Here is a 72,089-nt window from a genome sequence, read left to right on the forward strand (position 1 = left end):
AGGATGATGCTTTTGCCCAAGTGATGGGGGCAGAATGCTCTGGACGTGTTCGTGGGGTGGGTTTTGGACCAACTCCATCAGGAAGAAATGGGTCCAACCGTTCATGCTACACACTTCCATCGTCGTCCATCGAAACAGCCAATAGAATGACTGAATTGGAAACTTCGCACCAAACTTTGAAAGACCAACTTGCCCAGGTAGAGCAGAGGCATCAGGAGCAAATCGCTGAGTTACATGAGCAGCATAAGGCGGAACTCACCTCAGCAATTGCCCAATCAGAAGCAAGGCATAACGAAAAAATGGCAGAGGTGATGAAAGTAATGGGAGAGATGGTACGTGATTTACGCAGTGATATAACTGCTTCACAGCTGCAATCCCAGGTACTAAAAATGTTGTGTTTAGTTTAATTTAAAGGAAATAGTGGTTTATTGCAATGAATTGTTACGTTAGAAATAACACGATGTGTTTAATGTATTCAGGGTAACACTGCATCGAATTGAAGACTCTTCGTGGATATTTTGTGATTGTATATTGTATTATCTACAGAGTGACAATATTTTGGCTGTTCATGAAGGAGTATGGTAGACATTATTATTATTTTGATATTATACACATGTCAATCATGTCATTCAAAGATGGCCAATATTTTTTGTGCACACACGGCCTTGTAGTTGTATCTTTTGTATATGTAGACAACTACATTAATGCTTTAACAACATAGAAGACCAAGAGGATTAAATAGTGAAGCCATGCATTCTCATTATAAGTTTGAAATTTGAACAATACCATTTCATAATTTGTGGTTTGATTTGTTTTCTATATTGTTATTTTAGTACTTTTTGCTGGTTCAATTTCTGTAATTTTGTTGTATAGGAAAGTTTCCATTATCGCTCGTGTTGATAATGGCAATTCCTACCTTTGATGATAGGCTTTTGGAGTGCACTAGGACCATTAAGACAGGACATGGTCAGCCTCAGTACCTTCGCAAGTTGCAGGTATGACGTCACTTTTAAAAGATTTGTTTTTGTTGTTGTTTAGAAAGAATTTGACCTTTGGTATTCAAAGGAATTTGTATTGCTTTTCGAGTGGGCTAGTTTAAGAGTGATGAGTGAAGTTTATACTTGTCACATTGTCTAGGAAGAGACATGCATAGGGAATGATATGAAATTATTATTGCTTTTGAGTGTATGACAACTGAGAAGTTATGAATTTTTACTATTTACTACGAAAAAGTGAGTAAAAAGTTGCAAATCTTATCTAACTGCTGCCATTATATTTTTGTAGATCCATTGAAACATAAACTGTATTCTACCTGGAAGGTAACAAGAGTATTCACATGTAGACAAGAGCTTGGAGATGGAAGGAACCCCTAGAAGCATCAATGTAATGTTTGTAGTTGAGGATGGTTGAAAAATCATATGTTGATGCTTATTTATGTAGACAAGAGCCTGTATTCAATTGCATATTCCTTGAAGGTTGATAATTTTCCATAGTCTTTAAAGCTTGATTGAGATTGTGACAGATTTGAGATTGTTATTTTGTTGCATGTGTTGAAATTTTACAGGAATAAGAAGTTGGAATTGTGTATGTGACAGGTTGAATTGTGTATGTGACAAGTTTTTTATAGTAGCGTTTCTATAATTTATAGCAGCGTTTGTTGCTGCATCTGAATGTGTACAGATTTAAAAAAAAAAAAAAAAGTCTATAGCCGCGTTTTTAAAACGCGGCTATAGAAAAATTCGAAAAACACTACAGGGCTTATAGCCGCGTTTTCAAAACGCGGCCATAGCAAATGGGCTGGAGCCACGTTTTTGAAAACGTGGCTAAAGCACGTACTGTAGCCACGGTTTTAGAACCGCGGCCATAGCCACGGTTTCAGAACCGCGGCCATAGCCACGGTTTCAGAACCGCGGCCATAGCCACGTTCTATGGCCGCGTTTCTAAGACGTCTATGGCCGCGTTTTAAACGCGGCTAATCTTGCTTCAGGGCAACTTACCAATTGCCCTATAGCCACGTTGTAAACGTGGCTATGGCCGCGGTTTTGAAACCGTGGCTACAGAATGTCCTGTAGCCACGTTTCTAAAAGCGTGGCCATTGGTCTGCCTATAGCCACGGCTACAAAAAACGTGGCCATAGGCCTATAGTTACGCATTTTAGGCCGTGGTTAAAAACGTGGCCTAAAAAAACGCGGCTATAGACCAAATGGTCCTATAGCCACGTTTTTTGGAGCTGTAGCCACGTTTTAAAAACGCGGCTATAGCTCCTTTTTTTTGTAGTGTCATAACACACACACATATGGACAGGATATGATTATGAAATGAAACTCTTAAGGGACAAAAATTCTCTGAGCCGCTCTCTGGTGTAGTTTGTTGCTAGAGCCTCTAACTACTAGCAACAAACTACACCAGTTGTTTCTCTTCACAATCTCCAATGCAAGTCAAGTATGTTGACCACAAGTTTGATATCTCAAAAACTTAAAGGTCTCTTGAGAATTTCAACAAGCATTTGTAATTTTCCAGCCATCCAAATCAGATAAGGTTACAAGAAGGTATCAAAATCTAATAAATATAAGGCATATCAATAAAAAATAACTAATCCACTCACAAAGGAAAGATATATATTAGTGATAAGTTTTTTTGCACACATATCTCTCGTTTATAGGATTTTGATACGGATGACGTGATATTATTTGATATAAAATACTTTTTCCAATATTACACATTTTCTGGTAAAGTTTTCTCAAGGGTCAATGGGAGAGGGTGAAGGTATGGGAGAATACAAGAAATTCTCTTCCAAGATATATACACTAGCCTCATGCCTTCACTCTATACAAGAAATATCAATGTTACAGATAAGTGGGGGAGGACTGGGGTAGAAAGGTAATTTCCATCGGTCCCTTTTCTTCTTTCACAATTTATGTCCATTTTTAAGGGATTGAATTTTGGTGGGCAAGAAGAGAAAATTGTTAGGCCCACCAGTTTCTATTCACAATATTTTCACCCTAACCAACCAAATTGTTAGTGTTCCTCTACCCCACAACAAATGCTAAAAAATTATAATTAAAATTTAAGTGAAAATAATATCTAATTAAAAAAGAAAAACTTAAACCTACCACAACCTAGACCATCGTGAACCACCGCAAGCAAAATTCTACTCTTGACTATCAACCCACAATCAAACTCCCAAACCACCATTCTCAATCCCCAACTCACCCTAACCAAATACCATATTCACCATCTTTCACTATTAAACAACCATTGCTATGACTAAGTGTTTGTTTGTTTAAGCTTTTAGGGGCTGAAACGCACGTTTGTTTAAAAGTTGGACAAAAATTACCGTTTGGTTCAGTAGAAACGCAACTTTTGGGTAAAATTTGCGTTTTGGGCCAAGGCATAAAACGCGCAAGCCAATTATGGAGCTCTAGAGGTTCATAAACAAAAAGTCCATGCGCGTTCTGAAGCTATCTGTTGGGCTCTTTCGAAAATTACCAAATTACCCTTGATAAATCATCAGTTCTCACGCTGTCCCTCATTCCTCTCATCTCTTCTCTGCTCTACCCTCTCCGTGCTGCTACAAGTCTCTTCGTAGTGAGTCATCCGTGAATCTTCTTCCTCTTCTTCTGCTTTCTTCGTCTTCTTCAACGCGCATTGATCTGTATTTTTTTTTTTTATTTATGTCTAATCTGATCTGAGAAATACATTTTGAAGGTAGAGATTTGATCAACAAAACACCAAGCAACACTGATCTGCTACCAAAAACCACCAGGTACCAACACTGATCTAAATTTTTTTTTTTTTTTTTTTACCAAGTGTGGGAAAAAAAATTTCAGATCTTGCATGCTTTGTTCTTGCTAATGATCTATTTGTTCTCTTGCCGGGTACTGAAAATTTTTTTAGCTACATGCTTTGTAATTTTGTTTTCTTTTGTGGATGCTCTGTTTGACTATTAAGGACTGAGGAAATCTGTTAAATTAGTCCCACACTTTTTGGGAAGCTGAAACAGATAAAAAAAGAATATATTTTTAAAGTATTGGGATGCTTCAAATTTTTTGTTTTTTGTTGTGTTTGATTTGTTTTCTCGGCAACCCAGAAGAGAGTTATTGTTATAGATTAATGGGTATTGTTCCTTTACTTGTTTAGTTATTTGTTTTTGTTGATTGGAATTTACAGTGGTTTGAATCTTGCTATGAATGGTTTGTAGACTTGTAGCTCATAATTCTAATAGAAAAAAGACAAAAGTTTGGGTCTGGGGTCTGAAAATCAGAGGAGAAAAAAGAAAATATGTAGCTGTTGTCAGGGTGATCATGGGGTTTTTATTAATAGTGATCTGATTGAATTAAAAACGTTGAGATTTGTTTTTGGAACTGACGATTGAAAGGTAACGAGCAATGTAGTGTTCGATTTAATCTGTTGATGGTATTGAAGAAAAATCGGCTTAAAAAGATTTTTACCATATAAATTTAAATATGAGGATTATTGTTGACGGCAAAGCTAAGTATTGATGTGGGGGTCTCTATTGATGTAATAACATGGTGATAAATGCTTTAGTTTATGTATTACTTCTTCCTCTTTGGTTTGGATGACTCCTTTTGTGCAATCAAACATGTGTTTCTTTTTGAAAGTGGACTAGATTTGTGAGTCTTTATGAATGATCGTTATAACGAAAGGTGGTGGGGAGAGACAGTTTGTGATCCATGGATTTCTGATTGGGAAATGGTATCTTAGCACTGTGGCTAGTGTGTTATGCGCTAATATAACTAATAGAGTAATGAATTGGTTTGTTAGTAGTGTGTTAATTTTCCAGGCTGTTCTTTCTTAAATCTTCTTATTTTGATGGGAGAACCAAGGCTGAACTCTAATCATGTTTGTAACTAGTTCACTAGATTGAAATATTATGAATTCAATTTTTTGCATTTCTTATGGTTGGTTAACTTTATAGATGGGTAAAAACACCACTTCCAACCCAGAGGCAAAAAAGGCTAGAGCATTATGGGATGTTAATCTAGTGTGGACAACTACTTTTTGTAACCTTTGTGTGGAACAGATTCAAGCCGGGAATAGATCAAAAGGTGCTGCCTTTAGCACCGAAGGTTGGACCAATTTGGTGACCAAATTTTGTGATGAGACCGGTCCAAACTATGATAAGGACCAATTAAAAAGTAGGTGGGATGTATTAAAAGGTGATTGGAGAGTGTGGGAACAATTGAGGAATCTTGACACAGGTTTAGGTTGGGATGCAGTGAAAGGAACGATTCGTGCTAGTGATGATTGGTGGAAGCGGAAGTTGGAGGTGAGTTGAGTATTTTATTAATATGTAGTTAGTTGGAGATAGTTTTTTTATATTATTGTTATATGAGTGAAATTACAATTACATTTTGTAGGAATTACCCAAAGCTAGAAAATTTCTAGAGAAAAGTCCACAGAATCTAGAGCAACTTGATATAATGTTTAGGGATGTTGCAGCAATTGGAGTAGTTGCATGGACCCCTTCTTCAAATACACTCCCTCCAACAATGCCACAAGAGGGTGCTGGTGATTCAGATGGTAGCTCCGAATTTAAGGATGATCGATGTGACATGAGTTTAGACATTAATAGTTTGCAGCAAAGATATACTAGTCAATCACGTAGTTCAGGACAAAAGCGAACTAGTGAATCAATACCCTCACAGAAGAAAAAGAAGAAGATAGGAGAAGCTGCAATGTTGGACAATCGTATTAATCAATTAATAACTGTATGTTAGAATAAGTCTGAAGGTACTTCTCGAGAGTCACCAAGTTCTATTGATAATGTCATGGCGGTTGTGAGAGCATTTCCTGGAGTGGATAGTTCGTTTATGGTTCAAGCTTCCTATATCTTACTTGGGTTATTGATATGTATTTTATATCTTTTTACATTTTTATGTAGTACAATTTAAACTTGGATTATTGGTGTATATTTCATCATCTTTTTACATTTTCATTTTGTGCTTCATGATGATGAAAATTATTTAGATTTAATTAATATTAATAAGAAGTCATTAATGGTAATAACAAATAATTATGACACTAAAAAAGAAAATTGCCCAAACATTATTAAAATAATACCAATAATATATATATATATATATATTTTATTATTATTATTATTATTTTTTAGTAAGTATATGAAGTAGTTGATTTAAGTATGAAACAAACTTACATAAAAAAAAGTATGAAATAAACTCTCTTATATATACATTGTCCTTTTTAGTAATTTATCCCTCAAATTGCCACTTTTATAAGTGCTAGCCAAACACTCAGCTTTTTCAAAAAGCACTTTTTAACAGTTTTTACCAAACATTTAGCTTTTTGAAAATACACTTCTTTATATTATGCACTTTTTGAAAACTCTACTTTTTCATTATGCACTTTTACAAAAAGCTGAACTCACCCTAAGACCCATTGGCCACTGTACTCAACACATGCTCAAACCTTTATCTCAAACTAGTCTCATCACACGCGCTTTGCGCGTGTGATGAGACTTTTCTTTTTTAATGGTCCTATTTTGTTAAAAAATCTGTATTTAATTATTTTATATATATATATATATATATATATGATTTTTATTTTAAAAATCTAATTTATAAGTGAATAAATCAATTTAAAAATTAATAGGAGAGTGGTCCTATTTTTTAGGCAATATTTTAGTGGGAGTTGGAGTTGCATTTTTACCAGATTGTCCTTTAGTTTTGTCTCTACTTAAACATAAGATTGTATGGGCATTTTTGAACTAAAAAATGACTTTTTACCGGATTATCCTTTAATTTTGTCTCTATTTAAACATGGGACTATAGGGGCATTTTTGAACTAAGAAAATAGGAATCCAAACAGGGGAAGCTTCTTAAATAATAGTATAGATAACTTACTCACCTCTAAAGCCCCACTCAACTAGCACAATATGTTTCAACTAGCACGTGCCATGTGTTTGCGTGCTTTGTTACTGCCCTTAACTTCCTCGAGGTAACTACCCAGGGACGGAGGCATTCATTGACCAAGGGGGGCAGTGGCCCCCCCTAATTTAAAAAAAAATATATTTATATATATATATGCATTAATTTTAACAATTTTGTTTTATAAAATTACATTTTACCCCTTTAACAATATTATTGAATTTTTTTAGAGTAACGTTAAAGATACAAACTTATTTACAATATTTTTATAAACGTACAAATTCTTATTGGTTCCTATCTGGGTTTATTACTTGCATCGCTTTTTTACTTATCAATAATTACTCACTATATCATCAATATACTTCTAGCACTTTTCTCATTTTAAAGGCCATTAAAAAAAATTTATAGATCTAAAATCTAAAACAACATATACTAGCCCAAAAACATTTGTGCAACAATAAAAATCACCAATAGCAAAGCTAAAAAATATTAAGTCTAATTAACCAATTTTACTCAAATAAACAACTGCCCTTTAAAAAGTTTTAAATAGAATAATTTTGTCTTTACCTAACAAATGCACACATTAAAAACTAAAAAAAAAAAAACCTCCACGACTAAGATGCTGCCAAACTAGAGGTCAAAGTCGCCTCCCTTAACTTAAAATCCTGGCTCCGTCCCTATAACTACCTCACTCCTTTTGTAACCGCTTCAAAGATGAGCTGGGTTACTATCAATTGTCATCGATTTGAGCATAACCACATGCTCTTGTGAGTTGGAAACTTTAAAATGGACTCAAGAATGGTGGCAATGGATTTGTTCACTCGTTGGATTGTGTGTTTCGTTGGGTGAGTTGGTTTGCAACTCTATTGCTCACTTCACTTGTTAGGAAAATGGGCTCATCATGTAAATTATTCTGGTTGTACATCGCTCTTCTATACTATTATTTAAAGGATTTTCTCTGTTTGGACCAGATTTTTTTTTTTGTTCCAAAATACCCCACACCACTAGGTTTAAGTAGAGACAAAACTAAAGGATAGTTTGGCAAAAATATATGACTAACTTGCACTAAAATATTGCCTACAAAATAAGAACACTCTTCCACTAACTCACTTCTTCAAAGTAATTATACGTTTATTGTTTTTTTTTTTTAAATAGAAAAATAAGTTAAACATCCCATGTTATCCAAAAACAAATCTAAATATATATAAAAAAACTAAAGGACAATCCGGATTTTTTTTGTTCTAAAATATCTTTACATTCCTATACTTAAGTAGAGACAAAACTAAAGGACAATCCGATAAAAATACAACCCTAACTTCCACTAAAATATTGCCTAAAAAATAAGGTCAGTTTCCTATTTATTTTCAAATTTATTTATCCACTTATAAATTAGATTGTCAAAATAAAAATTATATATATAAAATAAAAAACATAGATTTATTTTTTGCTACTGCCACTAAAAAAAAAAGGAAAGCCTCATCTCACGTGCGAAGTTTTCTATTGATTTTCAAATTTATTTATTCACTTATAAATTAGATTGTCAAAATAAAAATTATTTATATAAAATAAAAAATCATAGATTTTTTTTTTGCTACTACCACTAAAAAAAAAGAAAGTCTCATCTCATGCGCGAAGCGTGTGGGATGAGGCTAGTGAGATAATTATTGACTAGAATAACCACCTAGTTAAGACCAATATATCTATACTACTATTTAAAAAGCTTCCCCTGTTTGGATCAGATTTTTTTGTATTCCAAAATACCACTACAGCCTACGTTTAAGTAGGGGCAAAACTTGAGGATAACAAAGTAAAAATATATCTTTAAAGCAACTAAACGTTTGTTTTTATTATTTTCCTTTTAAAAAAAGTTATCTTCAAATAAGTTTTTTTTTAAACATCCTCAAGTTTATCCCAAAAAAAAAAAAAAACTAAATAGATATATATTACAATTTATTTAAACTATTTTCTTAACTTCTTTTTAAAAATTAAAAAGAGAAAACCTAATGAAAAAACCCACGTTTCTATCAAAAAAGTTATCTACCCTGTTATTAAGGTTTATCCTTTCATTTTCTTTTTCTTTTTTTGGTTATTTTCATTTTTTTTAAACCCATGTCTAATTTCCCCTAAGTTGGTTATTTTATTTTATTTTTTCACTCTTTTTTTTACGTTATCTTTTTTTTTTTCCTCTTTTGAATTCACGTTTCTAACTCATGCTCCCTTCACGTTTTTTTTTTTTCAAATCAATTCTTTATTTATTATTTTTTTAATTATAAAAGTTCTTCTTTATTTTTCATACAATAAAACTATCACTATAACTTTTCATCCATATCCCTTAAATTTAGACACTACTACTCTCTTGTTGGTTTTCAAATTGCTAACTGTATTACCACAATTTGGTTGGATCATTTTTCTAAATGAAAACTCCCACGTAAAACAATATCTATAAAATAGGACTACACTCTCACGTTGATTTTCAAACTCAAATTGCTTTTTTTTTTTTTCAGTTCTCCAATTCTCTCATTTCTGTTAATCTTCTTTTCACCATTATCATCATTTTTTTATTTGCTCTACTCAAATTTGCTCTTGCTCAACACTATGTGTATGTCAATATACTTTGGTCTTTTCTATTTTGATTTTCTAATTCATGAACAACTTCTTATTTTCTAGAAACAAATCAAATATTTGTGTAAAATAGCCCTTATATTTCAACCTCACCATTAATTTCTTTCACATATTTCTTCAAGGAACGTGCACTAGGGTGCCTATCTTTAAGATTTTGGTATTTAAACTTCAAGGAACATGCATTGGGGTGTTTATCTTCAAGATTTTGGTATAACTTCAAGGAACTTGCACTAGGGTGTTGATTTTAAAGATTTTCGTGTATTCTGTCCTCCATCTCCAACAAACTATTTGGATTTTGGACTTGAAGTGTAGTCAAGAATAAAAATGTAAGTATCTTTTATGACCTCTATTTAGAATGCCTCATGCATATTGAATTCTCTCTATTACGTTTGCTTTTATGGGTTGTCATTTAGTATTTGCGTTCCTATATTTGGTTTCCTTACTTTGTTATCATTATTCTTTCCATATCATTATCTTATCGTTAAAAAAAAGAAAAAACACTTTCACGTCACGTTTTCTTATATTCCTATTGTTTTGTTCAAATATAACTTCTTATATTCACCTTCTGAAGTCATTTAACTTGTATTAGCATGAAAACGTTTTGAACTTATATTAGAACTCATATTGAAAACGTGAATATAAAATATGAGTTCTATTAGATTTCTATTTGGACTAAAATTTTTATATATGAGTTCATATTTTTAGACGTGAATTTTCTTATATTTCTAAAAGTGAATTTTCTATTTCAATTCATATTTCTAAATGTGAATATTTCAAAGAAAAAATATGAGTTCCATTTGAACTCAAATTACTTTTTGATATTTTTTTTCAACAAAATATTTATTTGAACGCTAACTTAGAGTTTAGAAAAAAACAAAAAAAAAAAACAAAAAACCTTATTCTTTTATGTAATTTAGAGTTTGAAAGAAAAAAAAAATCTTTTAACTCCCACAAAAATACAGTCTACAAAATAGAACAACACTTTTCTTTTTTAATCTTTTCTTTTATTTGGTCAGTTTAATGCAATCAAATTGTGATCAAATAAATCCAGTCTCAACACTTCCCCCCCCCCCCCCCCCATCTAGGATTCTTCGTTTGATCGACCTTATCAATCCATTGAATTGTTCATGAGTGATCTATATATATAACCATCATGGATGCATGAAATTAATTAGCAAATCTATGAGAAATATAATTTGACTACACAGCTGTTAAGCTCAAGAAAGAAGACTGATTTTATTGGTGAATTGTACTAAACAATAACAGCAAGAGGAGCAAGATGATAGTCATGGTACGTAGACAACATTCAATGTAAAATGAAAAGAAATGCAACAGTGAGCATTCTCAAGTTTTTTTTTTTTTTTTTTTTTAATATAATTTTTATCTTAGACAAGACTTGGGATATACAGTTCCTATTGCCTCTCCAAAAGCATTGTTGCAGCTAGAACTGACTTTCTTTCCACGGGTTGAAGATGTCAAATCGAGGCCAAAATGGGCTTTTGCCCTTTTCGGGGAAAAAAATCAGCGTGTTACCCTATTTCCCAAACTAATTAGGGAAATGCCCCTCTTTTGAAACTTAATTTTCTCAAAATCGAGTTAAGCCCTATAGCGACATTTTAAGGAGCCTATAGTAACGTTTTTAAGGACCTATAATAACATTTTGTAACTCGAGCTCCATGAAGTCGAGTTATAGGTAAAAAAAAAAAAAAAAAAAACTTGCATGTAACTTGATTTCATAGAGGTCGAGTTACAAAATGCCGCTATAGGTCCTTAAAACGTCACTATAGGCTCCTTAAAACGTTGCTATAGGGCTGTAGAATTTTTTTTTTTTTTAACTCGATTTTGAGAAAATCAAGTTTCAAAAGAGGAGTATTTTCCTAATTAGTTTGGGAAAGGGGGCATTTGCCCATTTTCGCCGTCAAATCGATATTGTTCAACTTGATATCGGTGCAAGCAACTTTTTCACTACAATTAAAATTGAGTGCTACGTCAGACGTGGATGTCCCATGCATTTCAGAGTAGAGCACATTGCTGATCTTAACTACAACTTTCTATCAACAACAAAACACCAATTTTTTTTTTTTTTTAAAGTTAAGATATATTCTTTAGCTCAAATATTTGTTCCAAATTAAGTAAACAATTTGTGTGAGATAAACACAACCATTTCTCTAAACTTAGTACTAATAGGTAAGGTAGAATATTCAAAATGATAAATAAAGAGCATGATTGACTTACCGTTGGCGGGCATGCATTTGGGGCGCCACAATAGTGTTGGTCAATAATTATTGGATTTCCAGCATCTATGAATGTTACATTTGTGAACTCGATGTTTTGAACCTGACCTCTCCCAGTCTACAAAGAAATATACCTTATTATCAATGGCCTCCATGTTTAATATTGATTGATCATCCTTCCAATTCTCCCAATGAGTAGTAGGAACAACATGCACTCCATTATTTAGCATAGTAGACTCGATCCTCACATTTGAGTTGAGCATCCTTCCTGTTACCAATTAATTGTATACACAAAAAATATCAAGAAATAAAATATGAAAACGTAGACCGCTTAACCATAAAAATTTGTAAATTATTAAAATAAATCTATATGTAAGACTATTCTTTCCAATTGTTAATTAATATCTATGATGAAGGGAACAAAACATCTTTATACACAATATTTCTTGTGTGAACACCTTCCTCCTCAGGTATTGTTCCTTTTTGTACCAATAGTTTTGTGGTGGATTGGGAAACTCCCCTTAATAACGCCACATATAATTGGTCATGACTAAAAACATGATCAGGAAGATAAATTCCAACAGTTGGAATTGTCTGACCTTGCGCTTTGTTTATTGTAATTGCAAAGCTCAAACGTACAAGAAATTGTCGTCTGATCATTACAAATGGCATTTGTACATTTTCTTTTGTCTTCAAAGGGATTCTTGGCAAGAAAACGCATGTTCCCACATATTGTCCAATCAAAATTTTAGTGTTAATTACGTTGTTAAAACATCCACGGCATATCAATCTTGTACCATTACATAATCCAGCTTTTGGATCTATATTGCACAACAACATAATTGGAGCACCCTTTTTCAGCCTTAATATATGTGGTGGTAAACCCCCTGGAGATATAGAATTTAGGAATTCTTATTGATATAGATGTTGCGTATCTCTTTCAACCTCATCAAAAGAATGTAACGTAAACTCATCTCTTGGGAACTGAGAAATTATATTTGCATTAAGCTATTCAACATCATCATTTATAGGTGTTAGCAAAGCCCTATCAACCATATATCTTGCATCATTGGCATGTTCTTGCAAACTTGGAAAAACTTGATCAATCAAGTTGTATATAAAATGCTGACCCTCCCATTGCATTGCCATTGAAGAGGGTAGTTTAATCAAATCATCCATTATAAATGATTCATTCCCATCATCAATGCATTGTATATACTTAGCAAACTCTTCATCGTTGATAGACCTCATATTCTGCTTCAAATGTAACACTTTGACATCTTTTCATAATGGGGACTTCACTATGCATGCATCAATCATTTCTGCCTTTGTATCCTTTGGAACAACCGGAAGTATTTGACGAAAATCTCCCTCCAAAATTAGCACCTTCCCACCAAAAGGTAAATTTACTTCCATGATATCTTTAAATGTTCTATCTAAAGATTCAAGTGCACGTCAATTTACCATTGGGGCTTCATCCCAAATAATTATGGTGGCACGTCTAATAAGTTCAACTAAGTCTAATTGTTTACTTATTGAGAAAGTAGATGAAGCATCGGGAGTTAGAGGAATCTTAAACCTGGAATGCGTTGTTCTTCCACTCGGGAGTAATGTTGCTACTATGCTAGATGTAGCTGTGGCAATTGCAATGTGATTGGCTTTTCTCAAGGTTGCCAATATTGTGCGATACAAAAATGTTTTCCCAGTTCCTCCAAGTCCATCTACAAAGAATATCATGCTTTCCTTACAATCAATAATTGTCATGATTGTCTCATATGCAACGCTTTGGTCATTATTCAACTTCTCAACTAAAGTGAGTTCTTCATCTACCTTAGGAATAGTTAGCTCATCTTGTATGAGTCTTGGTACAGTTGAATCATTGTCACATTCTCCAGTTAAAATCGGTAAATCATACTCCGTGATGTGCTTTCAATGTTGCAAGAGCAACGCCTCTAAATCATTGAGAAATTTATTTGTACGACATGTATCTGTTGTAACAGATGTTGATGGATAATCTTCTACCATATATAGGTAGAACTCATTCCACAATTCTCTTACTCCAGTTGGTAGACAAAATACCAATATTATTGCAAACAATCTTCTTAAAGCTGACGGCATTCGAATGTCTCTTACCTCAAGCAGACACTGTCATATGCTGTTATCATTCTCTACTAGACCCTTTTGTTCAGCTGTTTGCTTAAAAGTGTTGGGGTTTATGCCAAAAAATTCAATTTATTAACATATCATAAATAATTAGATTGTTTAATTATATGAGACTATTTATAAATGAACTGATGAGACATTATCTTAGTCCATGAGATGCATTGTATGTGATTTATGTGATTTAATCACAGAAGATGTAAATCACAAGTTCCTTGTAAACTCAAAATGTAATTCATAGTCGATGATAAAATTGGGCGTTTCATTTGCGAAGACTATAACATATTAACTAAGATGATTTGTCTTGATCATGGAAATAGAGATTTCTAGTTGATATGTTGATATGTTTTAAGAGTTAAAACATATTGAACTGGACCGCTGTGAGATTTATTATCCTCCTAACGACTGTCAAATGAATAATAAATCTCACAACTTCTATTTACATCAACTCTAAATCCTGAGAGAATAATGGACCTGATCATGAGATGTAGGTTGCTTTGATATATTAGGAGTGAGATCTATTAGTCACGGTCAAAACCTCAGTATGTTGGACAACCACATTTAGTGTTGATGGAACATATATTCTCAAGATGAAATTCATAATCTCTTAACGGAGATCCAAAATATTCCTTTGAGATAAATTTAATGGGTTTGGTTATTCAAAAAGTTGGGGCCAACCACTTTAGTAAGGAGTTACAACAGTATATATTTATGGAATTGGATTTCATAAATATATGATGAATAACTTAAAGGATTAAACTGGGTATTCAAGGATTAAGATGTAATAATATTCAAAGTGGTAATTTACATTCATGACTTTGTATTACTACGAATATTTTATGAAGGATTTGCATGTACAATAAAGTCTTGGAATATAATTTATAGATAAGGCATAGAGTGCAACTATGTTTATATAGTGGTATTAAATATAATTAATGGTAACTTTGGACTTATCAAGAGTTGACAGAAAAGCCCAAGGCCCATTGGAACTAGTGTCATATTGGTCCCTTTTGGTCCCATTCCAAGCCACACATAAGAGCCAATTGGAATGGCCCAAAAGACTAGCCCAATTAGATAATCAGTTATATATAAGGAGAGAAACATACAGAATTTTAGAAGTCTCTTTTCATAAGTATTTTTCATTAAGAACACACAAGGAAAGAAATGGTTTGTATATGAGTGTTGGACACTCTCCTATTCTCTCCTTAGAAACTGATTGAGAGACTACACATCTTGGGCGTTAGTGGAATTGGAGTGAAGATTAAAAGTGTTTTCAAGAACTTATGATCTTCGGTTTTGAAATTCACCGCACCAAGGTATGCTTTCTTGTTCTTAAATTCTGAAACTTACATAGTACATGTTATCAATTGCGAATGAAGTAGATTCGTTAATTTTTCGCTGCGCATGTTTTGTATGAGATACAAATATGTATTTTCCATGTGTTTTTCCAACAAAAAGTTGGATACATTATCCCATTGACAATCATTAAATCATCAAATCCTGTTGGCCTCCTTGACATGATTAAGAAGAACACGTAAATTGAACTTCTCTCCATCAAACGGTGAAATAGTATATACCCTGCCCACTACTTTTTTATAAGATCTTCTTTGTGTCCATGTTTTGTTTTTATAATCCCAACAATAATGCTCAGGAAACTCTCTATATAGATAATTTCATGCATCATGATTAATCATATTCATATAAAAAAATTTAGTGAGCATTGTCTTTTTACTTCACTCCAAAATATTAGTAATAGGCTCATGTGGTCTAAAGCATACCTATTGTCCATCTGGAAAATGAATTTGCAAATGAAAAATAGCAGGGTACATTCAATACATAGGGAAAACAAATATCTTCCAACATGCCTCTGGAGCACATACCCATCTTGCATCAATGTACTGTTGGACCTCATCATAATTTGGGACTGGTCTAATTTCCGTAGAGACACGATCTGGGCCTTTATACACATATTTATATAAGTATTTTACACACTCAATACTGCAACATATTTCAACATTAATAAGGAAATTATATTTCAACAGTAACCAAGGATTATATGGAACAACCTAAGTGTTATATACCATAATCCTGCAATGATCATTCAACGACACATGATTATTAGTATCAAATCGATTGTAAACAGGATATGAGTCATTGCCTTGGTAGGTTTCTAGCGAGAAAGGCTTTGGGTATCCTTTTTTACATTGCCCATTTTTCATACACGGTGATCTTGGATTTTGTATTCTACAAGGACCATGTATCATATGCTTCAATACAGCTTTATGTAATTGAGGTTGTTCTTCTTTACACAGTATTTCTGCTTTAACAACCCGATCGTAGTCCTCTGGATTATGCAATTTATCATCTTCATCGAGAATTGTAAGCATGTGTGCATGTGGTAAACCCCTTTTTTGGAACTCAAAGACATGGACATATACAATAACTCTTCAGAGAACCCCCTTAACCACAATATCATCTTTCAATTCTTCAAATTTTGATTTGAAAACTCTCGCAAGCAAGTCTGGACGATCTTGAGTGGTTTGTACAGGTAAAAGCTCATTTTGGATTTCTTCCCATCCTGGATTGCACGTTATTGTGATGCATAAATTTGGCTTTCCAAACTTTTGAACCAATGACATTGCATCTTGAAATCATTAGATCATATTGCGTGGACTTCTTATAAATGATGATGGTAAAATGGTTCTATGTCCAACATTTCCTAAATATAAGATGACAAAATTCGGCCATTAATAAATATTGATGCAAATTCACCATTAATGAAGTAATGTAAATTTCAAGTGTGAAGTTTACAGTACTAGTATCACACTCTCCTTCGTGGAAAGCATCTTGTAGGCCTTGGTACAGATCCGCCCTAATAGAATCTTGATTGTGCTCAAACCACCTAAGCTTGTGTGTTTCAATTTTGACATAATTATCAACAACATACTGTTGTGAAAGGCATCCTCCATACTAGATCATTGATAGATCATCAAGGCGAATCTTCGACAATAGTAAAAATAGATTTAGGTTCAGTTATTTCATAGTGTAAGCGGCATTTTGAAGTAATAGATTGAAAATAATAAAACTGTTACCTGAAGGACGTATGCATAATAATCGCGACATGACACTTTATTTCCATTAGCGTCGCATGTGTTGATATGCCATCCATATGTTCCAAATGGAAAAAGTATTGGGTACTGCAATGGATCATAATATCCTGCTGTATCTTGAACATTGATCAAATTACCACCAAACATTTAAACCAAAATTTCTCTACCACTTAAATGCCCAGCTTCTTCACCTCCCACAATAATAACTGCCACTTGGGAAGTGCTGGGAAGGCAATATTGAGGTTGGTTTAGAGGTTTTTCTTTAATGAGGAGTTTACATTGATGTAGATTTGGAGTTCGAGATAGTTAATGAAGTCTCTACGCAAATGGGTTATGCATGTTTAAGATCCTTTGAATAAGTCGCACAATATCTTCGTGAGCTTCTACAGATTGAGACATTCTACGTTGTATTTCAAGATAGGTGTCGTAGATGTACAATTGTATATGCCGCACACTTAGAGGTGTATGTGGTAAAAGACTACCGATTCTATGATAGATGACACCTTGGGCACGAAATGTATATATTCCTAGACTATTCGAGGTCATGCTTTCATCTACATGCACACCCATTGAGGTAAATGCAAACATGTCGTTGTAAAATTGTATATATTGCCTGAAATGTCTGCCCTCATAGTGTTTGCTCACAAATGAGCTCCATAAATTCAAGACAAATTGGTATGTTGGGTAAGGATATTTTTTCATCCTTGCAACACATCGAGGATGTCTCTCGATGGAACAAACGGGCATTACAAAAGTGACATGTCTTTGGTTGTGGTAGTTGGTACCTAATGGTCTCTCTACCTTTTTTAAAATCTTTGGCACAATTGTATCTACCTTGCATACAATTTCTTACATGTGTAGTACTATCAAATGTATTGTCAACACCTAATTTTAATTTTGAGGAAAAAATTAGAGATAAAGTGTGCAATCATAGCTGTAAAAGAAAATATTAAAAATTTTATCAAATATTATGTTGTAAAATAAGCAAAATACTAATAATATTTCGAATATGCAGCATGTAAACAATTAATAAAATTGAATAATAATAAACATGTAAATTGAAATAAAAATTGTGACATTGAATAACGAACCTTGTTCTCTGTAGCCATCCCCATAATTTTGATCGTCTATATTTTCAACTTCTTCAGTTCTTTCCACATCTGTAATGTAATTATAAAAACACTAATTTTTTTTAAAAAATTATAATGGTGCAACGTTTATAAATATTTGACATAAAACTTACCATCATTAACATCAGAATTTATATGACTTGGTCTAGCCTCAAAATCATTTGGCATTATAATTGGATATATTCGAGGTAAATCTAAAGTTATTAGAAACATTAAGTTAGCATTGTTCTTGATATTGACATAAAACTAACATGCCAAAATTAATATTTTCCCCAAAATAATTTTAGTCCAACCAATGAATATTTTTTAAAAGGTACAACATTATGATCTCACCATTAGTTTCTTCCATAGCATTTCGCTCAACTGGAATATATCGTGCCAAGTTACGGATATGCGTAAGACGACAACTTGGTGTAGCCTTGCGATTAGGTGCTATTAGTGATACACATGATGATGTTGAATTAGAATGCACAACGTCTTCATTTAAATTTGTTGGACTTCCCACTAAAGTAATATCACCACCCAAAGTTTGTTGTCTTCATCTTGCATAATTGGCATGACGTCTTGCCAATTGAATTTTTCTGCTTTCATTGTCTTCTACTTGTCTACTACGTCGATCATAATATCTCCGTAGTTCTCGACGACGTTCTATGTCATTGGTATGAGTCGTAGGTGTATTTTTCAAACTCATTTTTGCATTAAAATAGACAAAAAAATAATAATAATAATCGTGTTAGTTGCACATATATACATATTTAGCGCAATAATTATTCCCTAGTCCAAAGAGGCCAGGTGTATTTAAACCTGTAAACATTGGAGTAAATTATAAATGCAAGGCACTTGGCCAATGATATGTAAGAATTGTAGTAATATGTGCAATTCTAATAAAATTTAGTAAAAGTGGAAGCATGTGCTATGTTAAAATTTTGTAGTCAAATTTCTTATATAAAAGCTTTGCAAAATAATATTGCACCATTATTTTTGAGTTGCAATGGTCTGACACTAAAATATGTAAACACAATATTTTAGCCATAATATAATGTTTTTTTTTTAAAAAAAAAATAATAGCTCAATTGGTTGAAATTTCCCTCCCCCAAATATTGAAGGATATTATTTATTTATTTTTTGTATTGAAAAGGCTTCATGTTATTAATTGGTTGAAAGTCTATAAAACGTGGATTTTTATTTTTTTCCTCTTTTCTTTAAATATAAAAGTAAAAAATATGGAAAAAATTACTTCTAAATAATAGGCAAAATTTTAGGAATAAAAATACTTAAAACATTTTAAAAAAAAATTTAAAGGTAAAATTGTACTGGCATATTATTAAAATACCTAAAATATAGGTTTTTTTTTTTTTTTTGCTTGAAGTCGTAGTAAAATAGGAAACCACCATTGAAGGACTCACCACCCTAAAAAAAAAAAGCGTTGATGCAAATTTATTAAAAGTTAGTCTATTATTTAGAAGCAATATTCAACACAATTTTAAAATTTTATCTTTAAAGATAAGTTCTCCATTATCATTCTTGCTTTAGTATCTAAATAATAGGCAAAATTTTAGGAATAAAAATACTAAAAACATTTTTAAAAAATTTAAATGTAAAACAGTGCTGGCATATTATTAAAATACCTAAAAAATCAGTGTTTTTTGCTTGAAGTTGCAAAAAAATAGGAAACCTACGTTGATGGATTTTTTTTTTTTTTTTTTGCTTGAAGTTGCAAAAAAAAAAAAAGAAAAAGAAAAAGGAAACCGACGTTGATGGTTTTTTTTTTTTTTTTTTGAAGTTGCAAAAAAATAGGAAACTAATGTTAAAGGACTGACCACCCTAAAAAAAAAAAAAAAATGTTGATGCAAATTTATATTGGCAATTTTCACCACAATTTTAAAATTTTATCTTTAAAGATAAGTTCTCTAGTATCATTCTTGCTTTAGCAAATTTGCATATATGACAATCGCTTACAAAGTCATCAAATGTGTAATGAAAGGCACAAAAAAGAACAATATTAAATTTCATAAGGTAGGATATTTATATTACAAAAAATGTTTTTTAACAACTACTTGATAGATTGACTACCACTTCGCTCATCCGAATTCATCCAATGTGTCTGCTACACAATCTAACCAAACTGTTGATATGTCACCCTAAAAAAAAAAAAAAAACCCATGGTACTCTGTTATAAACTTATAATGGCAATGTTGCGGAAGGATTGACTTAGTATGTTTATTATTTTTTTAATTTTAGAGGATGAAAAAAATACTTTTCAAATTTTAGGGATTAAATTAAAACTTTATTCAAAATTTTAGGGACTAAAAATATTTTTTCATCTCATAATTTTCTTTATCTTTTTTATGAGCATTTATATTAGATCTTGCAAATGTCATATGTTAGTAATATTTAGTATCAGGGCCCCAAAACCTTCCATTATCCGGTCTTGCAATTGCAAAAAAATTTGCAATTGTGCTACAATGTCATCGTAAATGTATGATGGCACTGTAGCACTATTGTATCTTGTTTTTTAAGCACTTTTATTCTCTCTCTCTCTCTATCTCTCTCTCTCTCCTTTGTATTCTCTTTCTTTGGATTGATGGTCTCCTTTTCTTTCTCAACTCTCTCTTTCCTTATCTCTGTTTTCTCGTCTCCTCCTCTCTTACTTTCTGACTTGCTCTTGCCTCCCTCATTCTTCTAGCAACATTGTTGGCCGAAGCATGCTCTGACGAAGGCATGAGCTTGACTTTTGAGACGAGCAACCACTAGACTTCCTTCAGTCCCTCTCTCATGGCAGTGGTGGTGTTTTTCTAGATAATTTTTGTGGCGAGATTGGGATGGTCAAGGGCTGTTGTGACTCTGGTTCCAAGATTGGCGTGGGTATGGTGGTTTGCGGCGACGTGTTTGTGGGTTTGCTAATTGGATTTGGTCGTGGGTGGTGATAGATTTGGTTGTGGGTAAGGTGGGTTTCTCTGTATTTACTATTCATGGTGGTGGAGGGTTTCTGTGGTGGTAGGGATGGGTGATTTACGGTGGTGGTGGCTGATGTGGGTTTATGGTGCTGTGGTTGTGGTAGTGGCGGTGGTGGGCAAAGGGTAGTGGGCATGGTGGTGTCAGATTTGTTTGGTTATTTTTTAATGGGTTTGTGGATGGGTTTTTGGTTGGTTTGTGGCTGGATATTTGCTAGGTTTGTGGTGGGTTTGGTGTCATGGTGGTTACTATGTAGTGGTGGCTGGGTTTTTTGATAGTTTTTTTAATGGGTTGTGATTGGATTTGTGGTTGGTTTGCAGATTGGTATTTGTTGGGATTGTGGTGGGTTTGGGGTCACGGTGGTTGCTGTGTGGAGGTGGTGTGGTTGAGAGGGTGGTTGCTGTGTGGAGGTGTGGTTGAGAGAGTGACAGAGAGACAAAAATTAGAAAGGAGTGATTGAAAATTTTACACTATTTTATCGTATACTTTATATTATTTGATGTGCAAAATGTCAAAATAAAAGTTGGGATATTGGGTGTATTATGAAATAGTATGGTATAAATGATAAGGTAGTTTTTAAGATGATAAAATAGTTTTTTTTTTTGGTAGAAACCGGATGTGAATGCTTTAATAATAGCAAAAGCTTAAGAGTGTTTTGGTGGCTAGGGATACAATGGTATTTTGTGCAATTAATATATGTATATTCTCATGGTGCGCATGTCTCATAGAAAAGTAGAGTCTACATGCTATGAGGTGGATTATATATATATATATCACAGAATAGGTGAGTATAGGTCTACTTAGAATATCCACAATCGGTTAGAGCATCCACAGCCAGAAATCCCATCTCATCTTATTTTACCATCCCAAAAAGCTACTTTATCAATTATACTATATCATTTTACAATACACCTAACATCCCAAAACTCTATTATTTTACATTTTTATTAAAATATTATTTTTTAATCTTTCTTTATTATTTCTTTCCAACAACCATTTTTTTTTCAAATTCAACTATTTCAACGGTCAATTTTCAACAACCTGCCAATTTATTTTTCAATTTCTTTCCAACTATTTCAACAACCTGCCAATTTTTTTTTTTTTTGGAGAAAGAACTTGCCAAATATCAATGTACTCAAACTTGCCAACTTTAAAAATCCACATACATATATATTCCATCAAACCTGCCAAATATCAATGTAAAATCCACATGCATATTTTTAGATGCATCCTGTCAAATATTAATGTATTCAACTTGCGAATTTTAATGATCCACACACACACACACACACACACACACACACACACACACACATAGAACCTACCAACTTTTCTTTTCTTTTCTTTTTTAAGAAAGAACTTGTCAAATATCAATTTACTTAAACTTGCTAACTTTAAAAATCCAAATACATACATATGCAACCTGCCAAATATTAATGTATTCAAACTGCCAATTTTTAAAATCCACATACATATATATACATGCAACCTGTCAAATATCAATGTACCCAACCTACCAACTTTAAAAATCCACATACATTTATATAAATACAATCCACATACATAACTATCAATATTGTCTTTAGAAGGCTCGTACATATATCAAATTACAATAAAACCCCACATGCATAACTCACACACTTAAGTTCCTACAACTCCCCTTCTAATTGCCATAAATGTTCAATGAGGTCTACTTAGAGTTGAGAATTAATTTCATGGTCTAGAATACATTGATGGGTTTCAATGAACTCTGTAAATTCATTTGTGTGCTCCCGTGATAGTTGTATAGTAGGATTGTCATCAATTTGCTCATAATTTAATTCCACCAATTCATTTACATCTCGCTCATCCTCAATGATCATATTATGAAGAATTACGCATGCTTTCATGATGTCTTGGAGCGTTTCACTATAGAAAAATCTTGCAGGTCCACACACAATTGCGAATCTTGCTTGAAGCACTCCAAATGCACGCTCTACATTCTTTCTATTCGCCTCTTGGGCTTTTGCAAATAATTTTTGTTTTTGTCCTCGTGGAGATGGAATTGTTTTAACAAATGTTGACTATTTCAAATATATGCCATTAGCAAGGTAGTATCCCATTTTATACTCATGGCCATTGATTGAGTAATTAACTGCGGAGACCGTTCGAGTTCAGAAAATATAGGAGACCGTTCTAATATATTAATGTCATTATTTGACTTAGGTAACCCAAAAAATGCATGTCATATCCAAAAATCAAATTATACCACTGCTTCCTAAACAATGGTTGGCTCACGAATGTGACCAAAGTACTGACCTTTCCATCCAGTCGGATAATTTTTCCATTTCCAATGCATGCAATCAATGCTCCCTAGCATCCCTAGAAATCCACGTCTTTCTCCATTGGCTAAAAGTCTAGTAATGTCTTCGTTGTTTGGGGACCTCAAGTATTCTTTGGAGAAAATATTAACCACTGCTTTAACAAATTTTTTTAGACTTTCTATTGCAGTGGATTCTCCAATCCGCACATACTCATCCATAAAATCAGCTTCCATTCCATACACAAGCATCCTAAGTGTAGCTGTTATCTTTTGAAGAGAAGATAAACCGAGTCTTTGGGCATTATCTCTCTTTTGGATAAAGTAAGGTTCATAAGTTTCTACCTTAGATTGAATACGGAGAAAAAGAGACCGACTCATCTGAAATCTCCTCCGAAATAAATTAGGAGGATATAATGGTGTGTCTGCAAAGTAGTCGAGATAAAGTCTTTTATAGCCTGCCAAATGATCACGTTCGATATACCGATGCCGTTTACGTTGTGATGTTGAAGTCTTAAGACCTCGCTTCATTATCTCATCCTTGTCTGAGTCGTCAAAAAGCAATTTGTGAAAAAGAGAGCTACCCATAGAGACAACCTTGAAGACAACAGTGTTAGGAAATTATCATTATTATTGCAAAACAAGCAGAGATTACATTATGGAAAGGGAACAAGTAGATATATTATTTGATAAACAAAGCTTAAAATCTATCAAAGCAAAAAGTCCCCTGGTAAAGATTGACAAGAAATAAAGCATATAGTTCTCTATTATCTAGTTTTGTGATCGAATCCAGCCCTTATCATAGAGTAAGACTAGATACCAAAGGTAAAGGTATATTTGACAGGTGATGCAGTTTATTATAATGACATTAGTTGAAATAAGGTTAAAAGAGATCACATTGCTTAGGACCACACCCAAGCTGGCCAGGTAAGTATGCATTAGGATTGCACACAAACCAAGTCAGTATACACGCCTCCTCTTTCTACATGGCAAATAAAACAGGCGAGCAATTTGGCTTTATCATATCTAATAGCCTCAACGAGAGTTCATTCAATGTGAAAGTTTATCCTTAAATAACTTATGATATTTACATGTAGTGGGAATAAAGCATATGCAATGGGGCTGATTTTCCTACTAGGGATTTGATTATATGATCCCAAGTTAGTATGCATTAGCTACTTCTTTCTAAGACTAAGATTATGAAAGTAGCCCACTGTACATATAGTATGTGTGTATGATGTTTAAGAAGTTGGAGTCGCATGGATATCTATGTTTCATCTTGTATATAAACAGAAGAATATTAAGCAAAAATGAACTGCAAGATTTTGAATAGAATTTGAACACCACAATTTCAGCATACAATATAGACTCAAGATTTTCAAAAATTTATTGGAATTCTTATTCATTTCTTGACCTACTTCACGTCAGAAGTCCATTGAACTGCAAGTGAAGTTGCTCGCTATGACATGATACATTGAAAAGATAGACTACAATCAAACATTTGTATTCAATAAAAAAGTTGTCACTTTCCATTAATTGTGACCATCTAGTTTAGTTAATCAATCTTATTATAAGCAAAAATACATCATCAAACATAGAAAGGACATAAGTTTTTCATATAAGTAAAAATGATGTGATTACATAAGTGGCACAACCTACTGCCAATTGATCAAGTTGGAACTATACATCATCTACATGTTCCAAACCTACACTTAAAATAAGCCACTACCAAAATAAGGTTGAAACAAAATATCATCTACATATGCCAAACCCCAACCCTAAAATAATATACTACCAAAATAAGGTTACAACAAGACATCATCTCCTTGGGTCAAACCCAACTATTTAATCTAAATGTTGTCTTGCAAGGATTTCATCTTTAAGATTTTCAAAATAAAGCCTTTCTTTTTCATTCATGCCACTTGTATCCATGGTCATTACTCTTCCCTCCTCCATCCTCCCTAATAGTTTCAAGACAAAGCCTTTCCTTTTCAATATTAGCTCTTTGCTCCTCCCCAATCGTTTCAAGATGAAGCCTTTCCTTTTCAATATCATCTCTTTGCGCATCCACTCAAACCCTATCCGTGTTGATGCGAATAGCCTCTTTATCTTGTTCATGTGATTCCTGAATATATTGCAATTTTTTCACCAAATAATCAGCTCTTTGCGCATCCACTCGAACCCTATCCGCTTTGATGCGAAGAGCCTCTTTATATTCTTCATGTGATTCCTGAATATATTGCAATTTTTTTGCCTAATAATCCTCAAAACCCTTATCATCATCTGTTCTCTTTCGCTTAGCCTTTTCGGCTTTTCTGCCAATTGGTCTCTCTAGCACCATTGTGTCATCATCTTTACTACCAACTTGATCAATTGAACTTGGAGTTTGAGAGAGCCCTTTGGATCTTTCCTTAGGCATACTCTACTTTGGTTGGTTCTTCAACACAACCCAACAATGTTCAAATGCAAAAGCTGTTTTTTTGTCGGATGTAGGAGTTGGTGAAGCTTTATATAGCTCCTTTGCATCTTTCAACTAAATTAAAAAAAAAAAATTAATGTCTTGAAACTATTTGGAAATTAATATTGTGACACCATTGCAATATTATTTATACCTTGTCCTCCTCAGTCCCACCACTTTTATTTTGAGCTTCAACTTTAGCCATGAACCCAGCAAACCTACTTGTCTCTCTATTAATCTTTCCCCATCGACTTTGGAGGGAGGAAGCAGAACATGTGGTTCCATAAGTATTATTCTCGCAAAAGTATTGCCAAATTTTCTCCCAAATATTTTCAGCCCTTTGGTCAGTACCTTGCATGGCATCCATGCTAATGTTAAGCCATGCAGAAACAAGGAGGTTGTCCTCATCTACAATGAAGTTGCCACCACGTTTTGTTGGATTAGAGGTGACAATTTCAATAGCCGGAAAAGACTCTTGGATGGGGATTGAAGTATTTTGAGACCCACTTAAAAATGGTGCCACAAAATCAGAATCCATTTGTAAGATATTAGCATATCGTGTAATGTCTTCTTGTGTATCCATTGCTTTTAAATAGGGAACTTAAAACAGTTAGTGTATGAAGTCAATTAGAGCCAACTCACAAAGTCAAAGAGTTCAAGTATTTGTGATAAGTGGTTACTACAATTAGAAATACAAACTTAACCAAATCTACAAGAGTTGAACACAACATATCTACATAATATCTCTACAAATATAACTCAATATAACTCAGAAACACTAGCCCTTTACAGAGCCAAATATTAATAGAATACAGCAGCAAATATAACTCAAAATATACTCTGCATAATATATCTGCAAACATAGCCCATACATAGCCAACATGTACAAATGGAAATCAAATAAAACCATAGAGTTGAACACAACAAAAACCACTGATAGAACCTTTGCATACATGTTAATTTGTTGAAGAAAAAATCAATAAACAAGAACACCGATTGTCTAATAAAATTGAGATTTTGGTAATTGAAGTTGAACTTGAGCAAACTTTCTGAAGATGCTAATTCGACAGAGAGTGAAAACTGCTCGTGATGAAGCTGAATCCCACCTCTACAAACATCAACAACAATTCTTTGATCAAAACCCAAACACAAACACAAGTTGAATCCCCCTTTTTCTTGTAGAAAGAGAAAAGAAATACAAACACAAAAATTGAATACATTGATCAAAACCCACCTTTTGATTTTGATTTGACTTGAGAGACTGACGGAGTTTCGTTTTGAGCAAAATATTAATCCAAACCTACAAACCCTTGAGAACCCTTGAGAATCTTGGTTTGAAGAGAGAGTGATGGAGTGAAAACTTAAATGGGTATCTAGAGTGTTGGGTTTATGAGATGAGTGAATCGGTAAAGGAATTTGGAGATAGGTGAGGGTGAATCGGCATTCAACAGAGGCTTGGTGTTGGGTTTATGAGATGAGTGAATCGATAAAGAGATTTGGGGATTGGTGAGGGTGAATCGGCATTCGGCAGAGGCTTGGTGACAACGGCTCAGTGATTCGGAGAGAAAGAGTGAGGCTTGGTGACAGCGGATTGGTGATTCGAAGATAAAGAGAGAAGCTTGACAATGGTGAGAGAGAGAGAGAGAGGGGATGAGAGAGAGCAAAAACCCGATACTGTAGAGAGAGAGAGAGAGAGAGAGAGAGAGAGAGAGAGACTTAAATAGATTAAAATATACTATTGTGTTTTGACATAACGCTACATTACCATCTCACATTTGAGATGGTACTGTAGCACTATACCAAAAAAAATTTGGCCTTTCTCAGTTTTAGACTTCCAGTTGCTGGGTGTGTTTTAGGCTTCAATGCCAAATGTGTCTTACATTTGACATATTGCAAGCCCACCCACTGCTGATGCTCTTATAATGCCACGTTGTTAAGGGTTTTCTTCTCCCAAGATCTTCATCTATCAAATCACTCGACTCTTAGGTCTCAAGTTGCCAAGCCATGAACTAAAAAAACTCATAAGTTTGGCATTTCTTAATTTTTGATAAATTATTTGTTAAGGTAAGATAACAATCCAGATATTAAAAAAGATAAACACTAGTTGATTAATATGATTAACCTGACACAGCCCAGATATTAAAATTAAAAAAAAAAGCCTTGGGAACACAACAAATTAAAAATTACTAAGATAGTATATAGTTATCCATAAAAGGAAAAGTATAAAGACACATTTTACCATGAATTTTTTCATAAATTGCACTTGTTAAGTGTTAATTGGATTAATGTTTTAGACATATAATTAATTATATAATCCAATTATAAGTGAAACATGAGCAAGTTGGGACAAAGTGTAGTTGTAGAAGAATTATCATAAATTGATGTTAATAATAGATATAAGTGGAAGCAAGATATTGTTCTGAGTAGTTATAAATTTAAGTATAAAGCATGTGTTGTATATTCAAAAGTTAGATCATTTTAAATATATATTATTGTCAGTTTCTTAAAAACATTCTCTCTCAGTGTGTGTATTAAATTACTTAGTATTCTTTAAAAAAAAAAAAAAAAAAAAAAAACAGCAATTCAAGGGTAAAAATAAAAAAGGCCGAGACGAGAGAATGACATCTTGAACCCTAACAACTAACAAGTTACAAATGCAATGCCTTGTGCTTTTAAAGTCAGGCCCACTCCTTGAAAGTGGGCAAGAGCTTCTACAAAACCGAAACATCAAACGATCTTTCATCCCAACGTTGTGGTTGTCATGTCAAGAGAAGCCACGACTCACTCAGGTACCCCATTTGCTAACAAATTCTCCAGAAATCTTCGGTCCATTTGCGTATTTCTCTGACAGATTTTATCCTTTCACCTGAACAAAATCTGTACAACGTCTCTTTCAAACTTTCTCAAAATCAAATGGGCATAAAATCAATTTCGAAACGCCAGAAACTCTACCCAAAAATAGACGCAATGATCGATAGGTTCAGTGATTTATCCAATTCTCTTCTCTGTCACATCCTTTCGTTCCTTACAACCAAAGAGGCTGTAGCAACAAGCATTCTGTCGAGGAGGTGGAAGACCCTTTGGACTCTCGTCCCAAAACTCGACCTCGACATTGTTAACATGAACCTGTCTTTGGATAAAATTGGTAAGTGTAACGAACCCATCAATATCAGCTATACAGATGTTGTGTCCAGAGTATTGGCTTTGCACATTGCACCCTTCATCCGGAGCTTTCGCCTCAGGTGCAATTCAGATTGTCCTCCTTTCCATTTCGACACATGGATTCGCACCGCCATAGCACGTAACGTTGAAGAACTCAAGCTGCTAATTTTTTATTCGTATGGGATACACATGGGCTTACCTTGCAGCATTTTCTATTGCCAAACACTAGTGGCTCTGGAATTAAGCGGTGGAATTGATCTTGATCCTCCTTCGTCCTTCCAGTTACCAAACCTGAAGATTCTGCGGCTGTTAGAAATTTATTATTGCAAAGACTCTTCCTGTTTTTCCAGGCTCCTCTCTGGCTGTCCAGTACTCGAAGATTTGTCATTTGAAAGAGATGGTTATGACTGTTTGTACCACTTTGAAATATCTGTTCCTACACTGAAATGTTTACATATCGCGTTTAGACCATACAGACTCGATCTTAATGATTACACGATTGAGATAAAGACCCCAGCTCTTGAATACTTCAAATTTGAAGGTGATCTGGGCCACATCGTTTTGCTCGAAAAACTAGACAACTTGTTTGAAGCAGATGTCCATATTTGCTCATTTGATGGGTCTGATTCTTTGGAAGAGCATCAAAAAAGATGCTACGGAGATAGGGTTTTCAAGCTTCTTCGAGCACTAACTACCGCAAAATTCCTTTTATTATTTCCTGGTGTCACGGAGGTAAGATGCCTTTCTGTTTTATCATTTATTTTGTTCTTTTTTGAGGATGAATATTGCTTGAACTATAACAATGTGCTCCTGTTTAATTGGTTTCTTCTCGTTCCAAAATAATGGGATAAAAAGTGAGATTATAGTTTTAACACCCACTAGGAGCAACTGTAACTTGATAAAAAAAAAAAAAAAAATCTAATAAAGTCTCTCTTTCATGCTAATTGATACAAATTTCTAGTACAACTTTTGTTTTTGTTGTTGTGATTATATTCTTGCCATGCAGTGCTTTGGCTTTGGTTCTATATATCCATCCAAGTTCCTAAATTTAGTCCATTTGGACTTCAAACTTAATCCTTCAAACTGGCATGTGCTACAAGCCTTGCTCCTAGTGGCTCCTAATTTAGAAGTTCTTGTTGTTGATAAGGTAATTTAAAATTAAATAATATTTTTAGTTAATATTAACTTAACTTAATTACACTTATGGTCTACTGTATCTTTGTCTCCAGTGTTATTATAAGAGTAAAGACAAGTTATGCTGGATGGAGCCACCGGATGATCCTGGTTATCTATCATCAAACCTTGCCAGTTTTAATTTTAGAGGATTTAAAGGATTAAAACTTGAAGTGGAATTTGTAAAATATATTCTGAAGGAGGCAAGGACCTTAAAAACAATGACAATCAATGTTTCTAGTGGAGAATTGAAGGAAAGTGTTGTCGAGAAACTATCAAAGCTCCCAAGGCTGTCTAGAACATGTCTAGTTACAGTTGAATGAGGTATGCTTCTGTAAGAGTATTGAATCCCTTTCTCTCTTTGAACTATTTTTCAACGGGTACATAGCAACTAATTTCTAGGGATGTCACAAATGTTTTAAGTTTATAGGCCTCTACTGGAGGTAAAGGTATATGTTTTTACTCTTTTCTGGTTGTTAATTACTCTTTCATGTTTTGCGATCCTATAAACTATTTGATGGAGAGAGGGATAGAATGGATCAACTATCCAATGTTCTCTAATGTCCTTTTGATAGAAATTGTTTCTTGCAACAACAAATGCGAAAAACATCCATTTGAGTCTTTGATTTTCACAAGATAATTTTTGTTTGTTTTTTTATTAGGCTGGAAGTAAGCTTTTGAAATCTCTTGATATGCCTGAATATAACATTATTTTTGCTCACCTCATTGTTGCTTGATTGGGATAGCTGAAATAGTAAAAAAAAAAAAATTGAATGCCTCTCTTGAAAGTGTGACCTCAAAAGTAAGCTATATGTTGGAAGAAAGGCTTAAAATGTTTTATATACTATTTAGAAAATTTCTTTTTATCAAATCATCTTCACCAGTATATAAAAGTAACTCAATGGTATGCTCACTTTGGCATTGCAGGTCAGTGATTTGGCAAGATGCTTCTTTTGACATGGCACCTCTATTACTGGCCTGAGTGACCAACTTTGGATGCTGTTGTAATGTACGAACAAACTGATTTAACCATAGGGGAGAAATATAGTAAGATCCCCTTCTTGGTGTAGATGAAATGATAAAGTAAGATCCCAAAAGCAGAGGTGTCTTTTGGATCTTTTGCCTTACTACTGTTTTTGTTGATCAAATAGTTGTACACCCTTTGTTTCTTGATTCCTGGTAGTCCATGTTTTATATTATCAATTCGTGTTTATAGATGGTATTTTTAGTCTCAAGATATGACCCAGTTTTAGGCTGTACAAACACTTGTATCTGCAATGCATTTAGCTTTTGATTGCAAAGTTTCTAATGTGAAATGTTTACATATTTAATTGCGTACTTGTTGCAAAAATAAAAGTGATTTGTATTCCAACCATTGAGCAAAGAAATTCTTTCGGGCAACAGATACCTTGTGGTTGCTAGAAAAACATGGATTTTCATCATACATGTTGAGTTCCGAAACAGTTTTAAACAAATTAATGAAAGTAATGTCTTATTTACTAGAAATAGAGTATATGACAATGATGTTTTGAAAATGTGTATTTTTAAAAATAGTGTTTTTAAAATGTGTGTTTGAAAAACATAATTTTAAAAATCACAATAAAACGTTTGGTAAAATTTGTGTATAGTATTAGTTTAAAATTGTGTTTCGGTGCAAATTACCAAAAAGGACTTAAAGACTTAATTTTGATATTGATGATATTCTATCATTTTTTAAGTAGCTCATGAAAATAATAATGATAAAAATAATAATAATAATAATTACAATATTCACTAATCCCCACTAACCTTTCTTTAAAAAAAAGGTAAATATTATTAAAAGCAAAAACTAAATTAAAATAACCCCCAATTACTTTCCCTTCCCAATGCTAATATCAACCTCAAATAAAGAAAGTGAAAAAGAGATAGCAGAGAGAAGAGAGAGAGAGAGAAACAGAGATTTCATTCACATGGGCATGCAAACTTCTTCTTGTGAACATGGACGGAGAGCAAGGGGACATGCAAGTTGTTCCTACAATATATAAATTACTTGATATAAATTTGAAAAAATAAAGTAATACAGTGGTAGAATAAGGTTAAAGTGATGTCATTCCATGTGAGTAGTAGAAAAAGTTATAGAAAATAATGTCCTCAACATTGACAATACTAATGCCGATTGAAACGGTTATGAAATTGACAATACTAATGTCGATTTCTTTTTTAGTAAAGCTATTGTCGATTTCTTTAAATGAAATTGGTATTGGCCAACACTGTTTTTTATTTCCCCATATTCTTTTGCATTTGGAGTAAAAGGCCAAAAACTTACCCAAAGCATATTATTTTACCAAAACCCTCATAAGTTGTCAGTTCAAATTCATAATGTCATAAATATTTTTATTTTAACAAATTTTGCAAAGCACACGTCATCATTTCTTGGTAAATTTATGGGGAAAATTATACTCTTCCATTGTAATTTTTGACTCAATTTACAATGTCTCACAAAGTTTTGCCCCAAATTTCCACCTTGCCATCTAAATTGAACGTTAACTTGGACAGAAAATAACTCGTGCAAATTACATTGCATTTGAGTAATTGAAGGGTATTTTAGGCCCTGTTTGGATTTTTTTTTCCTTACTCATCACTTCTTACTCATCACTCCTCACTCAATTTTCGTCATTCATGCATCACTTAAAATACCCCAACTCCCTATACGAAGTCTGTTTGGCACCATCACTCAACTTGTCATCACTCAAATTTTTCAACTGTTTGTAGGCCCCATACCTGTAACTTGGTGCAGCTTTTACTTTTTTTTTTTTATTCTTTTTTTTTTCCCTTCAATCCCCAATACCCAAACTCACCAAACCTAGTGAAAAAAAAAAAAAAAAAAAAACCGTAGAAACCCAAACTCACTGAACTGGTGAACCCAGTGAAAGACGGTCATAAGTTGCGGCTGACTCTGACCGTGAGACCCAGTATGTAGTTTTAATTACGGAAATGTCATTGAAAACTGAGTTATGAAAATTGAAAACACCTAAAATGTGTTTTCAATTTCCATAACTCATTACTCAAAAATTAGATAATTGAATGATGGAAACAAAAACTGGAAACAAAATCCAAACGGACTTCTCAGCCATGGGTCTCACCATTTTTGAGTTATGAATTATGGAAACAAAGTTATGAGTTATGGAAACAGCAAATCCAAACAGCCCCTTAATAGTTGAAATTTTCAACCATATAAAATTACTGTAATATATCTTAATTCTCTTTTTTTTTATCACCAGACCCTCTCTTCTTCCTCATGATCAACTTCCACCTTTTATCAACTTCTCATGACCACCAATGAGGGGTGTGTTTTTATGTGTTCTATTTCGCTAAGATTGACCATCTAATCTCACACTCTCTTCTCACTTTGATCGGAGAGGGTGGAATGGGATTTTGGGTGGGATGTTTGGGTATTCACATTTAATGGATCTTATTTCATGGGCAAGGTGTGATTCATGGTGGTAAGGCTGAGTTTTTTTTGGTGACAATAAGGAGGGTGGTGATCGTGTGGCGAATTCGATGATGATTTACTACATCAGGATCGGGGGGAGTTTAGCCATTTTAAATTATGGTGGACTCCAATTGGTTAAGTAGAATCATATCTCATGTGTAATGCATGTGGATAACTTCTTTGTTACTGTTATTATTAATCACATTGGACAAAGTTAAGCTACAAAATTAATTGTAATTTAAGCCTATAACCTTACTTAATAAAATAAATATTACTACATATTTTGAAAATTTAATCGTTGAATTGTATGTTTTTTATGCTCATAATACACATGTTAAATTTTGTGTCAATCAAATATTATTTACTATATGATCTATAAGTTTATATTTTATACATAATTTTAAATTACAAAAATTTACAATTTAAACAATTTATTGACACAGTTTTTTATCTTTAATTTTCTAAAATTTTTGCAAGAATGGAGGATATGAAAGAAGATGTAATCTAACGGTGGATTTGTCAAAATTTACATCCAATAAAAAGATATTGAGTACAATTATAGCTTAAGATTACAATCAATTTTGTAACTAAACTTTGTCCAATCACATTTTAGGCGATATGTTTTACTTTTATTTATTTATTTATTTTTGGCTAAAGACGATAATATATACTACTTTACAACAAAATTGCAAAACTTTCAAATTAATGGTTAATCTTGCACCCATAAAAAAAATGCTAATCATGCATTTTAAAAGTTTGGACAAATATTGTAAACGGAGTGGTTTAGAGCAACCACATCAGCTCGGTTAAAAGCTTCCGTCTATTTTACACAAAAAACCTACTTTTAAGATTTTACACATTCACTTTTACAAAACACCCACATCAGTTCATCTATCCTACCACCTCTATTAATTAAATAATCAATTTCCTCACTTTTTTATTATTTCACTCAACTACCAAACTATATATGCGCGCCTCTCTCTCTCTCCTTCTCTTCATTTCTGATTCATTTCTCTCTCTCTCCTTCTCTTCATTTATCTTTCATTTCTCTTTTGCTCTCTCTCTCTCTCTCTCTCTCTCTCTCTCTCTCTACCCATTTCAGATCAACTCTCCCTCTCGATCAACTCTCCGATCCGCCCTGATCCACTCGCTCCAAGCTCCGATCCACTCTGATATGCTTTGATCCACTCGCTCCGAGCTCTGATCCACTCGCTCCGAGCTCCGATCCGCTCCGACCCATGAGCTCCGAGCTCCAATCTAGTCAAGCACCGATCAAGCTTCGATCAAGCGCCTATCTGTGTTTGTGTATCTATGTTTTTTTTTTTTGTTGAGCAAGTGTGTCTGTGTTGATTTTCTGTGTAGATGTGTTTGTGTGTGGGTGTGTTTGTGTGCATCTGAGGAAAAAGAAGAGAATGAGGAGTTGAGTTTTAGCTGGGTTTGTTGAACACGGAAAGGAGAGAGAAAAAAAGAAGCGAACGGAAATGATAAAATAATGGGATAAACGAGCTACAGTAACCGTGTTAATATACACGGTTACTGTAGCTCGAGAATGGATTTACAAAATTTTAGACATTTTTAAACCCACTGATGTAGGTGCTTTTTTGCTTAAAATGTGTAAAATTGGTAGTTATGTTTATTTTAGAAACTTTTACATCCACTGATGTGGATGCTATTATATTGAATAATTTATATACCTTTATTTCAAATTCTAAAATCCAAATACAACACCTTCGTGATGACTTCCATGACTAATCCCTATTTTAATGGGTCAAAACAACGTATTCTTCTTGCCACAAAACCACATGCCATCCTGATATCGACTGGAGTGCAGTGTTCCCTATTACTATTTGGGCCATATGGATGACTCGCAATAAAATCGTCATGGAGAACCTCCCTTTTGAACCTCATGAAGAACTCGAGAAGATCAAAGCCTTTTACATCGGTCACTTCTACTCCTTGTCACAAGTCTCAACTGAAATGCACTCTCATTGGATGGGAAGCCCATCCCGATAGTTTCTTCAAGCTTAACATAGATGGGTTAGCCCAGGGAAACTCGAGAAGAACCAATGCAAGTGGTCTCATTAGAGACCATAAAGGAACATGGATCAATGATTTTTCTAGAAGCATTGGCTACGCTCAATCTATGGTTGCTCAACTTTGGGGTATTTGTGATGGAATAGATGCACCATCTGTTGTTGGCATTATCATATCAGATTTCTCTACCCTTCCTCCAGTTGTATTTTGTACTAGCTTTTAGTTGATGCTTCGAGTACTATGAGTATTTTTGTATTCCATCTCAGATGGTCCAATACCAAAACTTGCTTTTAGGTTGATTGCGATTTCAAAAATCCCAATTTGGGAATCTTACCAAACGCAAAAACAAATGGAAAAAAAAAATCCCGATTTGAAATCTCAAACTTCATTTTGGCCCAAAAATGCTGAACCAAATGGGCACTAAAGCAACTTAAGAAATACAAAGTCTAGGATGCATAATAAAATTTTCATTTTTAACCAAGAAAAAAGAAAAATGCAACTACAAATATGGCATTGGGTTAAAAGGGAAAATTATTTTTGGGGTAATTTTTTTTTGCTAAATAAAAACTTTATTGGGAAATTTGGTGTTGGTGGTATTAGAAATTGAAAGGGAATAAAAATGAACATGACGGATCTACATGGTTGATTTGACGACATAAAGGTGACGGGTTCATATTTGACATAGCCAAGGAGCGCGGATCCATAGTGGACGGACGAATATGATGCAGTAGTCATCCTTCCAAGCTTGGTTCCAAGGAACCCTAAATGAGATTTACACTATACGATTAGGGCTAATGTGGCTTTGCTTGATCTCCACGTGAACATGTATAAAAGGAATTCTTGCGTCACACGTTTAGCCTTGATCAAAGGACTTCTATAAAGAAAAGAACTCTAGAAGGTATGCGAAAGGAAAAGAGTTCCAATTCTAGAAGGAAAGGACTTCATGGTCAAGGCATGAATGTTAACCCTACACTACTATAAGTACTTCAAAACCCTCAAAAACCAAGGTACGCATTATTGACTTAACTCTGGCACTCTAGAGTTGTGAAAAAATTCTAACTTGACCTTTGGAGGGTTTTTGGCTGGCACCACACCGATGCTCTCTGTTAGGTCTTCTCTTTTCGTTTGTAGGTATTGTTTCAATTTAAGAGTGCGTGTAGTTTATTGGTGATTTTTCGGCATCATCAGTTGGCGCTGTCTGTGGGAAAAGCGAGTGATCAGCCTTTGCTTTATCCCTAAGACAAAAAGTTGCATGGTACTCACACAATCGATGGCAACAACCAACAATCAGGGCGACGAACTGCACGCCACGGCCTTGGAAAAGCAAGTCCAAACACTCGCGGCAGCAGTCGAACGCCTAACCAAGGAGAATCATGATTTGGAGGAATAGTTGTCACAGAGGAATGTGTATCTCGACACATAGGAGGAGGACCAGGAAGGAACAAGCACTGAGAGGAGAAATCAGGAAGGACTCGAAGGTAGTCACGCTCCAAGCAGACCAGGGAGGTAGGGCACCAACCGACCATCTTTCTCGGACACTCTCCCTCCTCACATAGCTGCTAAGATGCAGATGATGAGGGAATAGATGGATGTGATGATGAATGCCCTCAAGGGTCGAGTATCCAGCGACCTCGATGACTTGGTTCAGCAAACCGATTTGCCTTTCACAGCACTTGTTAGTTCATGCCCCCTTCCCCCAAAGTTTCGCATGCCTCGGGTGGAGAGTTATGACGAGTCCAAGGACCCCTTAGATCACCTAGAATCTTTCAAGACCATGATGCACCTTCAAGGTGTGCCGGATGAGATCATGTGCAGGGCCTTCCCCACTACGTTGAAGGAACTTGCGAGGATATGGTACAGCAGACTGACGCCGAATTCGATTAGTACTTTCAAGGAGTTAGACGCTCAATTCGTTTCACACTTTATTGGAGGCCACCGATACTAGAAGTCCATTGCCTGTTTGATGAGTATTAAGCAAAGGGAAGACGAGACGCTAAGGTCATACATATCCAGCTTCAACAAAGAGGCTTTCTCAATAGACGAAGCTGATGACAAGATACTGGTAGCAGCTTTCACAAACGGGCTACGGAAGGGTAAGTTCTTATTTCCTTATATAAGAATGACCCAAAGACAATGTCAGATGTGCTTTATAGGGAAACGAAGTACATGACCGCAAAAGATGCATTGCTAGCCCGAGAGGAAAAGCTTAGAAAAAGGGAAAGGCAGGAAGACACACGATCGAATAAGGGACGGAATATGGCTAGAACTAGAGAGCGACGGGAAGATCAACGACCCAAACCACCTGCAGGAAGATTCACGAACTTCACCCCTCTTACAGCCCCAATCGACCAAGTATTAATGCAGATCAAAGATGAAAGAACCCTGACGTTTCCTAGCAAGCTGAAGGGAGATCCGAACAAGAGGCTAATGGACAGATACTGCCATTTTCATGGCGATCATGGCCACGACATGGCGGATTGTTATGACTTAAAACAACAAATTAAAGCCCTCATTAGGCAAGGAAGGTTGCAAAGGTTTGTAAGGAAGGGAAGAACGGATCAACTCTAGGAATAAAACCCCCGACGGGAAAACGAGCATCCTAGACCACCTATAGGAGACATACAGATGATTGTAGGGGGCACTACTTCTGCAGGGTCGTCTAAAAAGGCCCGAAAAACATATTTGTGGATGGTTCAAAGCGTTCAGCTGACGGGTTCCTCACCAAAAATGGCGCGACTTGATAACCTCAGCATCGAGTTTTCGGAAGAAGATACGCGACGCCTTCACCACCCACATGACGACGTGCTTGTCGTTAGCATACGGGCAGGGGACTACAACATGCATCGAGTTTTGGTCGATAACGGAAGCTCAGTGGATATCCTTTACTACCCCGCATTCCAGCAAATGGGGATTGGTAGAGAACAATTTATCCCAACAAGTGCACCATTCATTGGCTTCAGAGGAATAAGGGTCTACCCTTTGGGCGTCGTCACGTTGTCTGTGACGGTCGAAGACTACCCCGAGCAAATAACCAAGGATGTAGTTTTTCTTGTGGTCAACTACTCTTCTGCCTATAACGCCATCCTCGGATGGCCCGCTCTCAATGCATGGAAGGCTGTAACCTCGACCTACCATTTAATGGTCAAATGCCCTACCGAATATGGAGTTGGAAAGTTGCGTGGAAATCAGGTGGTTGCACGAGAATGCTACGTTGCCATGATGGAAATGGACGACCAGTTGTAAGCAATGAACATCGAGGAGCAGCGAACGGTAGCAGAACTGGTGAAAGAGTTAGAAGAGGTACATCTTGGCGATTCTAGGCCCGAACGGACCACAAGAATTGGCACCTTGGCTAGCCAAACAGTCCGACAAGCGCTTACAGTATTCCTCAAGGAAAACCAAGATGTTTTTGCATGGAGTCACGAGGATATGCCAGGGATTGACCCGTCGATCATGGTCCACAAGTTGAACGTATCACCTTCATTCTCCCCTATCCGACAGAAGAAGCAAGTATTCGCCTCGGAACAAGATCGAGCCATAGCTGAGGAAGTATGGAAGTTACAAGAAGCAGACTTCATACGCGAAGTGTACTACCCGGATTGGTTGGCAAACGTAGTAATGGTCAAGAAGGCCAACGAGAAGTGGAGAATGTGTGTCGACTTCACGGATCTGAATAGGGCTTGCCCTAAGGATAGTTACCCACTTCCGCGTATTGACACCTTGGTAGTTCCACCGCAAGACATGAACTCTTGAGCTTCATGGATGCTTTCTTTAGCTACAACCAAATTAAATTGGATGAGGTTGATCAAGAAAAAACCTCGTTCGTAATAAGTCAAGGGCTTTTCTGCAACAAAGTAATGCCTTTCAGGCTTAAAAACGCCGGAGCCATGTATCAGAGACTGATGAACAAGATGTTCACGCACCAAATTGGCAGAAACGTGCAGGTTTACATAGATGATATGTTGGTGAAAAGCATTTGGGAGTCCGATCACATGAGCAACCTCCATGAGACTTTTAATACTTTACGATCATACAAAATGAAGCTGAATCCGAGCAAGTGTGCGTTTGGGTTAACTACAGAAAAATTCTTGGGATTTATGGTATCCTAGAGGGGCATTGAAGTCAACCCAGAGAAGGTAAAGGCGATCATGGAACTATCTCCTCCAAGGACGGTAAAGGAAGTACAAAGTTTGAACGGCAAGATAGCAGCCTTGAGCAGATTCGTATCAAGGGCGACGGACAAATGCCTCCCTTTTTTTCGCACACTAAAAAGATCATTTGAATGGACAGATGAGTGCCAAAAGGCATTTGAAGATTTAAAGGTGTATCTCTCCGCTTCGTCGTTGCTCAGCTCGTCTATGCCGGGGGAAGAATTGTTGCTATACCTTGCTGTCTCCTCAGCAGCGGTCAGTGTAGCTCTTATTAGAGAAGAAGATAAGGTACAAAGGCCCGTGTATTTTATAAGCCGGGCACTGAGAGGAGCAAAAGAAAGGTACCCTCAGATGGAAAAACTCGCATTCGCACTAGTGACCGCCGCTTGGAAACTCAAACCATACTTTCAAGCGCATACCATAAATGTCTTGACAGATAAACCCTTACGAAGAGCAATTTGTAGTCCCGAAGCTGCCGGACGGCTGGCGCTATGGGCGATCGAGCTGAATGAGTTCGATATTCGATACCAACCATGGGCAGCCATGAAAGGACAGAAATTGGCAGACTTCATCGCTGAATTCACTATCATAAAAGACCAGGGGGCAGAGGAGATGCCCATGTGGAGAGTCCATACAGATGGATCTTTCAATAAACATGCTGGAGGTGCTGGAGTTGTACTCCACACCCCGGAGGGAGATAAGATCGAATGCATGATCCGTCTGGACTTCTCTACCACCAACAATGAGGCGGAATACGAGGCCCTAATAGCAGGACTAGACCTTGCAATAGTTGCAGGAGCTAAGAGTATGGTCGTATTCTCCGATTCTTAAGTCGTGACCAGCCAGGTTAACGGGAGCTATGAGTGCAAGAATGAAAGGATAAAAAGGTATCTTGAGGAAGTGAAGGGTCGAACAAATAACCTCCAAATCAAGATGGTTCAAATCCCAAGGGAAGAGAACCAAGATGTCGACCGACTCACAAAAGCAACTTCAGCCGAACCTATGATCATCCCCAACCAGGTATTATCCTTCGTCCAGCTCTCATCATTATTAGATGGCACTAGCATGCAGGAGGTAAGCAATGATCATTGTTGGACGGCTCCAATAGCGGCGTATCTCAAGGATGGCAAGCTGCCAGACAACAAAGAGGACGCAGGGAAGTTGAAGGTTAAAGCTGCCCGGTTCGTTTTGATTAAAGACGTCTTATATAAAAGAGGATTCTCCCGACCATACCTAAGATGCCTCGGCCATGAAGAAGCAGACTACGTGATGAGGGAGATCCATGAAGGAGTTTGCAGAAACCATTCTGGATCAAGGTCTTTGGTGCATAAGCTACTCCGTGTAGGATACTACTGGCCAATAATGCAGAAAGATGCCTATACACACGTCAGAGCTTGCGACAAGTGCCAACGATTTGGCAATTTCATAAGGCAACCAACGAAAGAACTTACCCTTATGACGGCCCCATGGCCATTTTCACAATGGAGATTAGACATCATGGGTCCGTTCCCAACAGCAGTGAGGCAGCTAAAGTTCTTAGTGGTTGGCATTGACTACTTCACCAAATGGGTGGAAGCAAAGGCTCTAGCCACTATCATGGAGAAGAATATCCGTAGTTTTGTATGGAGAAGTATTATTTGTAGGTATGGAATTTCGAGAGTGCTAGTTTCGGACAATGGAAAACAATTCGACAATGACACATTCAGAGACTTTTGTTCCCAGCTTGGGATCAAGAATCACTACTCGTCACCTGCCCACCCGTAGGCCAATGGACAGGTTGAAGTCACGAACCGGTCCTTGCTTAAGATTATCAAGACCCGGCTTGAGGGGGCAAAGGGCATATGGCCGAACGAATTACCAAGTGTTTTATAGGCGTACAGGACAACGGCAAGAACACCAATAGGAGAAACGCTGTTTCGATTGGCTTATGGTAGTGAGGCCGTTATACCAGCAGAAGTAGGTCTAACAAGCTACCGGGTTGAGAACTACGATAAAAGCAAAAATAACGAACAAATGCGTTTACAGCTCGATCTTGTGGATGAAGTCAGGGCCGCAGCAAAGCAGAGACTAGTGCGATACCAGGACCTGATGGCAAAGCATTACAACTCCAAGGTCAGGCATAAGGACATCCAGGTGGGAGATCTGGTCTTAAGAAGAGTACTCAGCGCTACAAAAGATGCCTTTCAAGGGAAGCTAGGACTTAACTGTGAAGGACCATACATGATCATTTCATGGCATAGGAAGGGAACGTACTACTTAGAGACACTAGACGGAAAAAAACTGAGTCATCCATGGAACACGGAGCACCTGAAGAAGTACTACCAGTAGACGAAGGACAAAGACAACAACAACATTTACCTCCTCATTTCCAGTTTATTTTTAGATAGTTATAGTTTTTATTTCCTACAAGTACTTTTAGAGCCAAAAGGTGTTTTTCTTATTTTCTATGAACAATAATAGTCTACCAATCCATTATAATAAGAGGAGTTTATTCAGAGCATATGGAATATATTTTGCTCAAAATTTGCCAAGTCCTCCCAATGGACGGATCATCCAAGATGAATGAAAATTTACCAAGTCCTCCCAATGGACGGATCATCCAACAAGGATGAAAATTTACCAAGTCCTCCCAATGGATGGATCATCCAAGAAGGATGAAAACTTATCAAGTCCACACAGTGGACGGATCATCCAACAAGGATGAAAATTTACCAAGTCTACACAGTGGACGGATCATCTAAGAAGGATGAAAACTATCAAGTCCACACAGTGGACAGATCATTAAACAAGGATGAAAACTTATCAAGTTCACACAGCGGACGAATCATCAAAGAAGGATGGAAATTTACCAAGTCCACACAGCGGACGGATCATCCAAGAAGGATGAAAACTTATCAAGTCCACACAGTGGACGGATCATCCAACAAGGATAAAAATTTACCAAGTCCACACAGTGGACGGATCATCCAAGAAGGATGAAAACTTATCAAGTCCACACAGTGGATGAATCATCCAACAAGGATGAAAATTTACCAAGTCCACACAGTAGACGGATCATCCAAGAAGGATGAAAACGTATTAAGTCCTCCCAATGGATGGATCATCCAACAAGGATGAAAACTTATCAAGTCCACACAGTGGACGGATCATCCAACAAGGATGAAAATTTACCAAGTCCACACAGTGGATGGATCACCCAACAAGGATAAAAATTTATCAAGTCCATATAGTGGACGGATCATCCAAGAAGGATGAAAATTTATCAAGTCCCCATAATGGACGGATCATCTAACAGACGGACCGTCTCAGGACCACGTTCATTAAAATGATATAGTAAACGGGTTACTAGAAACAAGATAAAAATTTCTGGTTGAAGTATAAGAATCAACAAAGACGGCCAAAAGAAGACGAATTCATTGAAAATTAGTCAAAGCACTAACGAAATATAACAAGCAAATGACAACGGTTGAAATTAGCTGTTCTCCCATACATTTTTGATATCTAAGATAAAAAATAAATACATGTTACTCCTGAACCAAAACGGTGTCCTCGTTAGCATCAGAGCCTTTGGGTAAAGGTTGACAGGCGTCATCCTCGATGAGTCCTTTTTCACCAACGTTTAGGGCCTCGTCATCACCAGGACCTTCGCCAAAAAGCTCTTCCGTCCCTTCAGAGTCGACGGGGTGGGCAGGAGTCTGACCTCGTTGTCTATATTGATATGAATGAGGTTCAAATCAGGAAACGAGGCCTTCACCTAACGAAGACAATCGTCGAATCCATCACCAAAGGAGGAACCTAGTTCGGCCAAGAGGGCATCGGAATCTCTGTATTCCTTTACAGCATCAATCTTGGCTTGACGGATGTTGTCTTCATTAGCTTTCACCGTCTCCCTTAGTAACTCCACCTCTTTTTCTAAATTTTCACGAGCTTGCTCGGACAACTTTAGTTTCTGTTCATGATGAAGCTTTTAGAGCTTCAACTCGTCAAGCTCCTCCGCCGTTGCCTTAGACTTTGCGTGGACACACTCCAATGTCTTCTCATGAGCGAGGCACCGGTCCATTAATCCCTTAGCCGTCACAACCGTCTGTACTAACAATATATAAGCGAAAGAGTAAAAACATGACGAAACAAGTAAACGACGGGTACTGACCTGAGTAAGACTAAATAAACAGGTCTCCCCCATGGCCTCCGCCGCATGATTACCTAGGTCTTCATAATCCTCGTCTTTGACGATGGAAGTTAACTGATCGAGAGCATACTGCGAATCCTCGTGAAGCAAGACGGGGGGTTTCTCTTTGACGGGGTCAGGATTCACCATCAGTTGGGGTTCGGAGGACAACATGGATGTAGGAGCAGAGAGAGAAAGAGAGGGTTTTGGTTTGAATGGGTTTTGCAATTTGCGAAGAGCAAATGTGTCCTGCACTGCGGTTTTGTCAAGTTTTTTCAAAAGCTGAATCAAGTTTTTTCAAGAATCCGTCTTAAACTCAACAAAAAACTTGAGCATGAGTACTCCAATGGATTCCATGAGTTCCGCCATCATCAACTCCTTAAACTCAACAAAAAACTTGAGCATGAGTACTCCAATGGATTCCATGAGTTCTAGATGAGAGCTAGAGAGAGAAAGAGAGAGAGCAAGAGAGAGAGAGAGAAGTGTTTGGAGGTCGTGAAAATGAAAACCCAAACATTGAAACGTCTGAAGGTTTTTTTTTTTTTTTTTTTTCTGGAAGGGCTGGGTTGAATTTGGGTATATTGTTTTTGGGTTAAATGGGGCTCAATGGGGTTTTAGTTAAAACCCAATAATCACTGGGTCTAATTGGGTTGATGCCCATTTAACCCAACTAATATTTGGGTGGGTTTGGGTTCAATTAAAATGGGTGGGTTTGGGTGGGCAAATGGGTTTGGGCTTACTTTGCCACCCCTAAGCTCAACTGCCCTTTTTTATATGGGGAGTAGATTTACCCCATTCCCATTGGACAAGACTCTTTACCGTATTTCACAATGAAATCTTAATTCTTTATTTTTGCTCTAAATGATCACATTACTTATGTTATTTTATTATGCAAAGCTAATTCTCAGCAATTCTTTCTTTAAGAGAGGTTTAACAAAGAAGTGAACTATATCACAAACACTGGAGAATGACTAATGGAAAAACTAAAATTGATTCAGAAAATTATGCTAAAAAATAAGCTGTGAATTAATTCATTGAAAACAATCATTGTGTTTAACACAACTACTGATTTTATTTGAAGTACTGTGTCTCCCTTTATTTATATATTTTGAGTTGCTGACTTCCATTTTTAGAGTCTTTCATTTTTAGAGTCTTTTGGCTCAATATTGCAGAAAACTAAGTTTATTAGTGTTATAGGCACTATTCAAAGTTATTTGGCAAATTGAGGAAAAAGACTGAATTTCGGCAACAGCGCTGCTGAATTTGCAACAAAATATATGTGAGAGAAAATCCCAGTGATGTGATGGGAGGATTTGAATTTCAGTAATCTCATTACCAAAATTCTTGCTGCGCAACATCTGCCCAGAAGTGTGCCCAAAGTGCTATGCAAGGAGGAGTGCTCAAAGGAAACCAATTGTGGCAACCAAGTTGCCGAAATTGCAGGGGAGTGAGGAGAGAGAAAATATGAATTGTGGCAACCAAGTTGCCGAAAATGGGAGGAGAAAAGAAAAAAAAAAAAAGAAGAGAATTGTGGCAACCAAGTTGCCGAAAATGGGAGGAAAAAAGAAAAAAAAAAAAAGAAAAAAAGAGAGAATTGTGGCAACCAAGTTGCTGAAAATGGAGGGAAAAAAGAGGGTGAATTTTGAAAATTAATAGTAATTTAGGCATTGAAGTTGCCGAAAATTGAAGGAAAAAAAATTGTAGCAATTGATTTGTGGCAATGTTGTTGCCGAAATGGAGGGAAAAAAAATTCCAATTGGGAAAAAAAATTATGGCAATGGCGTTGCCAAAAATTGGAGGAGAGAGAGAGAGAGAGAGAGAGAGCGAGAGATAGAGAGAAGTGTCTAGATAAAAAAAATATTTGGACGAGTCACTCACATCAACTCATCTTTTCCTTTCTTCTTCTCCAAAGTACCCGGAATATATTCTTTGTTCATTTCTTCTTTTTTTTTTTGAACAAATTCTTTGCTCATTTCCAATAAAACCTAAGCTACTGATATCACACATAGGAGTCTTTTGACCAAAGCATTTTGATTTATGTGCATGTCATGTTCTTTCATTTGTCCTATTAAACAAATAATATAGATTTACGTACATTGATTCTTGTTCTAAGAAAAGTACATAGATTCTTATTTAGATTCTTGTCCATGCATAAGAGAAATTTATGGAAGAAAAAATGATTGATATGCACGGTATAAACAAAAACAAAAAAACTGAGAATTTTGCAAAGATTCTTTGTGGGATTTGTAGAGATTTATAAATGATTGATGCGTACTGTAAATAAAAAAAAAAAAACAAACAAACAAACAAACAAAGACACTGGGATTTTTGCAGAGATTCTATCCCATCTTGGTCTGTGTTGTATTTGGTCAATTCACGTATCTATTAATACAGTTCAAAATCTAAGAATTTAACTTATACGAAACTTGTATCCTATTTAAATAGCACTAATGTTATCTTAGTTTCCACGGTTCTTATTTTCTACTCTTATTCCCCTCATAATTCTATCAACCATTTTCAATTCATGTGTGCCATACATTCTACAAGCAACTATAAAGAACAACACTTACAAATACCTATCCGTTCTTTATCTCTTACAAGGTGAGTTACGTCTCTTAAGTAGTTACTTTTCTTTTTATAATATTCATGTTGATATGTTTTAAGGGCATAGCTAAGCATGAAAATCTTGTTCTTGTTAAATTATTTGTTCATAAAAATATTGTTTTTGTATTATGTGTTTTACAACATGAATTGATTTGTATAATATGTTTTAAATGATTTGTCCATGAATTCTTGCCTAAAATTTCATGTAGCAAAAATATATTTCAAAATTGACATAAATTTTCCTTAAAGAAATTCTTACTTTTTTAGCTTATAATATACATGTATGCTATAAGAAAACCAAAAAAAAAAAAAAAAAAAGTTAGTATATGCTCCTAAATAAAAAATCTAAGTTTTAGGTATAATAATAATGATAATGAAAATTGTACAATTTTAGAAATATTTATCTATTATCGTATGAATGCATGAGAAATATAATCTGTCTTGTTTTAGAAGAAGCAAAATGAAGAGCTATATAAAATATTTTACGCAACCATAACAGATCATTCTAAATAATTATAACTACTATGATGGACAATAATAAATTATCAGTGAACCAATCCTCTTTGATTAATAGAATTCTCTCAACTCTAGCTATTTATACATTGAATATTTTTAATAGATTACCTTCTTGTATTGCATTTTAATGGTTGTGTAGTGTTAATATATTAATACTACTTTTATGTTTTAGTGTGAATAGCAAAAAGTTATTCATTTTTCTTATCCATTCCGGCAGAATAATTAAACATGGTGAAAATGGGGTTTATTACAAAGGGCTACCTCCTTCTATGCTTCCATTAAGCCGGTGTGTGACATTTGAAGATCTATGTGATAGAGTAGCATCCACGTTTCATATAAACAAAGAAGATTCAAAACTTACTATTTGGTATAAATTTCCTTTTCAATGTCATCCACTTCTTGTGAATTACTAGCAAGTTTTGGTAGGAGATGATAATGGTGTCAATGCAATATTCAATATGTTAGGCTGCCAATATGGTTTTGTAGGTGCAGAGTTGTACGTGGGTGTGGAGCCCCCATATGGGGTGATACGCTCGCCTAAATGTGCGGAGGGGGGGGGGGGGTGCAAACGGTTGGGGTCACACTCGTAAGGTGGAAACTTGAAAATTTTAAAAAAATACACAATGTTGTATTGCTAATGTTGAAATTATTTTCATGTAAATTGAATAAGTGTAGATATTAGGACATTAATAAATTTTGATCTCGCAACGTACATTACCTTCCATTGCATCATTAGAGATGTGATATTGTTGTTAGGTTAGCAGAAAAGGATCGAATGGCCTAGGCTCCATTTCAAATATATCCTACATTTATGCTACAATGAGTTAAACCTTGCAATATCCATTACCTCTATATTAGTAGGAAATTGTCTATAAATCAAAAAAAAATTAATCATTTTTTTTTTTGACTAAGATAACCTCTATGACATTAATGAATTGACAATAAAGTACTATTAAGATGTTGGTTAACCCTAAATTAAATAGAATATAAGAAATTAATCATACTCATACTCATAATTGGAATGGAATCAACCCTAATTATCGTATTCTTAAATTCATACACACATAATATAAAGTATAGTGTAAGTGAAGACACGCTTTCACAATATCTTTAATATATAAACGCTGAGATTAAAAAATTACAATATCTCATGGTATATTTTTTACAAACCATCTATATAAAAAATTACAAACTAAGAAAATAATTTCCAATTAAATTAGGGGGCTGAGAAACTTACTACAATCGCGATACGAAAGTGAAGGAATGTAGGAATTATAGAGTGATACTTGCAAGAAAAGAAAGAAAGAACAAAAAATAAAAAAAACACAATCAAATAATCATAAATATCTTCTAAAAAAAATATAATCCTAAATAAAAACAAAAGAATAATAATAAAATTAATATATATTGACTACTACAGTTTTTTATGCTAATTATTGAATATAACTTACAGTGCTTGTAGTTCATAATAAAATTGAAAGAAACTCACAATAATACAATTTATTACAATTTTTGTGGTCATATAATAATAATAACAATAAATAATATTAAATAATTTCAAAATTAACAAATCACATACACAAATTTAATTAGAAAGTCGAGATGCTTACCACAATTTTGATAAAGAGTGAGAATTATAAAGTAACACTTGCAAAAAAAAAAAAAAAAAACACAATCAGATAATAATAAATAAACACAAAATAACAACAATACTAAAAAGTTTATATGAATTAGTTTATAATCATAAATATCAACTTAAAAATAATCAAATTCATGTAAGGTGACTATTACAATTTATTATGGTAAATTTCAAATATAATTAAAATTCTTGTAATCCTAACCATAAAAAATTCATTAATCTAAAATTTGAATAATAACAACAACAACAATAATCATAATCATAGTCATACAAACAATATTAACAACAACAATACATTTTTCTCAAAAAAAAAAAAAAACAACAACAATACATAATATTTTACAATGTATTAGCTTCTAATATTTACAAAGCATATATTTATACAATAATAATCTAAAACTCATATTAATCTAAAACTTACGGTCCTTAGTTGTGCACACTGAAGCAAAGAGAAGAGTAATATAGCACTGCGGAGGTAAGTGAAGCAATATGAAAAATGTAGGAGATGCAATGCTTTAGTGATGGTGCCTGTCTTTTATAACGAAAGAGAGAAATGAAAAAAAAAAAAGAAAAAAAGAATAAAAATCCATGATAGAGATTCATATTAGTAGACTAGGTTTTATTGGGAATGATCAAGGAATATATTCCAAAGTACTTGGAGAATAAGAGTTAGAGGAAGAAGTGAGGTGATTGACTTCCTCCAATTTTTTTTATTATCCATACATCTCTCTCTCTCTCTCTCTCTCTCTCTCTCTCTCTCTCCTCCCATTTTCAGCAACTTGGTTGTCACAATTGGTTTTCTCTTCTTCTTTTTTCCCTCCATTTTCGGCAACTTGGTTGCCACAATTCTTTTTTTTTTTTTTTTTTTCTTCTTTCCTCCCATTTTCAGCAACTTGGTTGCCACAATTGGTTTCTCTCTCTTTTTTTTTCCCTCTATTTTCGGCAACTTGGTTGCTACAATTCATATTTTCTCTCTCCTCACTCCCTTGCAATTTTGGCAACTTGGTTGCCACAATTGGTTTCCTTTGAGCACTCCACCTTGCATAGCACTTCGGGCACACTTCTAGGTAGTATATTGGGCAGCAAAAATTTCGGTAATGAGATTACCAAAATTCAAATCCTCCCATCACGTCACTTGGCTTTTTCTCTCTTAAACTTTTTGTTGCAATTTCGGCAACGCTATTGCCGAAATTCAGTATCTTTCCTCAATAACTTTGAACAATACTTATAACACCAATAAGCTCCGTTTTCTATAATATTCAGCCAAAAACTCTCAATTTTTATATAGGTCAAATTATAATTCTTATTTACAAATTAATGTACCAAACCTTTCATTGCAATTAATGAATTCACTACTTTGGTTTAAAAAAAAAAGAAAAAAGAAAAAAGATTCACAATTGATCAATTGGGACCAAAGTTTTATACAAAAAATTGTTTGATCCATTGAGACCAAAGTTTTGTACAAAAAATTGTAACTTACAATTACTTATGTTACCTATAAAAAGGTTAGACAGTATCTACGTTACAATTGATTATAAAGCTTAACAATTTCTAATATACAATATGTTTCTAATTTTTGCTTCTAAACCCACTTTCCTCTCTAACTAAATTTATATTGACTAATTAAACTTGTTATATATTCATATTTCTATGGATGTCATTTTTATTTTTTATAATTAATAACGTTTCTGTACATTGCAGTCAGCTACTAGTGTTTAGTAATCACAAACTTAGAGCAATCACATCAGTGGTTGTAAAGTTTTGCAAAATACAAAAAAAAAACTTCATTTTACATATTTTGACTAAAAAAAAAATATTTGTAAAATTGTGCATAAATATATAAGTGTTACAGTAATCGTACATATAAGTCTATGAGAGAGGGGTAGGGAGTGAGGAAACAATAAAAAATTATAAAAGAATAAATATTTTATTAAATAAATGTACAAAATAGATAGACCGATTATTTTGTAAAAATTGGTATAAAATAGAAAAATTAGTTTTTTTTAATGAAATAAACAGAAAGTTTGCAATGATGATGTGGTTGGTTTTATTAATCCAATTCAATTCTTTCAATTTTTCCTTAAAAAAAAAAAATAATCTTTCAACTTGACCGAAATCATATTCTCTACTATACTGACTCCATCATCGAAAGCTCCAGCAAACCCTAACCTTCACTAGCCGAATCGGCTACTCATCAACCAAAATAAGAAAACGGCAGACACTCTCTACCGAAAATGAAAAAGATTGCAGTGGTCGACAGGATTAGTGATCTACCGGAATCTCTTCTCTGTCACATCCTCTGCTTCCTTCCAACCAAAGAAGCAGTCGCCACAAGCCTTTTGTCGAGCAGGTGGAAGCTCCTTTGGACTCTCGTTCCAAAGCTAGACCTCGACAGTGAAAATATCAACACTTTGTCTGATGACGATGATGAGAAATGTGACATCATGTTTGCAAATATTGTGTCAAGAGTTTTGGCTCAACAACAATGTGGAGAGCTCCAATCTTTTCGCCTCCAATGGCAATTTGGGTGGGACGGTTCCCATCTCGACGCGTGGCTTCGCACTGTCGCTGCTCGTAAAGTAAAAGAACTCTATCTCGACATTCATATAGGCTATTCCTATGATGATGTGGAAAATCTGAAATTGCCTCCAATCTTTTTCTCTTTCAGGACATTAGTGGTTCTGATATTAAGCGGCGATATTGATATTGATATTGATATTGATGTTGATGTTGATGTTGATACTCCTGCCTTATCCTTTCATTTCCCGAGTCTAAAGATACTGCATCTGCTAAATATTCATTTAGCCGAAGACTCTTTCTTGAGGCTCCTCTGTGGCTGCCCTATCCTCGAAGATTTGTCATTCACAAGTGAACACTTGGAGGGTCAATATAAAATATGTGTTCCTTTGCTGAAACGTTTATGTATCCTAGAAACTGAATTTAATGACTCTGATTACCAACTTGAGATATACGCCCCAGCTCTTGAGTACTTCAATTTCGATGGTTATCTGCGCGATATCAAATTCCATGAAAATCTAGACAACGTTGTTCAGGCAGGTGTCTATATCTCTACATTTGAAGTTGAAGATGAACATGAAGAATGTTTCAGCAAAAGGGTATTCAGGCTTTTTGCTGCACTGAATAACGTCAAATTCCTCTCATTTTCTCCTAGTGGCATAGAGGTCAGGTCCCCTTCATAATACATATATATAAATCGAGGAGCATTAGTTCAAATTCTTAGGACAATATGTGGTCAAAGTCTCGCCTTCATGTTCTATCAAATTGACGTTGTTGTGATTTTATGATCTCACATGCAGTGGCACAGCATTGCAAACATTTATCCTTCCGCGTTTCAGAATTTGGTCCAACTGGAATTTAAAGTTGTTGATTGTAACTGGCATTTGCTAGAAGACTTGCTCCAAAAAGCTCCTAATCTTGAATCTCTTGTTATTTCTAAGGTTAGTTTAGTTAATAGAGGTATTTTAGTTGATCCTTCATCTTCCCTAAACTTACACTTATGATCTGCTGTATTTGTTGTCATCAGGGATATGATTTCATTCAAAGCAACTTATGCTGGAAGGAGCCAAAATATGAACCTGAATATCTGTCATCACTCACAAGTTTTTATTACAGAGGATTTAAAGGTTTGAATGATGAAGTGGAATTTGTGAAATATATTCTAAAGGGGGCAAGAGTTTTGAAGACAGCAACAATTCAATTTTATAAAGGAGAGTCGAAGGAAAGTGTTCCTGAGAAATTATCAGTGTTCCCAAGGCCCGCAACAACTTGTCTACTTAGAGATGAATGAGGTATACTTCTTTAACTGTTACTCTGCAACTAATTCCAGAGGCAATTTTGCAAATATTTTCTTTTTATTATAGACCCTCTGCAGGTGGTAAACTGTTGTTACTCTTTTTATTTTTTTTAAGTTAATAAGATTTTCATACTTTTCACTCCTCTCTGACCTCCTCGGAGTAGAAATTGTTTTTTGTGATAACCATTTTACAAAACATCCATTTAACCTTCAGAAGTGTTGATTTTTGAATTAGGCCAAAAATTTGATAAAGAAATGTTCACAAGTGAGCTTTTTTTTACCTCTATATAGTTTATATGCCTGAATTTTTAGAATCTAGGATTGCTTATTCTGTTGGGTAACTAGTGACAATTGAAATAATAAAACAATTGAATGTAACTGTTGGAAGTATGATCTCAAAAATTATTTGTGGATAAAAGATTTAGAATTTTTTATATACTCTTCCACAAGATTACTTTCTACCAAATCATTTTTGCCTGTACATATCTCACAGATTTCGCTTTGGCATAACAGATCAGTGTTTGGCAATATCGACATGGCACCTCCTTTCATGTCTATTTGTCCAGTTTTTTTTGCCTTGTATAATAGTTGTACATAAGCACACCTGCAGTACCCAATATACTTCCATTAGGGTGAGATATGTTAATATGCACTTCTTATTGTAGAAAAAAAAATGATAAAGTAAGGTCTCAAAGTCAAAGGTAAGTGCACTTCTTATTGGGTTACTGATGGTTGTTTTATTAAATAGTTGTAAGTCCCTTTTGTTTTAATTGTGTTATTGATTCTTGGGGGAAATGTTTTGATGATCCATGTTTATTTTATTAATTTATCCGTAAAAATGGTATTTGGTACTCCAAGAATCCAATTTTGGTTTGTACAAAACGCTTGTATCTTGAATGTGTTTGGCTTTCAATTAGGAGGCTTCTATAAAAATAAAAATTAGATGGTTCTAATGTGAAATGAGTGTGCCATCATGATATTTTAGATAGTTGATGCAGAACCTGTTAGTTCTTCTATTGCATAACTGGAAGAGGGGATGCAAATACCGTCAACAAGTGTGTTCTTACTTGGGAAGCGCGGGTGCGGCGTTTGGGCCGCCGCACCCGCATCCGACGCAGCGGCGCGTCCGTGCCGCGTCGGGCATTAAAAAAATACTTTTTTCGGTGCGATTCGCGCCGATACGGCGCCGATTCGGGCCGACGCGTGCGAAATCGGGCCGATTCGGCCTGAATTGGTACGTATCGGGCGTAAACCAGTACTAGCGAAATTGGTCGATGCCGGCGAAAATCGGCCGATACTTGCCGAAATCTGCCGATACCGGCCGAAATCCAAAAAAAAAAAAAACTTCTCTTCAGCTAGGCTCTCTCCCATTCTTTGTATTCTAGTTATTATTTACTATTGCTCTTAAATTTGGTATATATTTATATAATGTGAAAAAAGTATGTTTAGCAATATATTAAAAATATAAATAAAAATATTTTTAATAATTTTTTAATCGCTGTACCCGCACCCTACTTTTTCAAAATTGCCGAGTCCCGCACCCGCACCCGAATCCCGAAACGCACCCGTGCTTCATAGGTTCCTACAAGTACGTGTTTGCCCTAACTCACACTATATATAAGACTGCAGCTGCTCTACTTATCTGCATTGGTGCTTCTTGTTAAGCCCTTCTCAATCTTAACTTTTAACTCACAAGCTCTCTAACTTTGAACTGGCATAGCATGGGCAACTTAGAATTAACTAGTCTGAGGTATGGTTTCATTACAATATTATGACCAGATGGCATGGGAAAGAAAAAAATTCTTAGATATTTAGAATTAAGTAGCCTCACTGAAGGTTTATTTTCAATGCAATATAACTCCATCCGCGGTTAGCTACAAAAGCATTGCTGAAATTCTCTACTTTTGTAAAACTGTGCCCTTGTATCACCTTCGGCTTACAAATGGACTCCTGCAGTTTTAGACATGTTATTTTTGAGCCCTTTCGGCTTACAAATGGACTCCCACAAGTTTAGACATGTTAATTTTGAGCCCTTTGAGGCTTCCCACCAGCAAATTCTTTAAAATAGGATGCACCTTTGAGCAAGTGGCCTTTGGAGCTTGGACTCTTGATATGGAGGGATAGATGAAACCATAGACCTATCATTTTTTTTTTTCCATAAGGAAAGCATAAGAAACATCAACTAACTAGAATTAAATGTCTTCTAACAAAAAACTTGAATTAAATGAATTTTATTTTATTACTTTCTGATAAATGTCTAGTTTCTGAATTCATGCCTACATATGAAATTTAGTAGTATAAGGCTCCATTTTTGGGTTGGTTAAACAGTCTTAAATGTGTTTGGATTTCAATTAGGAAGCTTATGGACCCAAAATGTCTGCTACTGTGTTATGCTTAGATAGTTGATTCAAAAGTTGCTGAATCTCGTGCCATCAGTTGGGCAATGTTTGTAGCTCAGCAAATAGGCCATACTCAGGTGATTTTTAAAGGGGACTCAAAAAGCTGCATAGAGGCAATTGTGAGGCAAATTGTCCTGTGGGATGGAAATAGGTACCCTAGCTGAGATTTCAGCTCTCCAAAGAGATTTTGTTAATTGTAAATTTTAATGGGTGAAAAGAGATTTGAATGTAGCGCAGCTCGTTTTGCCTGCAAAATGGGCATTGGGAAACCATGTAGGTAGGTTGTTTGTTAAATAGTTGTAAACCCATTGTTTCTTGATTCCTGGGGGGAAAAGTTTCTAGTGATCCATGTTTAGATTATCGATTCATGTTTACAGAATTTATTTCGGAGTCTTGTTGACCCAGTTTTGGGTTCTACAAACATCTGTATTTTGAATGCATTCAGCTTTTGATTGGAAGGTGTCTAGAATAAACGCATCAAGTTGTTTCAATGTAAAAGTGTTTCCATATTTGATTGTAAACTTGATGCACTTGTAAAAGTGATTTACATTCTAACCATTGAGCCTAGAAATACCTTTGGGCAATCAGATGAGCTTAGCTACCTTGAGGTTCCCATCCACATCATGTTAATAATTTATACGAGTAAAGAAAAACATGGATTTTTAGCATCATGGCATCTTTAGTTCAGAAACATAATTAAACACAATACTGAAAGAATTGTCGTCTTGCTAGAAATAGTGTTTATGACATATTGTTCACTAGTGAAATATAGAGAACATATTGAATAACAATTCGAAATAAAAGTGGTAATTAGTAGCCAACATTGGAAGATGAGGAGGAAACAGCACTATCTTTGTAACTACTAGTCACATTTTAAGTTAAAAATTGCGATTGGCATAGCCATCTCTAAATGTCTAATGTGAAGCGCTCTTCTAAAAGCTTGAATTTTGACCCTCACTCATTTCACACCCCTCAAACACTTATATTTGTGGAGTGATTATCGCGTTAACGATGTGCAATGATGACTGTCTAGACTTAATAGTACAAAGGCAGATTTAGAAGTTCTATTTTAGTCCTTATTAGTAGCTCAACAACCAAAGCACAAGGAATGTTGCATGCCGCATGCTATTTCCTATGTGCATTTCTCTTAATTGGCCTATAGCAGTTGTTGTAACCTTTTTGTTTATGGAAAATTTTGGAGTTTCTTTATTATTTTTTAGGATTATTATATGATGATTAGAAAAGTGTTTCTATGCCTCTACTCATTGGGTTTGGGACAAGAAATCTGCAGAGAATACTTCACTTAATTCTGCTTATTGTTTGAGGAAAATACCTTCAATTTGATAGAACTCAAGGTTGGATATTGTTGAGGGCTTTCCTTTTAGTTCATGTCCACATGTTGGCTGTTTATTTATTCCCTAATGACCACTAGGAAGCCACATCATCACAATACAAGAAAATGGGTTATAAACATGTTCTACCAAGTCAGTTGTACAATAGTTTTTCACAACTTTTTTATTTTTAAACTATTGAAATAATTTGTTGTGATTGGTGCATAATAAAAATAATATTGGTAATAGAATTAGGTGAAAGTGATTTTACTCCATGTGAATAGTTGTGAAAAAAGTTATAGAACATAATCTCCTTAACATTACTCAATATTCCATAAGATATATAATTAGCAATGTTATTATTGACAACGTTTATGCTGATTTCTTAAAAAAAAAAGAAATTGGCAATATTATTTTCGATTCTTAAAAAAACTAAATAAATAAAGATAAAAATTGGCATTGGCCAACTTGCTTTTTATATTATTATTTATTTCCCCATTTTCTTTTGCATGGGGTAAAAGGCCAAAAACCTATTGAAGGTATATTATTTAACCCAAAAGCTAGTATGATGTTAGTTCAAATTTATAAACTCATGTATTTTTGTTTGAACAAAATTCGCAAAGCTTAAATTGTAATTACTTGGTAAATTTATAGAAAAAGTATAATTTCTACAATAATCTTTCATTTGATTGACAATGTCTCTCAAACTTTTGAAATGCATGACTAACACCCTAATTTGAGAAAATTGTTTACAATATCCACCCTATAATCTAAAGAGAAATGATATGTCCACAATATTTTCACAACAAATCTTAAGTGGTAAATTGTTACTGGTTGTTACTGGTTGGGCGTTAAGTTAGATGGAAAATAGCACACATGCAAATCACTTGAAATTACTATAATGCCCTTAGTTTTCTTTTCCTATCATCATTCCCTCCCTTCTTCCTCGCCATCCAACATCCATGTCTTGTTAGCTTCTCATGGCCACCACCACCAATGACACTTATCTGACTCCAAATCACTATCCTACTTCATTGACAAAAAAAATCTCTTCATAGCTATTACTCTTGAGAAACAAAAACCTTTAAAAAAAAAAAACTTAAAATATAAAGCTAACGTCAACTTTGCCAATTTATTTCTTGAAAATCCAACGTTAAGTTTAATGAGTTTAGATAATTAAATTGTTGGGATTTAAATCAAATACAATTTCAAACAAAAGGCCTGAAAGTATTTGGAATTTAAAAGCATGTTACTTGTTGATTTAGAGAGATTAAACTTTAGGTTCTATTTGGTTGGGTAGATTTTGAGGAGAATGGAAAAAAAATTAGAGAAAAGGAGGATGGAAATAAATTTATTGAGGTTTTTAGTTGGGGGGATTTGTGGAGGAAAAAGGGTGGAGCCCATCAAAATGTTTTATCTCCAAATTGGGAAGAAAATGGGCATTTGCCTCTTTCACCAAAACTTTTTAACAAAATGTCTCATATCTGAAACTAATTAGGGAAATGCCTTTGTTTTGAAACTCGATTTTTGGACAATCGAGTTATAACAAATTGAAAAATTTAAAAAAAAAAAAAAATTGGTACTCGAGTTCAGGGAACTAGAGTTCCGTGAACTCGAGTACCATGTAAAGTACTCAAGTTCATGGGACTTGAGTACCAAATTTTTTTTTTCTAAGTCCACGTTCGCTATAACTCAGTGTTCCAAAAATCAAGTTTTACATTTAGAACTGGATTTTTAAAAAATCGAGTTCTAAAATAGGGGTATTTCTTTAATTAGTTTCAGAAGTGGGGCATTTTGCTAGATTTTTTAAAAAGAAAGGGCAAAAGCCCATTTTGGCCCCAAATTGGGGAGAAAATTGAAGAGAAAACATAATGCCAATCAAAGACCAAATTTGTCCCTCCCTCTCTGGTCTCCACTATGCCTATGTTTTGTGAGTTACATTCACATTGTGTGTGTGTGTGTGTTTTTTTTTTTTTGGCGAAACTACACTTCTCGTCTTTAAAGATTACCTACTAAGCACTTTTGGTCCCTCAAGTTTTAAATGAGCCCTATTAAAACCTGAAGTTTAAAAAATGAGCCTTATTAATCCCTCTATTAACTTTTGTTAATTTCATTGTCTATGTGTCTAACGAAACAATGATGTAACATTTTTTTAATGACATAGCAAATGCTACATTAGTTATTAAAAAACAAAATTGCCACATCATATTTATTTATATTAATTCATTTTAGTTTTAAAAACTAAACAGAAAATATAATTAAAAAGAAAAAGATATAAATCTAAACAACCAATTCTCAAAAATCCCCCTTCTCATCATCCAAAAGACTAAACACCGCCGACATTAATCTTGAATCTCATCGATTCCCTTATACTTTTTCCAATTGTTTAGACGATATAGGCACCTAAAGGCATAAGGATGACAATGGGAGGAAACCAGGAAAATCAAGGATAGACGTTGGTAATTATTCAAGATTATAAAGTGCACCATCCATTTTGCTTTCTCATTAAGAAGTACTACTCATCTTCCTTTTGAGTAGACATATAATATGTTAATAAAAACCAATACGGATGATGCCCCAAAATCGATTTTGGTTCTAAGATCATGACTTATTGTTGTTTTGGTGACTACACTATTCTCGACAATTGGGAAGTAGCTAAAGGAGACGATGAAGCACAATCCCTAATCTGGTTGCAGTTCAAGATTTGGTTCTGCCATTAGGAGGAAATCTGGAAATAAACGATGAGATTGGGAATTTTCGAAGATAGCTTTTTCTTTTCTTTTAATCTTTGGATTTTTTTTTTTCTTTTTAGTTTTTAATCTAAAATGAAATAATATAAATAAATTTGATTTCACAATTTAGTTTTTTAAAAACTGATGTCATTTCTAGTATTTGCCAACTCATTAAAAAAAAAATGCTACATCATTGTTCAATTAGACATATAAGTAATGAAATCACCAGAAGTTAATAGAGGGACCAATAACGCTTATTTTTTAAACTTTAGGACCAGTAGAGTTCATATAAAACTTGAGGGACTAAAAGCACTTAATAGATAAACTTCAGAGACCAACAATGTAGTTTCGTCTTTTTTTTTTCCACGTTGTCTTTTTATTCAAACAGTTGCTTTTTTAGGTTTTTTTTTAATTATATATATATATATATATATATATATATATATATATATATATATATCAAAGGGTGGCTTTCACTCTTTTCTTTTCTTTCTAATAAAAGAAAACAACTATAATTGTTATATTTAAATCAAATAAGAAAGAAAAATAAAATAATATTATAATACTAATGATATGTTAATTTTTTTATAAGATGTTATTCTTTTAATTTTAATTGATAATAAGATTTTTTTTAATGATTGTAGGGAAATTATTTATTATATTATGTAATAAGGGTATGCGAGTAATTTTATACAAACTTTATTTTTTATCCTTCCACTTTTCTTTTCAATCAAACAAATGAGTTTTTCATTCTTGCATTTATCTACCCACCAAACCAAACACATAAGAGAGAAAATTAAATTTCTTTTATCCTCTCACTTATTTATCTATTCCTCATTTTTTATCTTCCCACTTTTCCACCATTTCAACCAATCAGACCCTTAGTTTGCTCTCCACTCTTTATTCTCCCACAGGTGTCTATCTCTCTATGTGTTTTATTACCCTAAGGTCAATCCATTTTAGAGCATTCACATCAACTGATGCAAGACTTTCTATCTATTTTAGCATAAGAACCTAGTTTTCCTATTTTACAAACTCATTTTTTGTATGGTACACAAACTCATCAGAGTGGACATGATGACTTGATGACTAAAGATGGCATCTTGACCCTACACATCAATGTCATTAAGCAATGAAGGGAAGATACATCAATGAAGGGAGCCACACCTTTGGCTCGTGCCAACAGTGTGGGCATCACTACAAGATAGAGGGTACATGGCTTGGTACATTGTGCAGGTCATTGAGCACTACCATGAGAAGGGATTTGGTCTCCCATGATCCGGTGCTGCTCCATCCTCCTCATTGGCTAATGCATGCTTGGATCACACAGTAGGACACATGTAGCCCTCTCCACCTTTACAACCCTCTCTCTCCTCTAGCTGTCCTTTGTACCATTCAAAGTCACTCCTCAATGCACTTTCCATGCAAGAACAACTTTCTCTCTCTTTCAACTGGCGAAAGGTACTATGCTAGCTGTCCTAGGGAATGTGATAAGCAACAGAATTGGGACACCTGTCTTTATACAACTGGCCAAAGTGGCCAAATACCATTGTGGCTGAAATTTTTATCAATTTACCAATATTTGCGAAAATAATCAACAATCTACCACATTTTTAAAACTCGAGTTTTCTATGTAACTCAAGTTTCAGGAACTCGAGTTCCATAAAAATAGCCACTGTGGCAGGTCACGTAGAATTCGAGTTTTGTAAACTTGAGTTCCTTTTATTTTCTAGATCTTAACACTTTCTAGTTTCTAAGCTAAACATAAGATGGAAAAAAGAGAGAGAACAAAATAAAGAGACAGCGTGAGAAAGAATAAAAAACAAGATAAGAAGGTAAGGCTCAGCTGTTTATGGGTTCATTGTTGTCATCCTCACCATCCAATATCATTGCTTCAGACCCACAACCAGCTCCGCCATCTGATTCCCAAGTGAAAAGACCTAGTGAGGTGATGAGGTGAATTGGGGTTAGGTTTGAGATCTTACATTGTAAGGTTTTTGCCTTAGCTTCCTCTTTCTGAAATTATGATGCCACGAAAGGGGCATTTTGGTCAATTGGCCCTGTTGCCATGATGGTGGCAATGGTGGTGTTTTGGATATTATTCACGTGGGCTTGGCTGCGGCGGCGACGAAATGGGAGTGTGGATCATTTGATGCTAAGGGTGTGTTTGGGTACCGCTTATTTTGCTAAAACTGAAAAATTGTTGCTGAAAGTACTGCAGATAAAGGTAAAAGTTAGTTGAAATAGTACAATGAGACTCATGAATAGTACAAAAAAGTGCAGTGAGGCTCGTAAATAGTAGCAAAAATAAACTGAATAGTGAAATAATTTTAATTTTTAATCTTAACCCAAATGCACACTAAGATTTAGAGAACATTTTCAGTCAAAATAAGGAAAGTAGAAACTGATAAGGAAGGAAAACATTTGTCTTGGAGAGGAGGAGCTCGTGAAAGGGAATTACAAAATGTGTAGCCTTAAATTGTGGGGTTAGGTGGTGAATTAACTTCTCACCTAACAGCCACTAGTTTGGTTAACAAGTGTATGGATAGGCACCAATTGTCATTCATGCACTAATTTGAGATTTGAATTTTTTCCAACAATTTTCCTGCTTTACTTGAATCCAGAGATTCCTTGGGAGCTCCCAAATTCAATGTTAAATTTTTTAAACAACTCGATTCTTATGTTACAATGAACTCGGATTGCACTGATTTGAGATTTTAATTTTTTCCAACAATTTTCCTGCTTTACTTGAATCCAGAGATTCATTGGGAGCTCCCAAATTCAATGTTAAATTTTTTAAACAACTCGATTTTTATGTTACAATGAACTCGAATTTCACATACTCAAGTTCCAAGTGAATTTTTTAATTCAAAAATGCATTGTGGCACATTTTTAAGAACTCAATTTTTTGGAACTCGAGTTATATGTAAAACTCGAATTGTAGGGAAATAACACGAAATTCTCAAACCTGTGAGAAGCAAAAATAGAGAAAACACACACCACAAGAAAAAATAACTACATGCACAAGATAGTATTTACGTGATTTGACAATTTGCCTACGTCTACGGAGTTGCAGGGATTTCACTATTATTAGGGAAAAATATAAAGTGCGGCCATACCATTTTTTTTTTCTCGCTCAAAAAATACATCGAGAAATCCTAATCACCATTTTTTTTTTCTGAGGCTTAGTCCAAGCCTCCACTCCATGGACAAAGCCTCAGAAAATCTCCCATAAAAAACCATGCAATAGCATTTCGAGTTGGGTCGGGTCGGGTCGTCATTCGGATCAAACACAACTAGGCTCCACAAAGCCTAACATGAATTTCATGAACTCAAGTTACAAAACAGTGGTAGATTACTAAATATTTCGTAAACAGTAGTAGATTGGTAAATATTTTGTCAAATTGTGCTATATGACCATTTTGGCCTTATACAACAAGCAACATTCCTCATACTATAAGAGGAGAATGTTGCTAAGCATCCTAAGTATTAGAATATGGTGAGGGAAATAGAGCAAAGAAAGATAGGGAGAAAAGAAAGAAAGTCTACAAAAGCTGTTTGTAAAGACTAGTGTTTTCCCAAAAAAAAAAAAAAGCTATTCAATCTCTTACGAGGATAAGGACACCAAGTCCTTCATCCCATAGTGGTTTTTTACTCCAAATCTTGGGGTTTTCAACATAACTTTCTTGTCATCTCCAATCTTTCCATTCACTGCCTTTTTATCCCTTTTTATAGCCCACGAAATCACCATTTTTAGTATATAACAAATATGATGTTTAATGTACTGTTTAGACTTAAAAATACAAGCTCTCATCTTTTCTAAACTTACCCTGCGCATACACTTTTCAAAGCATTCACATCAAATTATCTAGTTTACACTTCATTTCATTAAATTATCAAATTTTCTTGATTTTTAAAATTATTTCACTTACTTCACATACAATAACCATCATCCACTCACATCCTTTGTCCTCAAGATACACGAAGAAAGAATAAAAAACAATATACAAAATAAATAGTGTTAGTTTAAATTTACACAATTAAGAGCACTCACATTAGTGGACGCATAATAGAAAAAGTGATGAAATTTACACAATATTGCACAAAACTCACACGCATCACATTGTGTTTATTGCTGTGTAAATATGCAAGCTAGCTACAATAACGTTATTGTAGCTTTGTATTTTAATTTTTTATTATATTTTCTCTCCCCTCTCTTATCACATTCTCTATCTTCCTCTAACTCTATTCTCTAACTATCTCCTCTTGAATCCCAACATCTCTACAAATTCATCAAAATCATCCTAAATTTAGATCTAAACTCATTAAACCCATATACAAAAATTTAGATCCCAAACTCATCAAACACATATGAATCATTATACCTATTATGGAAAAAAAAAAAATAGAATCATCAAACCCATATTAAAAAAATATATATATATGAATCTTCAAACCCATATTGCACAAAAGAAGAAGAAGAAGAAGAAGAAGAAGAAGTACCAACAGTTGTGGTGAAGAAAAAGAAGAAGAAGAAGTTGTAGCAGTGAAGAAAAAGAACTAGTAATGATAGCTGGGCGGCGAAGAAAAAGCAGAGTAGCGGCAACGATGGTTGTGAAGAAGAAGCAGGCAGCAGCAGCTAGGAATGGCAATTTTGCCCCTCCTCGCTTCGTCCCATGCGGGTTTTCCCCGCCCCATCTCGCCTCGCGTTAATAAGGGTTAAATTGTAAATTTTTTATACGTTAGAATCCTATTATTTAAACAAAAATATCATCAGCTTATTTTATTCTACCTAACGTGGCTTTCTACCTCTTTTTTTTCTTTTGCAAAGTTGATAAGGTACCAATTTTAACGTTTTCTTTTGTCTTTATTAGAAACAAATTTATATACTATTGAATTATTAATTTCATTCATGTGTCTTTCTCAACTTAGATGTCTTCATGAACATAATAGAATGTTTTCTATTTTTATGAGGTACGGGTTTGAATGTTTGTGTTTGTGTCATTGTGTGTGGGAGTGTGGCTGTTATGAGGTACAGGTTTGAGGTAGCTTTGGTTCGGGTCCATAGATATATATTTGTGCAGTTCTTTCTATCAAAACCATATGAAAACTATGCTCAATGTTATGCATAATATATTTTAATGGTTTAACAATATTCAGACCCAGCAGAATGTTTTTATTATGAGAGATCTTATTTGGGGCTTGTTTTATAGAATGTTGGTTTTGTTTGTATTTGATTATGTTTGCCTTTAGCCGTCTACCAATTTTAATGTTTTCTTTTGTTTTTATTAGAAATAAATTTATATACTATTGAATTATTGATTCCATTCATGCAACTTTCTCAACTTAGATTTCTTCATGAACATAATTGAATGTTTTCTATTTTTATGAGTTACGGGTTTGAATGTTTGTGTTTGGGTCATTGTGAGTGGGTGTGTGGCTGTTATGAGGTACATGTCTGAGGTAGCTTTGGTCCGGGTCTATACATATATGTTAGAACTGGTCTGGGTTTATAGATATATATTTGCATAGTTCTTTCTATCAAAAACATATGAAAACTATGCTCAATGTTATGCATAATATATTTTAATGGTTTAATAATATTCGGAACCAACAGAATGTTTTTATTATAAGAGGTCTTATTTGGGGCCTGTTCATAGAATGTTGTTTCTGTTTGTATTTGATTGTATCTGCCTTTAGGTGTCTCATTCTTATAGAATCTGAAAGGTCTTCTTTGTTGGTATGGCACATTCTACCTTTTCATCAAGGCATTTATTTCAATGCTTTTAGGATTAGAACAAATTAGAACAATAGGTACGGGTCTATAAATAAATAAATAAATAAATATATATATATATATATATGTGTGTGTGTTAGAAAAAAAATAAAAGCTCCAGATTAGTTTCAAATAAAAGTTGGGGTCTGAAGCTATATATATGAATCACAAAAAAAAAGTTCTTTCATAAAATTAAAGGCTCTAGATTAGGTTAAAAATTATTGTTTCATTTTATTCATTTAATTTTTTTTCCAATTATTTTATATTATCTTTGTTGGAGAAATATAGTTTGTCCATTACTAAGTTGCTAAATTAACATCAGGGAAAAAAAACAGACTTCATATGAAAACATTGGTAGCTTCAATCCATCTAGTAGTAATCAACTTCCTTTGATAGTAGATGAAGATAATGCAACCCCGTCATCACCTCTATTGAATGTGCTAAAAGATGTCTAGGCAGTCCAACCTAGCAATGAGATAATTGAAGAAGAGGGGAAGTACAAATCAATTGTTTGGAATCATTTTAAGAGAAAGAGAGTTGATGAGAAAGACAAGGTTGAGTGCAATTATTGAAAGAAATTGCTAGTAGGAGGATCCAATTATGGCATTAAACATTTGCATGACCACGTGAAAATATGTCCAAAGAGAAAGTTTCAAGACATTAGGGATATGAATAAAAAAATTTTGGCGAGGGATCAAAATAAAGTGATTCAATGGCAGGTGTGAATGCTTATCATTTTGATCAAAATGTATCAAGAAATGAACTTGCTCATATCATCTTGCATGAGTATCCCCTCTCTATATTTGACCCCATTTTAAGAGAATATTCAACTTCTGTTCAATCATTGTTCAGGATGGTTTCTAGGAACACAATCAAGTAGGACATTTTGGGCATCCATGAGAAAGAAAGGGAGAAATCAAAGCATGAAATTGATAAGAATCTGGGTAGAATTTCTATTACCACTGATATGTGAACTTCACAAAACAAAAGGTGAGGGTTTATGGTTGTAACAACACACTTCATTGACGATGTGTGGAGATTACAAGGCTCTGTTATGAGGTGCTTTTTTAAAAGTATATATTCATTTTTATGTTTTAATTAAATTATTTTCAAATGTTTTTTGAACTTATATCATTGTTAGTTCTAATTATTTAAATTTCTCATTTAAAGTTTATTTATGTGCCATCTCCACATACAAAAGAGTTGCTTTCTAGTGTCCTTCTAGATAATTTGTTGGAGTGGAATATTGATAGGAAGTTATCTATTGTGACTATGGACAATTGCAGTACCAATGATGCAGTTATAAAAATTATCTTAGATAAGCTTCAATGTGGTGCACTTATTATGTGTGGATCAATGTTGCATATGGGTTGTGCAACACATATTCTTAGTTTGATTGTTCAAGATGGTTTGGATGTAATTGGATAATGCATTGAAAACGTTCGAGAAAGTGTAGGATTTTGGATTGCATTAATAAAGAGAAGGCAGAAGTTTGAAGAGATAGCCCGACAAACATATGTTGAATGTACCAAAGAACTAGCCTTTGATTGTAAGACTCGTTGGAACTTTACCTATCTCATACTTTCTATTGCTATAAAGTATCAAAATGTCTTTTATCGATTAAACATATGTGAGTCATCTTATAAGTGCATTCCAACGGAGGAAGAATGAGAGATGGCAAGTAGTATATGTGAGAGATTGGCAGTGTTTCACAAGATTACAGAGTTATTCTCAGGTACCTCATACTCTACAACTAATCTTTTCTTTCCTAAGGTGTGTGAAATAAAAATAGTTTTGAATTCTTGGTTTACAAGCGCAAGTGATGTGATTAGGAGTATGGCATTTAAAATGTTGGAAAAATTTGATTGTTATTAGAATGTGATTTATGGTGTTATGGCCATGACAACCATTTTAGATCCAAGATATAAGATTGGATTGCTAGAATATTATTTTCCAATAATTTATGGTGATGAAGCTGATAATGAAATTCAAAGGGATAGAGATATTTGTTATGAAATGATTCATGACTATAGTTCTGGGAGAATGGGTAGGGAAGTTACTTGTGGCCCTTGTGTGGGAGAGGATCCGTAAGTTGGTGACTCCCTTATAGACTTTGAAAGATATCTTAGTAAAAAAAAAAAAGGGGTGGGAATATTAAATTGGAGTTGGACCATTACCTTGAGGATGATTTAATGCCAAGAACTGTGGATTTTGATATTTTGGCATGGTGGAAATCTAATGGGCCTAAGTATTCTACTTTCTACTTTGCAACGTATTACGAGGGATATTCTTGCCATTCTAATGTCAATCGTTACCTCAGAGTCATCATTTAGTACAAGTGGTCCATTGTTAAGTCCACATTGTAATAAACTTCATCAAAATATTGCGGAGGCATTAATGTGTGCTCAAAATTGGTTATGGGTTGAAATTAATGGTAATTAAATTTACTAGTTTAATTATGCAATGATTTATGTTGCTGCATTCTTTATTATATTTTTCAATTGTATGATTGAATTTATTTTACCTTTTTTTAGGCTCTTCGTCTACCATAGATGGAATTGAAGATACATTCCAAAACATCCTGGATGATTATGATGAAGAAGAAGAAAGTGGTGTCACAATGATGGAAGAATGTGGAGATTATTTTTCCTATCATTGATGTTGCATATTTCTTTTCTTTTTCATAACAAGTTGCAAGGAAACTCAGAATTTTAATGGTCCTGGTTTATGCTCTGCAAAAAGAATTCCAACCAATCCTAAGGTTTGATTACTCATTTCTTTCATCTGCCTACGCTTTCCGTCCTTTTTGTGAATAATTTTTATTCTTTAATTATATAAGTTTCTTTTTGTTTTCCTATGATTGATGTTAGATGTCTATTTTCTGTTTCATAATAAGTGCAAGGAAACTAGGGAATTGTTTGAATTGCAAATGAGAGTTCTAATAATGCATTAATAAAGGGTATATGCTGTTTTACCGTAAAAATGTGTTCATAACTTATATGATAAAGGGTCTTTAAACAGCTTATTGTCTTAACAAAGGTCATCTATGTTTTTGTAGTATATGTCCTTATTTGCAGTGGTTTTTTTCCCCACAGGAGATTGTCATAAAATTGGGATTCTCAATTCATAAAAAAAAAAAAATGACAAGTAGTTAGCTGTGATTTTCCATAGTACCTGCTTATTCTGTTAACAAAGGCTAGTTTTTTTTCCCCTATTTATGTTGTGATTACAAAAATATGATTAGTATTTAACCCTGATAATGTATAAATAATTGCTCATTCTCTTGAAAAAGGTTAGCTACTTTTTACTGACAATGTTGTTGATATTACCAGTACATTATATGACTTATTGTTAATATGCTTTTCGTAAGAGCCTTTAACATTTTTGTTTTAATGGTATTCCCAAACTACCAAGACTTTGTATTTTCACAGCTAATAAATTTTCAAGTAATTAACAAATATGGTGAGTGCTTAGCGGTAATGTTGTGTTAGTGGTTTGATAATACAAGTATATTATTTGAGATAGTTATGGATGAAGCACGAGCTAGAAGGTGTTAAGTGAAGACCACACCATACATACATATCCAGATATCCTCAAATCACGTAGTTGTCTTTAATGACTCTCTCTGTCTCTTGGCTCTTCACATTTTTTTTTCACATCAATCCCAATCACTCTAAATCCTTTCTTAATTTTTGTGCCAAAAGAATTATATATATATATATATATATATATATATATATATATATAAAATAAAAGCTGAGAGAAAATATAATTTAAATTTTAGATAGTTAATTTTGCATCATGTATCTTATCTAAAATTTTAAATTTTTGTGCATGCATTAGCACCTAACACGGAAGTTAGAAAACCACAATAATCAAGTTCATGCATCTAAGCAAAAACATTTAACTTGCAAACTATAAAAATCCCCACCATCCCATTCATTATTCATATAAGCATAAACATACAACCATCTAGAAACATTCAGCCACATTTTCCACACAAAAAGAAATTAAAAAAAAAAAAAAATTCCTACGCCTCCACCACTTAAAAGTTAAAACTAACACAAACTTTCACTTTCGCGTAGATCTTCACATTTAACTTTCGTCTATCTCTCAAATGCATAATCTTTGATCTGAGTTTTTAAAGGCATTGAAGGTAGTTTCTCTTTTATCTCTCTTGCTTTCATATTTTTATTTTTTTCCCCAATTTAGGCTACGATTTGTGCATCGTTTTTTTTAGTGGTATGATGAAGATCAAAAAAGCAGAGTCTCCATTAACAAAACAAAGCACATACTCCTAAGAAAAGGTGAGTAAACATTTTCCTTTCTTTTTGTGAAAATTTTGTTTTTGAATTATATATTTATATATTATTTTTTCTATGATTAATGTTGCATGTCTTGCTGGCCATATTCATACGGTTTGAGCTTTGGACAATTCGCATGGAAAATTTGTGTTAACTGATCAGTTAGATTATTACTATTAGTAAATTTGTTCGGCACCACAAATTAATCCCCCACCCCCTCTTTTTCCAGTTCCTTTATGTTAATGTTTATTGGCCATATGATTTCCTTCTTTTCTTACAACTAAGCCCACATGAAGAAACCGAGTTTGAATGGGACATGAAGAGGAAAAATTAAGAACGACGGAGTAAAATAATTGAAGGTGATGGTGCTGGGTTGACGGGTCAAAGATGACTTGACGTGTCTCGGACGTTGAGTAATCTCCAAGGATTCTTAAATGAGGTATACGTACGCCCCACAACTAACATTAAGAATCCTATCATAAATAGAATTCTAGTTCACATAAGGCCTGGAATCTGCACTGTTGATCAAGAAAACTCCCATAAGGAAAGGAACTCTAGAAGGTAAGTAAGATCCACGAGGTTCAATCCAAGTAGGAAAGAACTTCGTGACCAAGGCGTAAACTTCGGCCTTATGCTACTATAAAAAACCTCAAAACCCTCATAAATCAAGGTACGCATTATTCACTCAACTCTGGCACTCTAGGGTTGCGATAAAAAGTTCTAACTTGACCTTCGGAGGGTTTTTGGCCGGCACCACACCGGTGCTCTCTGTTAGGTCTTTTCTGTTTGGTTATGCATTTGTTGTTTCTGTTTGGTGAGTAACGTGTGGCTTACTGGTGATTTTTTGGCTTCATCAGTTGGCACCGTCTGTGGGAAAAAGCTAGTAATCAGCCTTTGCTTTATCCCTGAGACAAAAAGTTGCATGGTACTCACTCGATCGATGGCAACAACCAACAATCAGGACGACAAACTGCACACCACGGCCTTGGAGAGGCAAGTCCAAACGCTCGCAGCAGCAGTCGAACGCCTAACCAAGCAAAATCACGACTTGGAGGAGCAGTTATGGCAAAGGAATGCGCACCTTGGCACACAGGAGGAAGAATAGGAAGGGACAAGTGCTGAAAGGAGAAATCATGAAGGACCCGAGGGTAGCCACGCTCTGAGCAGACCGGAGAGGCAGGACACCAACCGGTCATCTTTCTCGGACATTCTCCCTCCTCACATAGTCGTTGAGATGTAGATGATGAGGGAACAGATGGATGTGATGATGAATGCCCTCAAAGGCCGAGTATCTAGCGACGTCGATGACTTGGTCCAACGAACTGATTTGTCTTTCACAGCACTTGTCAGTTCATGCCCTCTTCCTCCGAAGTTTCGCATGCCTTAGGTGGAGAGTTATGACGGGTCCAGGGACCCCTTAGATCACCTAGAATCTTTCAAGACCATGATGCACTTTCAAGGCGTGCCAAATGAGATCATGTGCAGGGCCTTCCCCACTATGCTGAAGGGACTTGCGAGGATATGGTATAGCAGACTGACGCCGAATTCGATCAGCACTTTCAAGGAGTTAGGCGCTCAATTCGTTTCACACTTTATTGGAGGCCACCGATACAAGAAGTCCACAGCCTGTTTGATGAGCATTAGGCAACGAGAAGATGACTTGCTAAAGTCATACATATCCCGCTTCAACAAAGAGGCTCTATCGATAGACGAGGCAAACAACAAGATACTAGTTGCAGCTTTCATAAATGGGTTGCAGAAGGGTAAGTTCTTATTCTCCCTATATAAGAATGACCCGAAGACAATGTCAGATGTGCTTTACAGGGCAACGAAGTACATGAACGTAGAAGATGCACTATTGGCCTGAGAAGAAAAGCCTAGAAAAAGGGAAAGGCAGGAAGACGCACGATCGGATAGGGGCAAAAGATGGCTAGAATTGGAGAGCGATGGAAGGATCGACAATCCAAACCACCCGCGGGAAGATTCACGAACTTCACCCCTCTTACTGCCCAAATCGACCAAGTATTGATGCAGATTAAAGATGAAGGAGCCTTGACGTTTCCTGGCAAGCTGAAGGGAGATCCTAACAAGAGGCCAAGGGACAAATACTGCCGTTCATCGTGATCATGACCACGATACAGTGGATTGTTATGACTTAAAACAGCAAATTGAAACTCTCATTAGGCAAGGAAGGTTGCAGAGGTTCGTAAGAAAGGAAAGAATGGATCAATCCCAAGAACAAACCCCCTGACGGGAGAACGAATGTCCCAAACCACCTGTAGGAGACATAAGGATGATTGTAGGGGGTACCGCTTCGGCAAGGTCATCTAAAAAGGCCCGTAAAACATATTTGCGGACGGTCCAAAGCGTCCATTTGACTGGTTCCTTACCAAAAATGGCACGAATTGGTAACCCCAGCATTGGGTTTTCGAAAGAGGATGTAAGGGGCCTTCACCACCTACATGACGACGCGATTATTGTCAGCATACGAGCAGGTGACTACAATATGCATCGAGTTTTGGTTGATAACGGAAGCTCAACGGATATCCTCTACTACCCTGCGTTCTAGCAAATGAGGATTGGTAGAGAGCAACTGGTCCCAACAAATGCACCACTCGTTGGCTTTGGAGGGACAAGGGTCTACCCTTGAGGCATCGTCATGTTGTTTGTGACGGTGGGAGATTACCCTCAGCAAATAACTAAGGATGTGGTTTTCCTTGGGGTCAACTGCTCATCTGCTTATAACGCCCTCCTCGGATGGCCCACTTTCAATGCATGGAAGGCTGTAACCTCGACCTACCATTTGATTATCAAATTCCCTACCAAATATGGAATTGGAGAGCTACACGGAAATCAGGTGGCCGCACGAGAATGCTACGTGGCCATGATGGAAATGGACGACCAACTGCAAGCAACGAGCATCGAGGAACAGTGAACG

At 34.9% G+C, this 72,089-nt stretch overlaps 7 protein-coding genes across 9 annotated transcripts in view; all 7 read left to right on the forward strand.

The window, feature by feature from the left end:
- Positions 1 to 668, forward strand: part of LOC142637844 (uncharacterized) — a 3,659-nt gene extending 2,991 nt beyond the window's left edge. Inside the window, exons 6-7 of the mRNA XM_075811798.1 lie at positions 1 to 380; positions 480 to 668. The exon at positions 1 to 380 is cut by the window's left edge and continues 73 nt beyond it. Of these exons, the coding sequence (XP_075667913.1) occupies positions 1 to 380; positions 480 to 500 (401 nt within the window). The 3' untranslated portion in view covers positions 501 to 668. The remainder of the gene's footprint in view (positions 381 to 479) is intronic.
- A 4,271-nt stretch (positions 669 to 4,939) lies between these two features.
- Positions 4,940 to 5,741, forward strand: LOC142639601 (L10-interacting MYB domain-containing protein-like). The gene is made up of 2 exons (XM_075813757.1): positions 4,940 to 5,290; positions 5,382 to 5,741. The coding sequence occupies exons 1-2, from the start codon at positions 4,940 to 4,942 to the stop codon at positions 5,739 to 5,741; spliced, it is 711 nt and encodes a 236-aa protein (XP_075669872.1).
- A 23,048-nt stretch (positions 5,742 to 28,789) lies between these two features.
- Positions 28,790 to 30,534, forward strand: LOC142639602 (F-box protein At4g09920-like). Its single transcript, XM_075813758.1, has 3 exons — positions 28,790 to 29,770; positions 30,045 to 30,186; positions 30,272 to 30,534. Exons 1-3 carry the CDS (start codon positions 28,790 to 28,792, stop codon positions 30,532 to 30,534), a joined length of 1,386 nt encoding a protein of 461 aa, XP_075669873.1.
- Positions 30,535 to 37,850: 7,316 nt separating this feature from the next.
- On the forward strand, positions 37,851 to 38,960 carry LOC142639603 (uncharacterized). The gene is made up of 2 exons (XM_075813759.1): positions 37,851 to 38,196; positions 38,371 to 38,960. Exons 1-2 carry the CDS (start codon positions 37,851 to 37,853, stop codon positions 38,958 to 38,960), a joined length of 936 nt encoding a protein of 311 aa, XP_075669874.1.
- Positions 38,961 to 39,865: 905 nt separating this feature from the next.
- On the forward strand, positions 39,866 to 42,196 carry LOC142639604 (uncharacterized). Its single transcript, XM_075813760.1, has 3 exons — positions 39,866 to 40,543; positions 40,715 to 41,049; positions 41,749 to 42,196. Exons 1-3 carry the CDS (start codon positions 39,866 to 39,868, stop codon positions 42,194 to 42,196), a joined length of 1,461 nt encoding a protein of 486 aa, XP_075669875.1.
- An 8,693-nt stretch (positions 42,197 to 50,889) lies between these two features.
- LOC142638513 (putative FBD-associated F-box protein At3g50710) lies at positions 50,890 to 55,589 on the forward strand. Of its 3 annotated transcripts, none has more exons than XM_075812544.1 (4): positions 50,890 to 51,977; positions 52,113 to 52,253; positions 52,340 to 52,604; positions 54,965 to 55,589. In XM_075812544.1, the coding sequence occupies exons 1-3, from the start codon at positions 51,030 to 51,032 to the stop codon at positions 52,601 to 52,603; spliced, it is 1,353 nt and encodes a 450-aa protein (XP_075668659.1). In that variant the 5' UTR covers positions 50,890 to 51,029; the 3' UTR covers position 52,604; positions 54,965 to 55,589. The 3 variants fall into 3 exon arrangements, with proteins under 3 accessions (XP_075668659.1, XP_075668657.1, XP_075668658.1); XM_075812542.1 differs by lacking the exon at positions 54,965 to 55,589 and adding an exon at positions 53,103 to 53,410; XM_075812543.1 differs by lacking the exon at positions 54,965 to 55,589 and adding an exon at positions 53,123 to 53,410.
- A 15,006-nt stretch (positions 55,590 to 70,595) lies between these two features.
- Positions 70,596 to 71,018, forward strand: LOC142639605 (uncharacterized). The gene has a single exon (XM_075813761.1). The coding sequence runs from the start codon at positions 70,596 to 70,598 to the stop codon at positions 71,016 to 71,018; it is 423 nt and encodes a 140-aa protein (XP_075669876.1).
- Positions 71,019 to 72,089: the final 1,071 nt, after the last annotated feature.

This window comes from Castanea sativa, chromosome 6 (assembly GCF_040712315.1).
Source record: "Castanea sativa cultivar Marrone di Chiusa Pesio chromosome 6, ASM4071231v1".
Taxonomy (NCBI): domain Eukaryota; kingdom Viridiplantae; phylum Streptophyta; class Magnoliopsida; order Fagales; family Fagaceae; genus Castanea; species Castanea sativa.

Excerpts from the sequence above, each read along its gene's own strand:
- LOC142639605 (XM_075813761.1), top strand. The coding sequence starts at position 70,596 with ATGATGCACTTTCAAGGCGTGCCAAATGAGATCATGTGCAGGGCCTTC.
- LOC142639603 (XM_075813759.1), top strand. The coding sequence starts at position 37,851 with ATGTCAGATGTGCTTTATAGGGAAACGAAGTACATGACCGCAAAAGAT. Across the intron at positions 38,197-38,370 it reads TGGCCACGACATGGCGGATT|GGTCGTCTAAAAAGGCCCGA; the intron begins GTTATGACTTAA and ends CTACTTCTGCAG.
- LOC142638513 (XM_075812544.1), top strand. The coding sequence starts at position 51,030 with ATGAAAAAGATTGCAGTGGTCGACAGGATTAGTGATCTACCGGAATCT. Across the intron at positions 51,978-52,112 it reads TTTCTCCTAGTGGCATAGAG|TGGCACAGCATTGCAAACAT; the intron begins GTCAGGTCCCCT and ends TCTCACATGCAG. Across the intron at positions 52,254-52,339 it reads AATCTCTTGTTATTTCTAAG|GGATATGATTTCATTCAAAG; the intron begins GTTAGTTTAGTT and ends TGTTGTCATCAG.
- LOC142639602 (XM_075813758.1), top strand. The coding sequence starts at position 28,790 with ATGGGCATAAAATCAATTTCGAAACGCCAGAAACTCTACCCAAAAATA. Across the intron at positions 29,771-30,044 it reads TATTTCCTGGTGTCACGGAG|TGCTTTGGCTTTGGTTCTAT; the intron begins GTAAGATGCCTT and ends CTTGCCATGCAG. Across the intron at positions 30,187-30,271 it reads AGTTCTTGTTGTTGATAAGG|ATTATAAGAGTAAAGACAAG; the intron begins TAATTTAAAATT and ends GTCTCCAGTGTT.
- LOC142639601 (XM_075813757.1), top strand. The coding sequence starts at position 4,940 with ATGGGTAAAAACACCACTTCCAACCCAGAGGCAAAAAAGGCTAGAGCA. Across the intron at positions 5,291-5,381 it reads GGTGGAAGCGGAAGTTGGAG|GAATTACCCAAAGCTAGAAA; the intron begins GTGAGTTGAGTA and ends TACATTTTGTAG.
- LOC142639604 (XM_075813760.1), top strand. The coding sequence starts at position 39,866 with ATGGAACTATCTCCTCCAAGGACGGTAAAGGAAGTACAAAGTTTGAAC. Across the intron at positions 40,544-40,714 it reads ATGCTGGAGGTGCTGGAGTT|GTTAACGGGAGCTATGAGTG; the intron begins GTACTCCACACC and ends GTGACCAGCCAG. Across the intron at positions 41,050-41,748 it reads TTGAAGGTTAAAGCTGCCCG|GACAACGGCAAGAACACCAA; the intron begins GTTCGTTTTGAT and ends ATAGGCGTACAG.